At 34.1% G+C, this 72,089-nt stretch overlaps 1 protein-coding gene and 4 long non-coding RNA genes across 8 annotated transcripts; 2 read left to right on the top strand and 3 right to left on the bottom strand.

The window, feature by feature from the left end:
• The first annotated feature begins 4,012 nt into the window (after window positions 1–4,012).
• LOC127847325 (uncharacterized) lies at window positions 4,013–6,738 on the top strand. The gene is made up of 3 exons (XR_008033925.1): window positions 4,013–4,197; window positions 5,465–5,594; window positions 6,605–6,738. It is a non-coding gene; the product is annotated as an uncharacterized LOC127847325 (long non-coding RNA).
• Window positions 6,330–16,218, bottom strand: LOC127847323 (uncharacterized). The gene is made up of 2 exons (XR_008033923.1): window positions 16,157–16,218; window positions 6,330–6,756 (listed from the first exon to the last, which is right to left on the bottom strand). It is a non-coding gene; the product is annotated as an uncharacterized LOC127847323 (long non-coding RNA).
• Window positions 16,219–28,979: 12,761 nt separating this feature from the next.
• Window positions 28,980–56,038, bottom strand: LOC127847312 (uncharacterized). 4 transcript variants are annotated; one of them, XR_008033907.1, is made up of 5 exons: window positions 55,911–56,038; window positions 54,282–54,399; window positions 53,308–53,861; window positions 47,988–48,376; window positions 33,737–34,379 (listed from the first exon to the last, which is right to left on the bottom strand). It is a non-coding gene; the product is annotated as an uncharacterized LOC127847312 (long non-coding RNA). The 4 variants fall into 4 exon arrangements; XR_008033908.1 differs by lacking the exons at window positions 47,988–48,376; window positions 53,308–53,861; window positions 54,282–54,399 and adding exons at window positions 28,980–29,070; window positions 49,350–49,467 and having other exon boundaries at window positions 33,910–35,321; XR_008033911.1 differs by lacking the exons at window positions 33,737–34,379; window positions 47,988–48,376 and adding an exon at window positions 44,722–44,859 and having other exon boundaries at window positions 53,686–53,861.
• Window positions 30,257–45,937, top strand: LOC127847331 (uncharacterized). Its single transcript, XR_008033931.1, has 2 exons — window positions 30,257–30,416; window positions 45,672–45,937. It is a non-coding gene; the product is annotated as an uncharacterized LOC127847331 (long non-coding RNA).
• A 6,620-nt stretch (window positions 56,039–62,658) lies between the features above and the next one.
• Window positions 62,659–67,394, bottom strand: LOC127849003 (uncharacterized). The gene is made up of 3 exons (XM_052381730.1): window positions 67,054–67,394; window positions 65,766–66,431; window positions 62,659–62,848 (listed from the first exon to the last, which is right to left on the bottom strand). The coding sequence occupies exons 1-3, from the start codon at window positions 67,188–67,190 to the stop codon at window positions 62,659–62,661; spliced, it is 993 nt and encodes a 330-aa protein (XP_052237690.1). The 5' UTR covers window positions 67,191–67,394.
• Between the last annotated feature and the right edge of the window lie 4,695 nt (window positions 67,395–72,089).

The following is a 72,089-nucleotide window of genomic DNA, read 5'->3' as shown; positions in this document are numbered from 1 at the left end:
ACAATAATGCCCCTAGAGTCCAAGCTGGCCACACTCAAGATGTCATATGATTTCTATAGACAATAGTGCCCCTAGTGTCTAAGCTGGCCACACTCCAGAGGGCACATGATTTCTATGAACAATAATGCCCAGTCCAAGCTGGCCACACTTCAGGGGTCACAAGATGTATATAGACAATAAAGCCCCTAGAGTCCAAGCTGGCCACACTCCAGGGGTCACATGATTTCTATAGACAATAATGCCCCTGGAGTCCAAGCTGGCCACACTCAAGGGGCTCATGATATATATAGACAATACTGCCCGTAGAGTCCAAGCTGGCCACGTTCCATGGGTCACATGTTATAAAAAGACAATTATCCCCATAGAGTCCAAGCTTGCCAGACTGAGGTGTAACATTATTTATATACACGTGTAGACCAATTTAGTAAATATTAAAACAATCTTTTCTGAAACCATTAGGGTCTGAAGTTATTTTTTTCATTTTTTTAAATTTGTATGGTGGTCCTCGACCAAGGTTGTTCAAAGAATGGCCCTGTGATAAAAATTGGCCCTGCCGTAGGGGTTTATTGTTTTATTTTTTTAACATGGAAAACTCTAAAACTCTTCCGGAAGGTCCAGCATTTTGAAAATGGGCATGTAATATCTTATAATAGTCTCGGCTAATTTTATTGCAAAAATAAGTTTCTCATTTATTGTTGTTTATAATTAATCTAGATCCCTGATACCCTTTATGGTAACATTGTTCCTGTTCTGATGGATTACACATTATAAATTTAGTATATATTTGTCATGATTGTGTATCAATGTTTGGAAACTGTTTATTATATTATTATTAAATTAAGCAATACAACATTTCGTGCCCCCGGTAAGGTGACATATAACAGTTGAACTATCAGTCCGTCTGTCAGTCTGTGCGTCTGTCCGAAAAACTTAAACATTGGCCATAACGTTTGCAATATTGAAGATTACAGCTTTATATTTGACATGCATGTGTATTTCATGGAGATGCACATTTTTTGTGTTGAAAGGTCAAGGTCATACTTGAAACACAATGGTCAAAAAACAAAATCCAAGGGAAGTTACAAGCTTTATAGGGAGATAATTTATATTTTTCATCATTTGGCAGGTACAGATCATTTAATTAATTGAAGTAATATTTATTAAAGGGATATAATCAAAAAAAGTTTATAATCATAGCGGCGCAGTAGGAGGCATTTTGTCTCTGACAACCACATCTCATGTTAAACAATATATCACTTCTATTTTATTAAATAAATTAATTAAAATGCGCTTAAGTAATGACACCTTTAATATTTATTTTGACTACTGAAAATTTCAGACCAAGGAGATTAATGACTCCCTTATAATTTATGATTATGATAACAAGATACTATGATGGTGTGATGTTTAAGTTGTTTTGATAATGATGATCTAAAAGTCTAATGACATTGAAATACTCTAGAAAGTAAATATTTCCAATGGTTCATATTATTATGTTTATATTTCCAGAAAATCTATGGAACATCAACAACCTTTCATATTAATCTTATTTAACCTTTCATCCAATATGCATGCTATGTAAGGATCTGTAATTGGAATTTCTCTATTTGATCTATATATGATTAAATAGAAATGACTAGATATAAATATTTGAACTATGTTTACACAACCTCTGTTCAGCTACTGGCAAAATATGGTTTTCCCGTTGAGTTGTCCCCCATTAATTAATCTAAGTTTAAAATGTCTACATTGTACATTCTTTGCTGGAAATATGTTTACTTCTCAAACGTTTGTCATAATAATTGGCCTTTAATAAAGTACTCATGTTTAATTTATTATCATTATTCTTCCAAACTCCACCTGATCAGAATCATTAAGTTTCTTCTTGTCTAAGGTAAAAATCATAGGGCCCATGACCCTCTTGTTTTATTTTATACATAATTTAAAGTGTTTTAAAATAACAACATCGCACAATAACTAGTGCAATACAACCCGTCAGAACAATGTAACGTATTTCTTCAATTATAAGACGGGCAAATTTACCGCAGTCATGTTTTCCCTCACAATAGGCGGGTGGATACTATCAAGGCGTTGTCTGTCCGCCCGGATCACTTTTATTTTTTTGTCTTGAGTCATATCTTAGTTTGCTTGCATATATGGATAAGAAGAGTATGTATGTCAAATGCTGTCACAGTCCATTTGCAAAAGCGGAGTTATGGCCTTTTTTGAATAAAAAAAAAAGAAAAGAAACTGTTATGTTTGGAGCCACATAATAGAAATGCTTGGGCATATATCATGAAAACGTGGTATGAGTATTTATATGGAAAAGAGGACGATGCGTGTCAAATTGCGAGGCAAACCATTTGGCAATTATGGGGTCATGGCCATTGTTTACTTGAAAATACCCTTTATATATCGGATTTGTTCTGTCTTCAGCTTAATCTTCAATAAAATGAGCCACAGCCCTGAAGCTTATCACATCTGGGACTGAGTCAAGCTGGATACCCATAACCTTAGAGGCAAGGTCAAGGTCACACATTGAGGTCAAATTTTACATATTTGATGACTTATTCATAATTTAGCCATTACTTCACTATGTCTTGTGAAATTTGAAATACCTTTCTACAATTGTTCTCCTTTACCTGGCAGCATGTCACAGGTCGGACTCAGGTATCTAGGGTCAAGGTAACATACTGAGGTCAAATGTTACACATGTTAATTTAAATTTTCCTTGTTTAGTAAGAAGTCTACCATACATCGAGGTTCTCAATGATCTGGGGAAGAGTCATCTTTCAGACCCATCACATTAGGTTGGAGTGTTGTGGTATATATGGTGTCCACCTAGCGATCAGGAGGTCACGGGATTGATCCCCACTGTGGGAGCATTCTTTAAATCTCCTTCATAGATACCATGTACTAGTTCTAGTCGAAGGAATATGAATTGAGAGCATTTCAAATACGCCTTAGGCTTTGTGTGCAATCGAGCTAAAATATATAGGTTTAAACAAAACCCATCACATTAGAGGCAAGTGAAAGGCCTCACATTGAGTTCAAAGTTCACAAATTTGATGACTTATTCAAAATTTAGCAATTACCAAACACACTGAGATCAAATGCAACAAATTTTGATTAAATATGCTTCATTTTGTTAGGAGTCTACCAAACATTGAGATATTTGACCAACCGATAACAAGGGATATCAATTTAATAATTTGCTTTTTTTTAATTTTAATATATATTTGTAGTGTTGTCGAAATATAACATCCAACAATCAATCCGCCGGAACACTGTATTGATGTAATATTCCCTTTATTATATTTTTTCTTAGATTTTGACTAAGCCATTTGGTCCCGTTAAATAACCTTTTATTTTAGTTCTGGACCCATCAATAAACTCAATTTATTCAATGCAGTACATTTGCTTCTTTTTTCATATCAGATTTTGAAGTTGTATATAGAATAATTAAGTTTGAAATGCTCTAAGGTTAGCGCATTAGGCACCATGATCCTCTTGTTGTATTTTATGCATCATTTGTATTCTGTGGGAGCGTTCTTTAGATCTCCCCGATGGACACCAAGTACTGGTACTAGGTCCAGGAAACGGACTTGAAAGCGTTTAAAATAAGCACCCAAGCTTAAATATCTAGCTTTAAATTAACAATGTAACATTGTGGTAATATAATGAGCATAATTAGGAACGACACTTTCCACCTAAACTGATTTTTCACTAAGAAAAGACTTCATTTCGTATGAAAATCCCATGAAAGTGGAAAGTGTTGTTCCTGATAGCCTTGCAGACTGCACATGCAAATCTGGGACAAAAGATCAGTGTCACTCATAGTCAGTTGATCTTTCCATCCATAAAATTATTTTCTTAATGCAAATCCAGTGTAGGCGTGTCATTCATGATTGGCTTGTGCAGACTGCACAGGCTAATCTGGTATGACACTTTACACACTGACATATGCATTTAACCCAGTTGTCCTAGAAAATCCTTATCATTCTCAGTGTGAGTCAGCGTCAGCTGATCTGTTTCGCCAGAAGCCTGCATCGCAAGACAAAGATCCTCGTCCTTGATGAGGTGACCGCAGCCGTGCATCTGGAGACAGACTCACTCATTCACGATCAGCTCAAAGTTCGGGGATTGTACAGTGCTCACCATTGCTCACCGGCTCAACACGGTCATGGATTACAATAAGTAAGTGATAAAATTATGATAAATCAGATGTACATCTGGGAAAACGGGGCTTAATGTTTGAGCATAAATAGTTGTCTCAACCTCACTCTGGGAAAATGTGGCGTGTGCAGTTTGCTAATCTGGTACATTTTACAGACGTACTCACTCATTTAGGACACAATCAGCTCAACATTTAGGGATTGTACGGCTCATTGGCTCATCACGGTCATGGGGGTACGATAAGTAAGGTGTTAATTAGCCTTGCTGTGAATAAACAGGGCTTAATGCATGATAAAATGTATAACAATACATTTGTTTTCTGCTTACTTGCATGAGGTAAAAATACAACTGCCCCAAATCCACTGGGCTATGAGTTTTCAATAGAAATAAAATGACCTCAAATGTTTTTTCAGTATGTGAATATTAATGTGACCCTAGTACATATGAGTCACTTCATGGGAAAACAGGGCTTAATGCATTTGCGTGTGGGTTAAGTGACGTCACACTGATTAGCCACTGGGACGACACTTTCCATATTAATAGGATTTTTCATTTGAAGGAAATCCAGTCTAGGTGGAAAGTGTTGTCACTGATTGGCCTGTGCGGACCGCGGAGGATAGTCTAGGAAGACACTTAACGCACATGCATTAAGCTTAAAACAAGACTAAAATCTTTATTTCATGATAGGTTATTATACCCAGTATTAAGAAAAACATCAAGAGATTCAATTGTTTTCTTTGTGAAGAAATTTTTCTAAAAGCTTGAAATTGCTGCCACTATTTGCAAGTGTATGAGCATGCGTTCATCTTGAAGTTTTAAAACAAATTATCCAAATTGGTAACCGTATGAAGACAGATTTTTGCGTGTACGACATATGCTAAAAGGTCATGGTTAAACTTTGAGGTCAAAGGTCAAATTTGAGCATTATAGAGCCTGTCCATGCTGCATATTCATCATTTAATTTTAAAATAATCACAAATGTTCACCTTACGCAGAATGCATGTCAGCTGAAAGACCTGTCTCCCAGGCCCAATTGTCAAGGTCACGCTTAAAGGTCAAATGTCCTTTATGAAATTAAACTGCTTATTGGGAATGTAACTTCATCATGCAATTTAAAATAATCAATTTACCAAAACATTTCTTCATATGGAGAATGTATGTGATGTCAAGTACTGTGCCCTTACTTAAGTCAAGGTAACATTTAGAGGTCAAAGATAAAACATGTGTAAGGTGCAGCTTTGGGCATTGTTTGCTTAATACTTTTCTGTCATGTGTCATATGTTTTTAGAAATCTTGTTCTCAGCGATGGAAGAATCCTGGAGTACGACCAGCCCCAGACCTTGTTGGCAGATAACAACTCTGTTGTTTATGCCATGTCCAGGGATGCAGGGCTCGTGTGAACTGTCTTGTGAATAAAGGTATGAAACAAAATGGTAATATAATTTTGGTGAGCCATGTACACTGTATTGGCCCTAATTCATGGTGAACCGAATATGCTTTACAAAACAGATCTAAAAACTGATTTTATATTTATATATAATAATGAAAAATTGTTTGCTACATTATTCCCACATTTTCATGTTTGTTTTGCTGAACTCATTTCTATATTTTCTGCCATATCGATCACATCAAACATAGCATATTTCATATAGAACAAGTATAAACTTACCCAGCCCTTGGATTGAACCACTCTCCTCTAACTTTTAGAGTCCACTGCTCTATCCACTGCACCACTCTGGATTGTGATTTCAGTGGCATTGAAATCGGATTATGTGGATTTAATTTGATTTAATGAGCCCTAATATATAGCAATCACATGACTTGAAAGTGGTCACCTGGTCATTGTTAAAGTCATGTGATTGCTATTTTTAAAAACAAACTTTTTTCAATTTATAGAATAAATTAATCTTCCAACCAGACAATCCTTAATAGTTCAAGTGGTAGAGCAGTGGGAGGGTTTGGGAGTTGTGTGCTCTCTTGGTGAGGGTTCAATCCCAGCCGGGAACATGCACATGTGGCTGTACATTTGGGGCGTTTTACAACCCTTCATGGGGGTAGGGGTTTGGGGTGGAGGGCAAAAGGTGGACTTGGATAGGATTAAGTCGAGTACTTAAAGAAACAGTAAATACTGATAGAAGAACTATATATGTATAAATATTTTTATTTTTTTTCACAAAACATGCTTCTCTCTCCCTATGTATACACTTTCGAACAAATAGTATTTCTGTATAATTTGTTTGTCACATTTAATGTTATGAAATAACATTCAATATCACCAAATATTCAAGAAATGATTTATTAATTTTTTTAAAGTACATGTCACTGATTCTTAAAGTGTTCCTATTTCCTAAAGCTCACATTTAATGTGCAAATGATAAATTCAAACAGTCCACTGATATTGTCTAATAATCTTTTCATTGGTTGGCAGGTCTTGAACAATCTCGCGACTCCAAAAAGGGATGGACTCGACTGCTCATGGCCCCTTGTTCCAACGAAGACCGTACCCCAGTCCTGAGGATATGTTCCGAGCTGACAGGGGCACACAACTGCATTAGATTGTCAGAGTGATCTGACGTGTCTCTGAAATGATATGGGACTAAGCTTTAGTAATAATTGAGAAAAGAAAACGTAGGAGAGATACAATGTGTGTTTTAATGTATACTATTTTCAACTGATTCAAAAATGACAACTCTTTCATTTGCAATACGTGTTTAATTCACCCAGTTACACGAATTTACTATTCTTTTACAAATGAGTCTTGCTCTGTGAAAACAGGGTTTAATGCATGTGCATAAAGTGTCATCCCTGATTAGAAAGTTAAGTCCACACAGGCTAATGAGGGGTGACACTTTACGCCTAAACTGGATTTTTGTGAAGAAAAGACTACCTTTTCAGACAGCACATGATACTCTGGGACGACACTTAATGCACGTTAAGCCCCGTTTTCTATGAGCCCAGCCCAAATATAATGCAAATTTATCTAAAGGAAAATGTATTTACAGTGTAAATCATGTCATGTAGCAATGTGGTGTAAAAAGATTTTCATAGAACTTTTTATTTTAAAGATGCTGAATCTGTCAAAAAATTTCCTAGTTTTGCAAATAAACCCATAGCTTACTTATCGAAAATACTTCCTTTGCAGACAGCACAGGCTAATCTGGGACGACACTTAATGCACATGCATAAAGCAACGTTTTACAGTTCAAATATAATGCACAATTATCTTTGATAATTGCTCAAGTATTTAAATAATATGTTAAACTTAGTACATGATATTTTAAAGATGGCAAATAAAACCATAGCTAACTTATCGAAAATACTTGATAAAAGTTTTTACATTTTGCTGTCGATGAATGCCAGAGTTTTAAGAGCTTTCTGTTTCTGTTTCTCGAGAACATTGGAGAGTAAAATATAAATAAAGACAGCCAGAAAAGGCTGAAAGCTTTTTTCACTCAACGGTATTTTGTTCTATGTTTATACCTTGTAAATATTGACAGTAGGGATTTAGTAATACTTTGTGGGTTGTGAAACAGTGCACACATTTAGTATGATTGATATCAATACATTTCTGAAAAGATACAGATTCAGCATTTAGATTCAGGGACAGTTTCCACCATGCAATGAGCCTCATTCTGGGAAAACTGGGTTTTATTCATGTGTGTTAAGTATTGTCCCAGATAAGCATGTGCAGTCCACATAGGCCAGGTTTTTTTCCCTTCTTTATGACCCGCCGAAATACGGCCCTTTTCCCCTCGGACCCCCCCCCCCCCAGCTGGTGAATTTTCCCCTAGATTTCATTTTCTCCCCCCCCCCCACAACATTTTTTTTTTACCTTTAAATATATAAGTTAACCTGATCCAGTGTAGAAAATAGAAACATATTGCATAATTAAATTATCTGCTGCCTTGAATTTGTTTAAAAACAGTAAAATATGAGAAATTGATTATTTAAGACTTTCCTTATTTTCCCCAAAATCCGGCGTTTCGCGTGATTCTTTTCCCAAAATCCGGCGTTTTGCGCAATTTTTTTCCCCTTGAAAAAGGCCAGGCCCTTTCCCCAAAATCAGATTAAAACCCCTGACATAGGCTAATCTGGGAGGACACTCTCTGCTTAAACTGGGTTTTTGTTAAGAAATTACTTCCTGTGCAGACTGCACATGCTAATCTAGGACGACACTTAACGCACATGCATAAAGCCCTGTTTTCTCAGAGCGCGGCTCATATATAATGCAAAATCATCCAAAAGAAAATTTCTTGTGTATTTAAATAATTACATGCAGCAATATTCTGTCATAGGTTTTACATAGTACATGGCATTTTAAAGATGCTGAACCTGTAAAATAATAGCCTTGTTTATTTGCGATCAAACCCATTGCTTACTTATCAAAAATGACTTTTTTTAAGAGTTTTTTACAATTTGCTGTCGATGAAGGCCAGTGTTTTATGAGCTTTCTGTGTCTGTGCATCTACTCCTATGGAAATATTTCTGGACATTTTATTGAAAACAGGAAATGCAAATATAAACAAGAGGCCCATGAAGGCCTGAATCGCTCTACTGGCTGGAATCAATAGGGCTCAAGCCCCTGATAGTATGAACAATCTGAGTAAGTTTTAAATAAACAGACCCAAAATGGGAAATTTATCGCATAAACAAGAAGAAATGTAAAATTTGAACTTCAAATGGCTCCTTTTCAACAAAACGTTGGACAAATTTTCTTCACTCTAAATGGGGTTCTGGCCCTTGATGATATAAAAAACATCTGTTGAAGTTTCAAAAGGATAGAACTTTATATGTAAACAAACAAGAAATGTGTTTGTTGGAAACACTATGTCCCCTTCTGCGCCGCTTTGATTTTTTTTACCCTTCACCTTGAAGGATGACCTTGACCTTTCACCACTCAAAATGTGCAGCTCCATGAGATACACATGCATGCCAAATATGAAGTTGCTATCTTCAATATTGCAAAAGTAATGGCAAAATGTTAAAGATTTTCATTTTTCTCAAATTCAAGGGGAGATAATTCTGAGCTTGTAACTCGGATATTGCTCATTTTCAATAGGGTTTGACTCATCATTCAGATAAAGACACTGTGCAAGTTGGGATATGATTGGATGAAAACTGTGGACTTTATTGCGTAAACAAGCCTTATTTCACAATTTTCTTTAATTCAAGGGGAGATAATTCTGGACTTTTTACTCTGATGTAACCCATTTTCAATAGGGTTCGAGTCCTCATTAATATAAAGACACTGAACAAGTTTGAAAAGAATCGGATGAAAACTGTGGACTTTAATGCGTTAACAAGCCTTATTTCACAATTTTCTCAAATTCAAGGGGAGATAATTCTGGACTTTTTACTCTTATGTAACCCATTTTAAAATGGGTTCGAGTCCTCATTAATATAATGACATTGAACAAGTTTGAAAAGAATCGAATGAAAACTGTTGACTTTATCGCGTAAACAAGAATAAGTCTAACGCAGCATGCACGGACGACGGAAACCACGCCATGACATAAGCTCTTCAGGCCTTTAGCCAGTAGAGCTAATAAAAACAGCCATAAAAGGCTGAAAGCTATGTTCACTCAATGGTATTTTTCGCACGGTTTGTTATACCTTGTTGTTAACAGTAGGGAATTATTAGTACTTTGTGTGTTGTGAAACAGTGTTCACATTTTTTTATGAGTGATATCAAAACATTTGTGAAAAGATACAGATTCAGCATATTTAAAAGATTCAGGGACAGTTTCCACAATGAAATACTCCAATGAGTCTCATTCTGGGAAAACTGGGCTTAATGCATGTGTGTTAAGTATTGTCCCAGATTAGCCTGTGCAGTGCACATAGGCTCATCTGGGGGGACATGTTCCCTGCCCTCTGGAGGCTATGTTTTTAAACAGACTGGAACCATTTTAAAACTCATCCAAGAAATCATTAGAACATATGTTCTGAACAAGTTTCATGAAGATCAAACAATAAATAAAGCCTCTAGAGTGTTAACAAGGTTTTACTTTAGCCATACAAGGGAACATACCCTGCCGCCTGGCAGCCATGATTTTCAAGAAACCAGAACCATTTTTGAACTCATTCATTGGGACAAATCTTCTGACCAAGTTTCATGATGATCAGACAATAAATGTGGCCTCTAGAGTCTTAACAAAATTTTACTATAGCCACATGAGTAAACAAGAGCACCGCCTTGCGGGTGCAGACCGCTCATCTATTTTCTTTTTAAAGGTGAAGGGACTCTCATTTTCAATCACAAAGGAGGGAGGAGTGGAGTGAAGAGGGGTGTATAGTGTGGGGTTGTGGACATTTATTACATTATCTTCCAAAAAAGCGAAAAAAAAAAAATAATAAAAAAATCGGGGGGGGGGGGGTATAGTGTGAGGGTGTGGTGATAATTTGTGAGATGATCTTAAAAAAAAAAAAAAAAAAAAAAAAAAAAATCAAAAAAAAAATTTTGGGGGGGGGGGTGGGGGGGTGGGGTGGGGGTATAGTGTGAGGGTGTGGTGGTCATTTGTGAGATGATCTTATAAAAAAAAAAAAAAAAAAAAAAAAATAGGGGGGGGGGGAGGGGGGGAGGGGGGGGGAGGGCACGGGGGATGGTTTGGGTGAAGTCTATTGTGGTATGTCAGGTAAGAGTAGTTTCATCAAAGTATCAATCAAATCTAATCATAAATAAAGAAGTTATGGCAATTTTAGCAAAATTTAATAATTTGACCTTGAGAGTCAAGGTCATTCAAAGGTCAAAGTAAAATTCAAGTTGCCAGGTACAGTAACCTCATGATAGCATGTAAGTATTTGAAGTTTGAAAGCAATAGCCTTGATACTTCGAGTGGATCGAAACACAAAATTTAACCATATATTAAAAGTTACTAAGTCAAAAAAGGGCCATAATTCCGTAACAATGACAACCAGAGTTATGCAACTTGTCCTTTTACTGTACCCTTATGATAGTTTGTGAGTGTTCCAAGTATGAAAGCAATATCTATGATACTTTAGGGGTAAAGTGACCAAAACATAAATCTTAACCAAATTTTCAATTTTCTAAGTATAAAGGGCCCATAATTCCGTCCAAATGCCAGTCAGAGTTACATAACTTTGCCTGCACCGTCCCCTTATGATAGTTTATAAATCTTGCAAGTATGAAAGCAATAGCTTTGATACTGTAGGAATAAAGTGGACCTAAACACAAAACTTAATCAAATTTTCAATTTTCTAAGTATAAAAAGGGCACATAATTCTGTCAAAATGCCAGTCAGAGTTACATTACTTTGCCTGCACAGTCCCCTTATGATAGTTAGTAAGTGTTGCAAGTATGAAAGCAATAGCTTTGATGCTTAAGGAATAAAATGGACCTAAACACAAAACTTAACCAAAATTGTCAATTTTCTAAGTATAAAAAGGGCACATAATTCTGTCAAAATGCATGCCAGAGTTATCTAACTTTGCCTGCCCAGTCCCCTCATGATAGTAAGTAAGTGTACCAAGTTTGAATGCAATAGCATTGATACTTACTGAGAAAAGTGGAACTAAACGCAAAACTTAACCAAAATTTTCAATTTTTTAAGTATAAAAAGGGCACATAATTCTGTCAAAATGCACGCCAGAGTTATCTAACTTTGCCTGCCTAGTCCCCTCATGATAGTAAGTAAGTGTACCAAGTTTGAATGCAATAGCATTGATACTTTCTGAGAAAAGTGGACCTAAACGCAAAACTTAACCGGACGCCGACGCCAACGCCAACGCCGACGCCGACGCCGACGCCGACGCCAAGGTGATGACAATAGCTCATAATTTTTTTTCAAAAAATAGATGAGCTAAAAAACGCCTCGCCCCCTGGCGGCCATGTTTTTAACCAACTGGTACCATTTTCGAACTCACCCAAGATAATTGGCACAAATTTCATGAATGTTGGACAACAAATATGGCCGAGCTAAAGTTTTAACAAGGCTAATGTTGTCGCTCCACGACAGACAAAAGGAGATCACAAAAGCTCACCAAGAGCAGATGAAGCTCAGGTGAGCTAAAAACACTCTACCCCTTGCATCTAAAAATGAGGCATACAAAGGTATGTCTCGTTTGTGTTACCATGTTTTTAAGGCCATGTACCCTAATACAAACACCTTTCTGTTATGTTGTGTAACTCTTTGTGAAATTTCACTTGCTTAAATTGAATTCATATACTCCTGAACTTCTGATTTCCAAAAAAAGAGGACATTTGTTGCAAGAACAATGTAACTCACTAGAAAATATTTATTAGATGACAACAGAGCCAAAGGCCCTACATTGCTCACATGAGACCCGAAGGAACTAAAGTATTCTAAGCACATTTTATGATGTTTGTATAATAACTATGGCTTCTTAGACGGCCTTGTAGCCAAAATATTTTTTAACTTGGCTGAGGTGTCATCAGAGCAAAGGTTTTAAACAAAATGTAAAGCTGATTCTGCAAAAAAGGTGACATCTTGAGTGTCTACAGTAATGCACTATAGCCATATAAGGAAACCTGCAGTTCCAATTTTTTTAATGGACCAAACCAATTACAAACTCAGCCGAGATATCATTAGGATAAATATTCTGAGCAAGTTTTATGAAGTTTTATGGACAAACAACTTGACTTGTAGAGTGTGTACAAAGATCACTTTAGCCATTTTATGCAAACAACCCTGTCCCCTGGTGACCATGTTTTTCAGTGGACATGAACCTTTTTGTTACTCAGTTGAGATATCAGTAGAACACATGTTCTGAGAAAGTTCATTGAAAATTTGACAAAGAAAATGACTTCTATATAGTGTAGCCTATAGTATAGGCTGTAAATGTGGCCTCTAGAGTGTTCACATGAAAAATATTTATAATGTATTACACACCACTGATTCTGATTAATCATAAGCATGTTGCGCTCAGACAAGCTAAATTCACAGGTAAATTTTAATGAGACACAACGGACTAAGAACAAGGAGCATGTTGTGCTCAGGTGAGCTAAAAATATCCCATTTACTAACTGTTATAGCTGGCCATTATTAACCTGACATGGACCATTATGCATGAGTATATCAGTTGCATCATTGAATACAGTAACATATAGGATCTGGCACGAGTTGTCATATCATACCATATTTTATTAAACAAGTTCAGGAATTGTGTTAGTAAGCGAGCCTTTGGCGAGCTTATTAACGAATTTTCTGGAAGAGTTTAATAAAATATGGAATGATATGACAACGAGTGTAAGATCTTTTTTATCACATGCTTTTAAATGAGCAAATTAAATAAATATTTACGCGAACATAATGATAAATCCTGAATGTTGTTTACATTTCGTGATGTTATTTGTCGTTGCAACGTCATTACAGCAAAATAACACAATGCGATTGGTCAATAACAGAAAACTGAGCCAATCAAAACGCTTAAAAAGTATATTACACATGTGTAAAATATAAAAAATATGTTATGGTTATATTACATGGGAAACAGGGTATGGCATGTGATAAAATACTATACCAACATTTGTTCTTACTTGTTATAAGGGACCTTATATTTTATAAATTGACTCAGGAGAACTTAAATAGTAACAAGAGTTTCTTTTTCTGAGATGCCCCCACAAGCAGGGCTTTAAACTAGTCACCCCAATTTCAAAAGGGGTCGTCTACTGTCCAACGCCAATGCAGATGTGAAGTAGCAAGCCAATCGGTCAATTCATTGACGAGTTATTGATCTGGAACAATTTTCACACTTATTGTAACAGTGACCTTTGACCTAGTGACCCCAATTTCAATAGGGTCATCTACTGTCCAAGGAACATGGGTAGTATCAAGCTAATTGGTTAATTGGTTGACAAGTTATTGATTGGAAACAAATTCAATGTTTACACTTATTGTGACAATCACCTTGACCTTTGACTTAGTTAACCGTATTTCAATAAGTATCAAGCCAATTGGACAATTTGTTGACGAGTTATTGATCGGAAATGATTTTCACGCTTATTTTGACAGTGACCTTGACCTTTGACCTAGTAACCCCAATTTCAATACGAGTCATATACTGACCAAACCCAATGCACATAGGAAGACAATCAGTTAGTTGGTTGACGAGTTATTGATCGGAAACAATTTTAACACTTTGTGACAGTGACCTTGACTTAGTGACCCCAATTTCAATAGGGGTCATCTACTGTCAAAGGCCAATGCACATGGGAAGTATCAAGCCAATTGGTCCGTCCATTCACAAGTTATTGATCAGAAACGAGCTGGTCTACCAACACACCGACCAACCTACATTCAGCAAAACAATATACCCCCTCTTCTTCGAAGGGGGGAATAATAAAGTTGATTTTCAACAGTAATAAAAAACAAGATCTGTCAGAGGACAGCGCGCTCGACTATTCGAGTGCTTGAGAGTATAACTTAAGCCATCATGGGGAAATTGTTCAAATTATTCAATGAGGTCAAAGTAATAGATCAGGTATATTTTCCACAATATATTGAACATTTGTAAAGACATAAAACAAACTAATAAGATTTTATTTCAAGTTTGATAGCAAAAGAGTGGGTGGGAAGTTTGAACGGTCCTTCAAAAATAAAGTAAGTAAATATATTTTTGTGTAACCATGTTTTAAAGAAAAAAATATTCGTTTTGGGTTGAGTAGGGAGGGTTGAGAGGAGGGTATAATGTGGGGTGTGGTCATTTATTAGACGATCTTTCGAAAAGGAAAAAAGGGGGGGCAGTGATTCTGGGTTGGGGCGTGGGGTATTGTTTGGGTGGAGTCCATTGTGGTATTCAGGTAAGTGTTGTTTTGTCAAAGTATTAATCAAATCTGATCATAAATAAATAAGTTATGGCAATGTAACTTAAGTAATATGCATATTATAAGTGAAAAAAGGGCCATAATTCTTACAAAATGCTTGATACAGTTGTCTGCTCTTGTTTATAGATTGGGATCATGTTGGTAAAGAAGTTTGCAAACTATGAAAGCAATATGTCAAGGGACAATGAAAATATTTGAGGTGGTACAGGGCTCAATATTAACAGTTGTCCTATTGCCCCTGGCAAGTAAAAGTTGGGTCCGGGCAAGTTATTTTACATGTATAATCAAGTTGTCCGCCCATGCAAGTGCAAAAAAGAACAAAGAGCATTTAATTTAGACTTTAATTAGACATTTATTGCTGTAATCATTTTGTTAAATGTGCAAAAATAAAGAAAGATTTTGTGGTGTTTCATTTTGATCTTTTAAAAAAATATGAGATTTACAGTTAATGTGATATTTCATGTTTGGGAAAGTGACTTTACGTTCAGGGCAATTGAATTTTTTAAGTACTTGCCCGGCAGAGCAAGTTGGTTTTTAGGTTAATGTGGTACGCAAACTTTAACATAGATTTATCAATAATATGCATATTGTAAGTGAAAAAAGGGTCATAATTCTTACAAAATGCTTGATACAGTTGTCTGCTCTTGTTTATAGGTTGGGGTCATGTTTGGTAAAGAAGTATGCAAAATATTAAAGCAATATGTCAAGGGACAATGAAAATATTTGGGGTGGTACGCAAACTTTAACATTTGCATGCTAACGCTAACAGGAACAGGAACGCTAATGCCGACGCCGGGGTGAGTAGGATAGCTCATCTATATATATTTCATATATAATAGTCGAGCTAAAAATAAAAAAAGACAGCATTTTTTTTGTATTCAAACAGATCAATTGAAAAATAAACTTGTTTGAAACTACATTCTTAGTTGAACCCATTTAATATGTATGTGAGTATTGATGTCACCTTCGAATCTTTTTCATGACCTGACTAGAACATATTCCAACTACTATGAAATGCCACCAAGTAATGTTGAAAATTTAAGATACAATTCACAATTGTTACTTACATTTATACTTGCTTTGGTTAAATCAAAGGGTAGGGAATCCCGTAAAACAAAAGAAAAAAAAGTACATATTACTAATACATTAACCTGTAAAAATTAATCCTATTTTTACCTGCCTAAGTCTTATCGAAACGCACTTCGTCTTGAGTCCGTTTTCTTGGTAGATCCCGTACTAACAGTGAACGACTGAACCTGTAACTTCCAGGTTGCTAGACAGACACAAGATCTGCAACACCACAGCGACCTGTATAACATGTTTAATAAGGGCCAGAACTGCAGTAAGAATGTCCCTCCTTATCATCTCTGCACACACTTCTTTCCCGTCATCTAATTTTCTGAAAAAAAGAACAGATTTCTCAGAGAAGATGTGCTGGAAAAACTTATTCATGCAACTACCCAGTATAAAGTGGTATGAAATCTTGCTCATGTATGTATGTTCACTTTGAAGGTCGAGTCAAAATTTCATGAAAACGGGAAATGAACATTTTCATCAGTAAAATTGCGACTCCATCCTATTTATAATAGTGAGTCTGATTATATAACACAACTATCGTTTTTAATATTTTTGTTGTATTAAATTATCAGAAATCCAGATATAAGTGTAGTTAAAAATATCATTATATTATGACTCTATTACAAGTACCCTGGTAATAATCCAACATAAATTGCTTTAGTTCCATTGTGGTGGATTGCATTCATCGAAAACTAGTATATAAGGACATTTTAAAGCAACACAATGCTAACTGACAGCATCACTGTCATTTTGCTTAAAATTAGTTGTTTATAATTTACAATACTGGTAATTTAGAAGAGAATTTAAAACACTTAATAACAAAGTTAAAATAATGGCAAAATCTGTGAATAAGTCACTCGAATCAATTCAATGCTAACCTAAGTGCGCCAAAATACTGATGTCTCAACTGTTGTCAAGAACCAAAGGCCAGAATATCTTCACAGCATTGGGCATCAGAAGTCCCTAAGACTCATTGGGATTCGACAAGAAGTTTGCAATTGCGGTGTAAGCAGAGCTGAAATTCGGCTATGTTCCCAATCCCAAAAAGTATACTTTTTTCCCAAAATGTGGCAAAAAATTCCCAATTTCCAAAAAAAAAAAAAAAAAATTTTTTTTTTTTTTTTTTTTTTAGAAAGAAGTCTTATGTGTATTTTATCTAAATTGTAATTCAATTACATCTAACAAAGTATTATATGATTTTTTTCTTTTAATTTGAATGATTGTAAAGAGTTATATCAAATTTAGTATTTCCCAAATCAGTGGACTTTTCGTGTGGAAAAAAAGGCTAATGAATTTATTTTCCCAATTTCATGAAAATGCCGATAAAATTCCCAATTCCAAAGCCATGGGCTATCTTCCCAAAAAGTGGAAAAAAAACCTGTTGGTCTTTTTGATGTCACAATTTGGATTGACAAATATATACTCATAATAATGGTATACAGGTATTGTACAGATAGATCGTGAGTGTAGCTGTTACTTGGTTGGGTCAAATAAGACTAGCACAAGTAGCTTACTAAGTTACCCTCCATTGGTCATTGTCGGCTCGAGTACTACTTACATGTACCCCGTGCACTATAAAGTGTACTTACATGTACCCCATGTACGTTAAAATACAAAAACGTACCCAGAAAGTTTTCACTTTTAATAAGACAAAGTCGTTGTTAGCTTTTTTTTTTAAATTAATTATGTTCACATTTAAGTCAATTGTCTGTTAAATGGCCTCTATATTATCGAAACTCATACTCAAAAAGCATGTTGATTCAGGTGTTTTAAAGATAAGTTTGTTAAAGATAAACAATATCGTTTTAATGTAATTGGTAGCGTGTTTTACAAGGGCGAGAATACAACTCGGGTAATCTAATATTGACCAGGTAGCGTTCAAATTCCCGGGTACGTTTAAGTATATTTACCATACCCAGGGTACATGTCAGTATACTCAAGAGTACCCAGGGTACATGTAAGTAGTACCAGAGCCTACAATGACCAATCGAGCCTAAGTTACTATGTCAATGAGTAAATTATATAGTTATTTTTTACAGAGGTTTTTAAGCATCAAGTCAATAAATTGAACTTATTCAAATGATTTTTCAACAAAAATAATAACATATAATTAAATATGGCATAATTTAAAATCAACAAATTTGTTGCATAGACAAATTTAGATTGTCCAAAACCGAACAGTCTGGTGCCTTCAATGTATAACAAACGTTTCCTTCTTATGGTTGTTTTGATGTTCACTGGCAGCAAATTCAATAAACAAACATTAAAATACATAATTAAACTTGTATTGATTGGATTATTTGAAAAACCTTTTCAATCAGTGTTTACCATGTTGTCGAGGAACTGTCCGAATTACGTTGTAGTTCGATTACCGATTCACTTTGTCCAACGCTTGGCAGACCAATTGGCTGAATTCTACGAGCCGAAAACTTCTTGTTTACGTTCCCTATTGTCGCCTAATGGTGTCATCTCAGTTAAATGTGAATTTAATCTTTAGTTCCCCTGTTTTTGACTGTAAGGCGCCGACACAAGGACGCTGACATATTGGAATTGGTGACAACTCGCCCCCTTAAAGACTCGCCCCATAACGACTCGCCCCGTGTTTTATAACGATTCGCCCCACATATATAATGACTCGCACCACATATTTAACGACTCGCCCCATCATAACTTATATGGTAGTTTTTTTTTAATTTGTTAATAGCCTAGTATCTTTGATTCAATTTCGGTCATGTTTATGCTTTATTTCGATTCTATTGTGTATAAAGCGGGTAAAAACAAAAACAAAACATTCAAAAGTGGATGGGGTATGAACAAATATCTTAAGATTTGGCAAATTGGAAGTTCGATGAAATTTGTTAAAATGCTTTTCTTAAAAAATAATATAATTTTAAAACAGATAACATTTCTGTATTAAATGTATTGAATGGTTTATTGTTTATTTATTGTTCATTGTTATAGAAACCACGTTTTTAAGGAACGTCACAGTTTCAACAGAAAATGGGATACTGTATCACATCCTGCATGATGGTCAAGATTTCAACACAATTTTATTAACTCTTGCAATTAATATTATACATGACCTCAGTTACACAACTAGGTTTTTTGCACATATAATATATAACGACTCGTCCAATCATTTTTTTTGGTAAACCCGTCGTAGATAAAACAAACAAGGAGGCGCAGGCATGGTGTTAGTTGACTTATCAATTTAAAATTATGATGTACTATAATCATGTATACATCTTTAACTACTAAACTCCGCAGTGGCACGTATTACTCAATTAAATTTCTCACCATTGCAGTAATTAACCAAATCGTGGAATTAATTGATTTATCACAAATTATTTCTTGTTTATTTGAAACCATTGAAAATTTTTCGTGCAAATTGTTCGCAGCTACAAATTAAAAGAACCGCCATTTAATTAGCATTTAAAGTAAAGTTTGTGCGAACAACACAAAAAGACTTAAAGGTTTAAAATAAATTCGAAACGGGACACAAATACATAGTAACTTTTATTGAATATATTGATAGGCATATTTATAATATGCAAAAAAAAAATTCATAGAAGCACCGCACCAATAATAAATTAATTTGTAGATGTTCATTCTCTATACATGTCATGTACAGAACTTCATATTCATTTTTGTACAATGATGAATACAGCGATCCTAACATTGGGATCAGTAAAAAAATAGTTCACAACTATTCTTGTCGTTGTCGACATTACGCGTTTATTTGGATAGTATGCCTAACGGTGGTAAATATATATATTTTTTAGGATATAACAATATCAAGATAAAATTGAATAGCTGTAGTGTCACATTGTCGTTGATTTGTTATTGTGTGTATACATACTGTAAATGTACATCGGCATAGCGTTCAGATGGCTATTAAAGATCTTAAAGCACGAGCAAAACCCAACGTTTCCACTTCTCAACTTACCTTTGTATGTCAGGACCGTTAATCACGGGCGCCACCTCTTTTTTGAGATGCGTTTATAAACGAATTTATAATTCCGAGATGGTGCTGAGGACCGGACTTTTCTAAAATACACTGATAATTCTACAAGGTGAGAAGGTTCTACATGTGTTTAAAAAAATATTTCACATTATTAAAAAAATCTGGAAATGAAGTGCGATTTAGCAAAGATAAATTTATCCACAAATGTACAGACACATACAATCACAAACATTTCGGAAACATGAAGATCTTTACACGTAGTGCTATGGTGGAGTTTTTAAATCAAGTCAACGTTTGTTTGCTTGTGTGACGAACAAATTTAACTTAAATTAAGTTGCTTACGATATCAAACGATTGCTCTCAATATAAACAAGTCACTGCATTAACAAAAACATTGGCTTATTGTCGAATAGATAATAGTGCATTCATCCAAAAAAGTTGGAACCAATGCCGATGACGTGGTACTTAAACAGGAGGTGACGCAATTGCGCATTTGAAGCTTTTATAAAGTGACACATTTTAAGTAACGGTTTCTACGTATTATGTGTCCAGGCATTATATTTTTAAGTTGGCTATTTACATTGTTAAATCTATAAATTGAGTCGCGAACGTTTTTACATACATTTATGTAGAACAAGTATTTTTTTTATAATGCCTTGATGGATTAAAATGCCCGTCTGTGTTCGATAAAAAACGCTGAACAACTTCAGTCATTTCAGTAAACGGTGGTTTGAACCCGTTCGTGGTCTATTCGTGATCCGCTTCCGTGTATATAACTGAATAAGCCCTCTGTCACTAATAATGATTTCTTCCAGCATTCACAGCGTAATATAACATCGTTTATACGTCATCAACGCACACAATGCGCGTGAAACAAGATGAGCAATATCAACTTTTCAACAAAAGGCAATACATATATAATTAAGGGTGTTGATAACATAAGTATCGTGCGTGCAAGTATTTCAACGTACCGGTAATTTTAGGGCTAACGTGCTCCGTTTAATAGAGAAAAAAAGTTTTTTTTTAAACTGTTGCATTAACGTTTTCAAATGCGTGAATACTTCTTTTTATTGATATAACAAATTTTGAACTCAATGCTTTAAAATCGTTTTACAATATTGCTTTTTTTCACTGTTTCCTACCAACTACGAAAGGCGCAGCATACAAAGTTGTTTGTTACCACTAACTGGACTGACCCGCATTTTCGATGCTGACCATACTTTGTGCGGTATTCTAGGTTGATCTTTCGATATTTTTTCTTAATTTGATCATTATGAAATATAATCGAAAAATTATAGTGTACGTGATTATGAAGAAACATGTATTGCAAAAAAAAACTCTTAAATATTTATGTCATTGAATATAAAATTTTAAATGGAAAATAATTTTAGTATATTAAAAATAGGTTAACGAATAAAGACCGATCTATCGTAATATTGTGGGGATCTAAGTAGATACAGACAACATATTTCAACTTAATTAAAATTCGTTGACTCGTGTTTTTCAAGTGAATTAAGCATTTGGATAAAATAACAAACTCATCGTTACATGCAAAAGTAACATCGTATATCGCGAATTATCTTACTCATGTAATTACTGTATACGCACTAATGTTGCACGTGAATGTTTTCGAGAATATGTGTTTTTTGTTATTGGATATATTAAGTATTATATATTTTGGGTATGTTGTGCAATCGGTTTGATTTAAGCTGATGCCTTCTTAATTGAGTTGGTTCCTCAATAATTGCATTATGTTGTTTTTTTAAGAACGTGTTCGGTATAGATTTGGATGTACGTTTTACGCCAGAAAAATCATACTAAAGGTATATTATCTATACAATTTAAGTCATCATGCGATAATTTATTGTGACACGATTGTTAAATTATATATATATTGCATTGGTGCCACCTCCTGCTCTGTGCGCCACCTCCTTAGAGTAGGCTCCATCTCTTTTGGAAAAATGCAAAATTATCTGTTAGAACTGCAAGAACTAAATGGTTGTGTGAATGCAGCAACTTGTATAAGTTCAAAGCAATCGTTTGATGCCATGCGCAAATTATTTGGATGGACCTTGCTCGTCCCCTAGCACTCCTACCTAATGGGTTTACTAGACTCACAAAACTTGGGACGAAGTCTGACTTAAAGCTGCAGTTGCCAGCTACTTAGTCATTACCGAAATACTTTCATTCTTTGGTGTGGTCTTGTAGTAATGAGGGGGGATGGGGTTAGGGGGGGGGGGGCGGTTTACCCGGAATGAACCCCACCTGTCCGATATAATGACCACCAACCAAACTCACATACTTCCGGGATGGCTCAAAAGACTATTGTATGGTATCAGCGACGTAGATAACAGAGATAGGCAGCTCGCCAAATATCGGCTAAACTCTCGCACGTCGCGTGGTTTTGGCGAGATAATTATAAGCGCGCAACTTTTTGTCGGTTGCCAAGGTAGTTAACACGCTTATCAACATTTCTAAACACGCTTTCGCGTTCCAGTTTTTGTGAATTGAAAACTGTTATGTTTAATTAAAATGAGAATGTATGCGGTATTATCACACAATTGTAATGTGCTAATTAAAATAAGGCACATGCCTCATTGATTTATTTAGCGATTTCATCATTAAAACAATGATTACCGGTATTTAAAGATGGCCTTTAAAATACAATAAAGTATTCAAATAAAGGAGCGATCAGAATCTTACGACAAACAACTAATAATAGGTTGTTTTAATTAGATTTTTGTTTTTCATTTTAATTGCAGTGTTTAAATTTTATTAATCCGAATGCCATATACCTGTTATATAATTTGAATAAAGCTCTGAACAAATGTCTCTTCTTAAGGAGAGCATCTATTTTTGGTCTGCTCTATCGACTGTTTGTGTTCTTTGTTTTCTTTAATAACCGCTAAATTCAATGCACGATTTTACCAATTATAACATCACCACCTAGAGTATGTGTATAGAAATCTTCAGACCCGTTTACTGTACCATTGTAATCTACGTCTCTGATGGTATTGAAGAAATAATTTCAAATAACAGAAAAGACAAAATTCAATAAAAAGCATTGAAGCCTAAATGTACGAGTATACTGATTTTTTTAGCCAAAGATCTATCAATATATATGTTCGATCTCTGAGAGATTGATATAATATGCAATAAATTGCCTGATGATATAGGTTACATTATATTAAATCATTTTTATCGCTCTAAAGTAGTGCCTATTTCTGAAGAGTGTCTTTTCTCTTCTGATTTAAAAGCAATTAAGCGATCGCAACAATGCTTTTTTGGTTATTTCATGTATCATGTGTGTGTCTACAACATTTTGGTGAATTTCATTGATGACTGCGATGATAGATAACGCGGGGCGGCCGTCACTAAAACGCTTACGGATTATGCATACAATATAGATAACGTTGAAAACTGCATACGATATGAACAAAGAAGGAAATTGCATACGATATGGACAAAGAAGGAAAATGCAGACGGGCTTTAATAAAATGGATTTAAATCATTATTTACACGTCACTAAGATGCGCAACACTTGTAAATGTGATATTTTATGAAATATAGTAGCATTATTATCCATTATTATCCATAGTACCGATAGTTTAATCAAAAAGAAAATATTTAAAACCGGTTGAAGTCCGTGGGTAATATGTTACGGGTGTAATTTTTCGGGTTTTTTTTCTTTGCAATTTCATATACAATTAAAAAAGACAGGAAATGTATAGGTATTTCTGCGTTTTTATATAAATGACACGCAGACGATATAGAGAACGCTGAAAACTAATATATATTTCAACTTTTTTTAAAGAATTAACGCACACAATCCATGTTCTAAGAAAAACAACACAAAACATCTAACTTAATGATTAATATCCGGTCACACGTGTCATATGGCTTCAACAGGTGTTAACATTTTCTATACTGGTCTCGAAAAATATCCACAATCCCCCTGCGCGACACCATAGCAGAAGTGTAGAATATACTTACTCTGCAGTACTTGTGTCACAATTTACTCACAAATATCAAACAAACAGTAGTCTATACGATAAATCATCGCATATTGTGAAAAAGAGTTGTTACATGAAAAATCTCCAGTATAGGGTAGGTAACATAAAGGTGGGATTATGATAGTGATAATGATAATACTAATAATGATGATTATATCAATCACGGTGATAATGATAGTGATGATTATACAGCTAGGAAGGGCAAATAGTACGATAACACTGAACATTAGGGGTGGTACCTAAGGCATAAGTCTACAAATTCAGTTTATTTTACACGCTATGGCATTTCCTATGTACAATACATACATGCACATGCACTTGTATAGTGATTAAAAACTATTGCAATATCCGTTTCAAAATTGTAGTATGATTGAACGTACGTAGGTCCCCATACTATAAATAGGGTACTCGCCCATCGAAAGTTTGGGAAGGTAACCGTAGAGAAACTTTTAAGCGATTAAATAGTACGATTATACGTTTTATCGAATTCAGTTCATAAAATTGCTAAACGCTAATGTGTACAACTCTTTATGATTGAAAAAGTTTTATAAAATTAAACAAACATCTATATTATAGAACTATTCCGACAATTCGTAGAAATTCTGATGGGTATTTAGGCCAAACAATGTTATTAATTTCCACTTTCATAGACAAAAGTAGGAGAGATAGGTCGTTAGCTTGTTTTTACTATTCAATTGAATAAGAATTATTTATTAATATACAAATGACATGAATTCAACTTTCAAATCTCTGTATAATCTCTTTCGTCACTTGTTGGCAAATTACAATTATTAAATTTAGATAATATGATCGCAAAATATACAGCTGGTTAATTAAGTGTAATAAGCAAAAATGATGAAAACTTAACATGGAATACCAAAATAAACTTTGGGGTTCGTTGGGGAACCAGTAACTTGTTAACCTCTTATACTCCTCGTAAAATTGGTGATAATTGATGTTTTTTAGGGTTCACTAGAAATAATGTTTTATCTGTCTAATTTGCAAATGTAATACTTTATGTGTATTAAACTTATTATAAACGTAAATGTTACCATTTGATATATGTATATAAAGTTTTAGTGTGTAATAGTAAAAGTAATTACCAATAATTGTGGCAAAAGTAATTTTCATGTACCTTATTTTGATACAACCTTAAACGATATGTATCTAGTGTCTTGTATTATTTTAATACTATTTTAATACCCGATATGTATCAAAAATAGACACAGCGTTTTTAAAGAAGACAGATAAATAAGCAGGAGATCTATCAAATTCAACAACAACATTTATTTCAGCAATGAAGCTTACAATAAAGCTTCTAGCATACACTAGTAAATGTCTGTTTTTAGATATATTCCGTAATGGAAAAAAATACTGATTGATAATGCTACAAAAATCAAAAAGTAAACTCACTGATCGCCTTCCCTAAATAATTCTGTAATTGTTGTTTTGAGAAATAAAATTTTGTGAGCTAAATGCTGTTACAACTTATGTACTGTTTTATGAGGCCTGTGAAACAAATTAAAATATATTCTGTTCTGTTCTATAAATATACCTCTGGTTCAGTTGATTGTATTTATTATTTGATAAAGGAGTCAGCAAACTATTAAAATAAAATTGGTAGATTTTTGTATAAGCGTTAACACGCCAAATTCGATTTTTTAAATACACGGAATAAAATTCTCATTATATTATTCATTTGAAAATGAGCGAATAAAGAAATATAGAAATGTAATTATAATTGTATATTTGGTAAAGATATTTCATTCTCCATTTATGTAATACCACTTATGATGTTGTGGTTGTTGTTGTTATAAAACCACTTGTTTACAATGTATTTAATATAAGAGAGACGGACATACTTTATTAACTTATCGTGTTAATCAGTTTTCAAAAATACAATTTGAAGATCAGACGCAATGGTAATATCGATTCTTTAAGCATTCTTACGTGATTTACATATCATCACATATTTTATGAAAATATTAAAGTAATGTAAAGCTGTGTGATTTAAATCAGAATGAAGATGTATAACATATTCCTGTCCGTTGATATACTTTACAAATGCTTTTATTTGCCTTTATATATATATCAGCAAAAAGAGTTAATTAATAAAGTATTAATCCTGTGTATTATCTCCGTTCATTGAAAAATACAGCGTCAATAAATGACAGACCCCAGCATATCCACATTATGCGTATAATCCTCATAAGCTCTCAACGGACCTACCACTGGGTTAATGCATTTTTTTCCTGTGCACCTGTTAGTTTTGATCACCGATAATGATCGCTGCTCTGTGACCACAGCAGGATATCAATGAACGGGGATAATACACAGGATTGGGGCCAATAGTGAACCAAATAAAGTACATTATTGTTGTAACTATGAACTGCATAGCCATTGAAGATTGCAAAATGGATCTTTCGAACTGGGATTCATGTGTATTTTACTGTAAGGTAACTTGTAAATGATTTTGGGGTTTCAGATATAGTTTTATATTATAACAAAATAAGTAGTTCTTTGTCGTTTAAGAACATGTATACTACATATACAATATTATCACATTCTATATACACTTATACAATTACTATTGCCAATTCATGATTTTGCGATATGTTGTCTGAGGAAGGACATTTGTTGCACGCTTTAGGATTTTTGCATCCTCTTTAAGTATGAATATTTTGATTTTTGCATCCTCTTTGAGTTTCACAGTGAGTGATTGACTAACTATGCGATTTACTTTTCGACGGTGTGATCGACTGACTGCGCGACTGTTTATGTAAGCGAGTGACTGACTGTAAGAATGTTTGAGGGACGGACTCACTCCGCGAATGAACATGCGATTTACTGACAGTGCGAGTTTACAAGTGCGCGATTGAAATACAGTTACACTGATTGAATAATTTGGCAATAACTTTTTTCATCAAACGCCATTAAACTGATAGAATGTAAAGAATGTATGTGATCTACCGTAAATTCGGCTAATGAAAATATTGAGCCGGAGGAAACTCACTAATCGACTTACTGTAAGAATGGGATTGATGGACTGAATATGCGAAAGAAGCTGTGAGTGAGTGACAAGTGGGGTTACTAGATTAACCGAAAGCGCGCGCTTTCGGTATCGGTACCGAAAGCGCAAAAGAATTACCGAAAGCGCATTGAATACATGCGTCCGTCCGTCCCTTCTTCGTTAAGGCCGGGTTTCCATGTCTCCGCGTCCGCATTCCGTGTGTCCGTGTCCGCGAAAAAAACGAACTGGTTGAAATCTGTTGGAGCGATTCCATGTATCCGCGTTCCGCGTCCGCATTTTTCGTCCGCGAATTGCGTCCGTGAAAAATCGCTCGGTGAGCGATTTTTCACGGACGCGGACTCAGTACACGGACGAAAGTGAACATGAATGGTCGACTTTCAAGCATAAATATAAGTGAAAAAATAATATATTTAGTAAGGGATCACTCTGAAATATACAACCAACGTAAGAAAGAATACAAAGACAAAGACATTGCATCAAACAATTCGAATATATATCGTCTACACTCTATAATCGCTTTTCAAAAGACACAGTATATATTTCAAACAAGATATAACGCTATAAGAAGTCGCTATTTATGTTCTTTTTTGTCTATGCGGGTTCACATTCAAGTTTTAAAGTCTGTAATACGAATAATCAGTAATGTTTATCAATCTAACTATGCTAATTGTCATTAATTCAGCTTGTCCAGAGTGGCTTATCAGCTAGTTTCGGCTTTCTGTACTGTGGTGTTGGAGAAATTAGCTGATAGCGGTATGAAACATTGAGATATTTAGGATTTTTGTATACCTTGGTTTATAACAGTATTTAAATATTTTGTTAATAATTATTAATAACTTACCAAGGTCCTAAACTCTTCATCGTTCAGCTCTAAGTCTCTAATAAGATGGTAGTATGTACCGTAATTTTGACGGTTTCTTATGATGGCACGTGACAAGTACCTATGTCTGCGTTTCCGTCTACTAACTTGCAGTGCTGCCGCAGCATAAAAAATGTGTGCTCTTCTAATAACGACATCCTAATCCAAGTACCACTACGTTTGGAATGGGTTTTTTACACGGAAAGGCTTAAATAATAAGCGGATGCATGGAAACGATACTCCGTGTCCGTATACGGAACGCGGACACGGAACGCGGACCCAGAGCGCGGACACGGATGCATGGAAACCCGGCCTAATCCGTCCGTCTGTTCATTCGTCAATTCGCTAATCCGTCCGTTCGTTCGTTCCTTCGTACGTCCGTCCCTTCGTTCCTTCGTCCGTCGGTCCGTACGTTCGTGCGGCCTTTCGTTCGTACATAACATAACATGAACTTTGTTCAGTCTGTGCGTCAATATCACCTATCAGCCTTATCGTTACTGTCTCTCATAACGCCCCACTGTGGTGTGGTCTTATGTCAAATATATCTATCTTGGTCTGATGTGCGGATGTAGTATCTTTAAATGCGGCACATGTAATACAATAATTAATTCAAGCACTCACACTTAACAAAAAAACACGATATTTCTTTATTTCCGTTATCAGTTTAAAAATGATGGTATTACTAAACAGTAAAACAGATTAATGCACTTGGCCGCTAGATGAATAATGTTATACAATTATTCTGGGCAAATTTATTATTTCAAAACATTTTTAGTTGGCAATGTTATTCACGTCCAATAAATATATCAGTTCTTCTTATCAACCAGATGCCTGTTGTCTGCTACTGTTTCTTATCATAACTGTATATATTTCAATACACCATCAGCGGCCGAGCGCAGAATACTGCGCTTGGCCGCTAATTTTTGTTGTGTGGATTGCATCAAATTAAAGGTCAAATTCGGATTAAGTGCGCGTGCCATTGAACGTTAAGTTAAGCGAGAGATGGGAATTAAATTACCGTGCACATAATTAAGAACTGAAACTATTCTGTCAGCTTGATTTATAAATCATGTTTCATCGCGCCAATATATTCATTATTTCAAAAATTGTGTATAAAAGCAAAACGATTGAAATTATGTCCGAAACCTAGCTTTTCACATAAAATGACCTTGAACATAACGCCATCAGACCCGATTGAATACACCTCATTTATTCCAATCAGGTAAATAACTAATACAATAATAAAACAGGGGAAGTCTACACTGTGTATTAGCAACCTGCTGTGATGATCCCTATCTTGTCAGCTCAATACACAGGCACCTGGCTACCGTACTGGAAAAAAAGGATGAACTGCCAAAATAACTGATTTCATTTATTGCTAAACTGTTGTGTACATTTTAAATTAACAACGAGAATGGATCAATATCACCGTTGCACATTTTAATTAATTTCACAGTAATCTGTTCTTTAAATAGTGATAGCCTAATGAAAGACGGCGCTAATAAAGAATAAAGTGTGAAGGTGGATATTAAGAAATAAGATCCATTTTCGCATGACACTGGCAGTATAGAATGTAGTCTTATATAAATAAAACACATTTAAGACATGGATAAAAGATAAATAAGACACATTTGAATCTCTCATTTCTTAAAAAAATAAGCACGTAGTCACAAATAAATAAGATACGTTTAAGAAACAGAAAAACATATATATAACATACATTTGCATATTTCATTTCTTAAAAATAAAAGCTCGTGAATCTGAAGCAATACATTTATTTCTTACACATTATTCTAAAAGTGGACAGACAACATAAGTTCAATGAGGGAACCACAATTAAATAAGATCCATTTTCGCATGATACTGGTCTAACGAATTTTTCAAACATTCAATTAACAGAGAGCAATATCTGGCTGTCATCATCGAACCTAAATTTGGTTGCAATGGAAGTCAAAATTGATGTGTAATGTTTTGTTTTTCAACTTCTTGATCCAGAAAATGTTTTTTATTTACTTTCTCCATGTACATTAGTTAGTCCGTTTTAGCGTTATGATTAACTCAACAATAATGGTGAATTGAGTGTTTTTATCAAAGTTGTAACATTATGCAGTTCATAAGGAAGACGTTATACGAAATCTAGCAAAATAACGGCGCACAGACATTTCACTTAACAAACGTAGTAGGTGTACGTTTCGGCGGCTACTGCGTCTGACTGCACTAAAATAATTACGCTTTAATATCAAATGATCAATTATATTCAAGTCACATAGAAGCCGCTCATATCTTATTGAGACGCAAGGTAAAGGATGTTATAAATGGGCCTCAGTTATCTGAATCCGTACCTATGTTGTCCGAAGATAAGAGTCACTGGAATGTGGAAAAATTAATGGAACCAGTAACACAGCCTGCTTGCCAAATTCACTACACCCATAATTACCATTGGGTCGTGTCGATTTTGCATGATAATCAAATATTTCTATTGGACAGCTTAGGTAACGATCGTTCTAGAGACAGATTAATACCACATGGCCTTCAAATACAACTTTCAGTATTATATGGTAAAGACAAAGAATACATTGATATCACAATTCCGACCGTGATGAAACAAAACAACAAGAGCACCGCCTTGCGGGTGCAGACCGCTCATCTATTTTCTTTTTAAAGGTGAAGGGACTCTCATTTTCAATCACAAAGGAGGGAGGAGTGGAGTGAAGAGGGGTGTATAGTGTGGGGTTGTGGACATTTATTACATTATCTTCCAAAAAAGCGAAAAAAAAAAAATAATAAAAAAATCGGGGGGGGGGGGTATAGTGTGAGGGTGTGGTGATAATTTGTGAGATGATCTTAAAAAAAAAAAAAAATAAAAAAATCAAAAAAAAAAATTTGGGGGTGGGGGGGGGGGGGTGGGGGGGGTGGGGTGGGGGTATAGTGTGAGGGTGTGGTGGTCATTTGTGAGATGATCTTATAAAAAAAAAAAAAAAAAAAAAAAATTAGGGGGGGGGGAGGGGGGGAGGGGGGGGAGGGCACGGGGGATGGTTTGGGTGAAGTCTATTGTGGTATGTCAGGTAAGAGTAGTTTCATCAAAGTATCAATCAAATCTAATCATAAATAAAGAAGTTATGGCAATTTTAGCAAAATTTAATAATTTGACCTTGAGAGTCAAGGTCATTCAAAGGTCAAAGTAAAATTCAAGTTGCCAGGTACAGTAACCTCATGATAGCATGTAAGTATTTGAAGTTTGAAAGCAATAGCCTTGATACTTCGAGTGGATCGAAACACAAAATTTAACCATATATTAAAAGTTACTAAGTCAAAAAAGGGCCATAATTCCGTAACAATGACAACCAGAGTTATGCAACTTGTCCTTTTACTGTACCCTTATGATAGTTTGTGAGTGTTCCAAGTATGAAAGCAATATCTATGATACTTTAGGGGTAAAGTGACCAAAACATAAATCTTAACCAAATTTTCAATTTTCTAAGTATAAAGGGCCCATAATTCCGTCCAAATGCCAGTCAGAGTTACATAACTTTGCCTGCACCGTCCCCTTATGATAGTTCATAAATCTTGCAAGTATGAAAGCAATAGCTTTGATACTGTAGGAATAAAGTGGACCTAAACACAAAACTTAATCAAATTTTCAATTTTCTAAGTATAAAAAGGGCACATAATTCTGTCAAAATGCCAGTCAGAGTTACATTACTTTGCCTGCACAGTCCCCTTATGATAGTTAGTAAGTGTTGCAAGTATGAAAGCAATAGCTTTGATGCTTAAGGAATAAAATGGACCTAAACACAAAACTTAACCAAAATTGTCAATTTTCTAAGTATAAAAAGGGCACATAATTCTGTCAAAATGCATGCCAGAGTTATCTAACTTTGCCTGCCCAGTCCCCTCATGATAGTAAGTAAGTGTACCAAGTTTGAATGCAATAGCATTGATACTTACTGAGAAAAGTGGAACTAAACGCAAAACTTAACCAAAATTTTCAATTTTTTAAGTATAAAAAGGGCACATAATTCTGTCAAAATGCACGCCAGAGTTATCTTACTTTGCCTGCCTAGTCCCCTCATGATAGTAAGTAAGTGTACCAAGTTTGAATGCAATAGCATTGATACTTTCTGAGAAAAGTGGACCTAAACGCAAAACTTAACCGGACGCCGACGCCAACGCCAACGCCAACGCCGACGCCGACGCCGACGCCGACGCCAAGGTGATGACAATAGCTCATAATTTTTTTTCAAAAAATAGATGAGCTAATAATGTTGATTGTGGAGTTAATGCCATTGCCTTTGCTACCCAGTATTGCCTCAATAAGCAATTGGAATTCGAAATAATTTTTGATTCTTCTAAAATGAGATCGCACTTGATGCACTGCTTCGAGCAAGAAGAGATATCTCTTTTTCCGGTCACCCAAAAAACGTTAAGTAAACGTAGTATGCTTCATGTGAAACGCGAACGGATAAATAACTACTGTTTGTGTAATCTTCCCGAATGCGTTGACAATATGATTCAATGCGACCGATGTCCTTCTTGGTATCATAGATCGTGTATAAAAATACCATTGGATGTGTCAATGAATGATAAAGTTTTTGTTTGCATTAAGTGCAATGTAACTGACTGCTCAACTGACATACCGACCGCCTCCAATTAATCTAATACCGACTAAATAATTGTCACCGTAAACATAAAAACATCATTTTAAAACGACCACATCAGTCTAGCGCCAGCAAATAAAAATACCAAAAAATCGCGCGATCTATATACTTATACAAAATATAAGTACAATCCTATCACATAGCAGGATTTTGGTGACCGGTTGCCTTCGGTATTATGCCGTACGCCGACTCGCCAACGTCCTGCACTATCTCTACAGGCTAGTGTACATAACATGTGACTTATAATTTAATAGTTGTGCAATATAACTGTTAATGCATTTCCTTACTAACATCTGTGTATCTATATCTATCCAGTAGTCGAACTCAAAATATCTAGAGTAGGGCGTACCAGTATGCATTTGTACATAATAAGGATGTTTCAAGTTATGTCAATATTGTTTCAGTATATTTTTATACTTAATTGTATCATGACATCAAGTTATACTGAAGTCGTAATTCTGCGTAAATTTCTTGTTCTGTACAGTTTTTGAAAATTGTTTTTTTCCATAGTAACGAAGTAATGGTTAGGAGAAATACAAACTTTTTAAAACACTGTCATTTGTTAGACTTGTACTCGCGCGTTTCTGTTATGTTTTGCAGTCAAACCCATGTGTTACTGTCGTGCCATTCCAGTGGTGTCACGAGATTTCGTCAAACTACAAGAATGCTACAGCACGAAGAAAATACCAGAACATTGTGCTCATCATTTTCATAAGACAATTAAATGATTTTCACTTTTTCCATTCACCTATATTTATACTCGAACTGTTATTGTTATTGTTGATGTTTGCTTACAGTTTATACTTAACGATTGTTAGTAGCATATATTACAATATATGTTTGTACTGACCGTATATTTTAATAAGACTAATACTTAAATCCCATAAACTGTTGCTTGTTGTTTTTACAGCTTATTATTAAGTTATCTTTATTGTCGATAATGAGCCTTTGCACACACTTTTTCGAGCCAATGTTTGAAACTTAAACGGAAAAAACGATCGCTTACATCTAATTTTACTTTGATTGTTCGTGTGTTCATACTGTTAAATGACAAATGGTCGATAAAGTGAAGTAAGATCGACAAATAATACCCACTGTAAGAACGTGACCGTCGCGTTTAAACGTGAACTCAACAAACGTTTCTATTGTGGTTCGCGAACGTTATTTACATCGTATGCGTTAAAACAATTTCTATCAATAACTGCATTAACCAAAATTAAAGTAATATTTTCATAAAATTATAATAGTTGATGACTTATTATGCATTTTTCAAAGAACAGAATTTAAAACAAAGTACATGCATTTTTCAAAGAACAGAATTTAAAACAAAGTACATTAAAAAAATCTTTGTTTATATGTTGCTTTGAACCAAAACAAGAATCATTTGTGGCTCGGCACGAGATAAGGACACCACCATCTTGTCAAGAGATGACTTCTTCATTATAAAAGTGCAAAATCTGACAAATTAAAATCAGAAATTTTAGCTCTGACTTCTCAATAGGGACGAATTTGTGACACTTTTTATGTTTACTATTTAACACCGATTTTGATTAAAAGCAAAACAAGTATCATGTGTGGCTTGGAACGAGATCAGGACATCACCATCTTGTCAAGAGATGACCTCTTCATTATACAAGTGTAAAATCTGACACATTATAATCTGAAATTTGCGCTCTGAATTCCCAGGTGGGGACGAAGTTGCGACACTTGTGATGTTTAGTCTTTAACACCGTTTTCGCAAATTTTGTCAATAAAAGCCAAACGATTTTATGATATGCAGTGCATGTAATGACCAACCTTATGACTGTAAGCCTCGCCACAAATGCCGTTGTAAATGGTTAAACTGCTTAACACGTACATTGGGCCGCAAAATGTAACAGGCAAAAAAAACATAATGATATCATGGATGAAATGAAAAGACAAATCCAGCGTATTTCATAAAAAATAAGATGATTGAAAGGCCATTACATAACATAACAAGGTATGTGTTTGTAAAACACAATACACAATGTCCCTTTTTGAGCGATTTTGACCCATATATTTGACCTTTGACCTTGAAGGATGACCTTGACCTTTCACCACTCAAAATGTGCAGCTCCATGAGGTACACATGTATGCCAAATATCAAGTTGCTATCTTCAATATTGCAAAAGTTATGATTTTGACCCATATATTTTACCTTTGACCTTGATTTTTTTGTAAAAAAAGTGTGACATGTGCATAATACACCCCATTTAAAATCAATGGATGCAATGTAAAAAAGTACATTATTCACAGGGAGCTAGAGACAGACAGATTTGGAAACTAAAACAAGCAAATTCATTGACAATGTGTAAACAGTGCTGAGTGAACATAGAATTTCTTGTATTCAAAAGCTTGTGCAGAAACAACATAACATTTCTACATTATATTCCCTTAAAATACTTTATCATGCTTAATATTCATAATTGTGGATGAAAGGCTGATAAAAAAACAGACACAAGATATACATCAATGCCATTATAACCACATATTCACCCTTACAAAAAAAACTGTATTTTTAAATTCTTTGATGAAAACTGACCTCTTAAGTCTTCAATTAAATACTTGATATGTTAAAAAGGTCCATCACAAGACAATTACTGGGCAATACATGTATATAGTCCGTGTTACCACCCACACACAGCTCAAACTGACGGTTAGATGTAAACATGGTAAGGTAAGGTTGCACCAGGATCTGCCAGGTTCATTTGTGAAGATCTGCAATGAAAATATATAACAATGACTGATAATTTATGACTGCAACGTTCCACAAACACATCAATAATACATCAATACAGTGGTAACCACATGTTATTTTTCCCTTCATTGTTGTTTTTCTTATTGAACTTAATATTTGTAAAAATAACACAACACATTATTAATCAAATGATATACTGTTATCAACATGAAAATAAGATTTTTGTTTTGTACATAATTTATTTCTGTTCCCTCCAGATATGCATAGTGAAAAGAGCTAAGGCATTTTTGTTTAATAAATTCTGTTAGTTTTTATCTAAACATCCGCATACCATGGATAAGATAATCAATAAATCATATGTTGTTTTTACTAATGGAAAAAATAGAATAAATAGTAAACACAAATGAGGTAAACAATACATGGTGTGAGTCATACCATACCTGCTAATTACAGTATAAGCACATCTTTTGGTACTATGTCATTATTCCCAATCAGTATGTTATGATGTGGATCAGCTTTAGGACACATGCCCCTACATGTATATCATTGGATTTCTTCACTGAAACAACAAGATACAGGCCTTAACAAAATTATTGCAAAATATATATGTGTGGTTTTAATTATATTTAAACATAATATATTACAAATAAAAAAAAATGCCCGCACAAGTATTGAATCTGGTAACAATCTTACCAATATTCCAAAACATATGAGCAGACAACCTTTAAATTGTCTAAAACTGGAAACTATAGTCTCTAAAGTGACTTCCAAATTTGTGTTGTTCTACATTTTTTATTTCGTTTTTTGTTTTAACGAATCATTATCTTTCGCATCACTGCTTTAATTTCAACTTGATCATGAACACTTAATTAACATTGATAACGCATTCATTAATCCTTTCAGTGCGGGAACCAAATTTTGAAGGCCTTTGCAAACAGTTTGGATCCAGATGAGACGCCACAGAACGTGGCGTCTCATCTGGATCCAAACTGTTTGCTATTCTGATAGTATTTTTTGAAAAAAATCAAAGAAATGCTAATTGTAGAAATTCAGCAGACGACATTTTAGCAGACAACAAATTTCCCAGCATGTAAAGGGTTAATTCTGGTGTTACAAATAGAATTGCGATTGCTTACAGTCCATTACAGGATTGCACACAGATTTTTAACACAAATTTTATAATACATGTACAGTCAAGTTACCATTACCGGATCAGTAGCGTAATAAAGTTGTTCTGGTGAAAAGCAATAAATGTTTTGAGACTTCTTTTACATCAGTTTGATTAAATATTACCTTTGCTCGCTGATTCAGCATATAGTCTTATTTTTAAACGCAGGCAAAATGTATTTGTGATACCTTTTTTTCGCTGCAGAATTCATGCATTAACAGATCAGTTGTAGCCATAACGCATCACGTGATCGAAACCACTCAGGGGGCTTCTACCACGCTATTTGAACTGTCGAAACATAAACTGTGTTGTTTACAATGCCCAAATTACATTGCCAGTTGTAAATTATATTCATTTGTTTTTGTTATAATTGTTTTCTATATGTGATTGAAAATGCTGTGTTCAAAATATCATCCAAAACTGACAACTATTTATCGGGAAGCGCATTCTTGAACATGAAAGTGATCCTTTATGGGTAATGATCCGGTAATGGTAACTTGACTGTATCTACTACAACCTAATTCCATATTCATTTGACAGTCTTTCAGCTATCAATTGATCAACAGTTATACAATCATCTTAAAAATAAATAAAGTGAAAGTAGAAAACTTTGAGAAGCATATAAGCACTAAAATGTATCAAAGATGTGTTACTACAGTTGATGTCATTTTAAAATCGTATAATAAGAAATGATTTCAATCATTTGACAGATAAATTGTGAAGCGTTTTAGATTTTGACAACTGTGTAACAGACAGAACTATCCGCTAAAATCGTCATTATGAGAGCCAATACGTCTCATAAACACGTTATGATTGATGAAATATATTCTTTTTACAGGAAATGTTTTTTCCACATACTACTTCTTGAAGCAAACAAACTGAAAATCTATGAAAAAAATATACCTTGGCAAAATCCAGAAAGTTTATCCGAAAATTAACAATGTTGATCTGCCATTCCATGCCCAACTGTTTTGATTGTTATATTAACTTAGGTTAATCTACACCATAAAATATCAAAATAAAAAAGGTAAACATCAATATTTAAGTATCCATCGTGTATTTTTAACATCAAAAAATAAAATTAAAATAACTAAACCATAATAAACACCATAATAACGGACAGCGATTACCGTCTGCAATTTCCTTCTTTGTTCATATCGTATGCAGTTTTCAACGTTATCTATATTGTATGCAAATTCCGTAAGCGTTTTAGTGAGACCCTGACCCGGACACGGCCGTCACTAAAACGCTTACGGATTATGCATACAATATAGATAACGTTGAAAACTGCATACGATATGAACAAAGAAGGAAATTGCATACGATATGGACAAAGAAGGAAAATGCAGACGGGCTTTAATAAAATGGATTTAAATCATTATTTACACGTCACTAAGATGCGCAACACTTGTAAATGTGATATTTTATTAAATATAGTAGCATTATTATCCATTATTATCCATAGTACCGATAGTTTAATCAACAAGAAAATATTTTAAACCGGTTGAAGTCCGTGGGTAATATGTTACGGGTGTAATTTTTCGGTGTTTTTTTTTCTTTGCAATTTCATATACAATTAAAAAAGACAGGAAATGTATAGGTATTTCTGCGTTTTTATATAAATGACACGGAGACGATATAGAGAACGCTAAAAACTAATATATATTTCCACTTTTTTTAAAGAATTAACGCACACAATCCATGTTCTAAGAAAAACAACACAAAACATCTAACTTAATGATTAATATCCGGTCACACGTGTCATATGGCTCCAACAGGTGTTAACATTTTCTATACTGGTCTCGAAAAATATCCACAATCCCCCTGCGCGACACCATAGCAGAAGTGTAGAATATACTTACTCTGCAGTACTTGTGTTTTTATAGCAAAATTTTTTTCCCCACTTTTTGCCCTTTATACACAAGTTAAGTGTCAGCAGAGCTGGCAGGTGGACTCCATAGTATTCGAGTTAAGACACCCCATGCTAATTAATATCCATCAATTTCCGCAACAATTATCAGTTTGATGTGACGATAATCTAGAATGTGTTACAAATGCTGTCGTTTTTTAACAACTCGATTTGTATCTAAGAACAGAGTTTAAATGTACAAATAACTGTAAATCATTGTATTTATTATTTAAATAAGAACATAAATTAATTTTGTATATTACTCGCCGACGGGAATAAGTTAGATGTACATTGCTTATACATCTTCTCATTATGTATACACACACAATAACATTTATCTGTCAACAAAATAATTGGTTAGATTTACAGCCACTAAAAATAAAATTTTAACACAAAAAGAGAAGTGCCGTCTGTTCGGAAGTGTGTAATGACCGTACAATATGATTTATTTGTTTAAAAAAAAAATATGTGGTAAGAATCCGAGCACCTAGGACTATAAAACAACAGAACAGCTACGAGAATTTAAATTCCAGTTAGAGCATAATGTGCTATATGTTATAAGATATATGTATAATATAATATAACATTTTTAGCAGTATAGTTCTTACCCCGCACATTTAAAACGACAGTCAATATATATTTATTTAATGAAACAATATTAGAACGTTGGAATAAAATACTAGAGACTCGATCTGTGAAAAGGGGTTTAATGTACATGTGCGTAAAGTGTCGTCCTAGAATAGATTGTGCTGTCCGCACAGGCTAATTAGGGACGACACTTTCCACATAAACTCGACTTTTGCTTAGAAGAGACTTTCGTTAAACGAAAAATGTCATAAAAGCGGAAAGTGTCGTCCCTGATTAGACTGTGCGGACTCCACAGACTAATATGGGACGAATCTGTACGCACATGCATTTAAACTCATTTTCACAGAGCAGGGCTCATTATGTATTTGCTAATATTTATTTCAAATGTTTCGAATGTGCATTTTCCTTTTGCTCATATGGAATAATAAATATAATTCAAAGTTTTCAAAGTATATAGGCAAGCTGTTAGTTAACATGGTAACTAATTGAATAAGGGTATACTCGAAATGGTAAAAAAAATTCTTCATGTATCTACTTTAAAACGTTAAGCATTTAGTGTAAACTTTTATGTAAAAATGAGATAATTAAATAATAACTTGATAGAACAGTATCTTATTAGTGTTCACAGTTTACAAAACAATAACAATTTGTAATAACTTGTGAGCTTACTTATAAGAGAATGTCACAAATATCAAACAAACAGTAGTCTATACGATAAATCATCGTATATTGTGAAAAAGAGTTGTTACATGAAAAATCTCCAGTATAGGGTAGGTAACATAAAGGTGGGATTATGATAGTGATAATGATAATACTAATAATGATGATTATATCAATCACGGTGATAATGATAGTGATGATTATACAGCTAGGAAGGGCAAATAGTACGATAACACTGAACATTAGGGGTGGTACCTAAGTCATAAGTCTACAAATTCAGTTTATTTTACACGCTATGGCATTTCCTATGTACAATACATACATGCACATGCACTTGTGTAGTGATTAAAAACTATTGCAATATCCGTTTCAAAAGTGTAGTATGATTGAACGTACGTAGGTCCCCATACTATAAATAGGGTACTAGCCCATCGAAAGTTTGGGAAGGTAACCGTAGAGAAACTTTTAAGCGATTAAATAGTACGATTATACGTTTTATCGAATTAAGTTCTTAAAATTGCTAAACGCTAATGTGTACAACTCTTTATGATAGAAAAAGTTTTATAAAATTAAACAAACATCTATATTATAGAACTATTCCGACAATTCGTAGAAATTCTGATGGGTATTTAGGCCAATCAATGTTATTAATTTCCACTTACATAGACAAAAAGTAGGAGAGATAGGTCGTTAGCTTGTTTTACTATTCAATTGAATAAGAATTATTTATTAATATACAAATGACATGAATTCAACTTTCAAATCTCTGTATAATCTCTTTCGTCACTTGTTGGCAAATTACAATTATTAAATTTAGATAATATGATCGCAAAATATACAGCTGGTTAATTAAGTGTAATAAGCAAAAATGATGAAAACTTAACATGGAATACCAAAATAAACTTTGGGGTTCGTTGGGGAACCAGTTACTTGTTAACCTCTTATACTCCTCGTAAAATTAGTGATAATTGATGTTTTTTAGGGTTCACTAGAAATAATGTTTTATCTGTCTAATTTGCAAATGTAATACTTTATGTGTATTAAACTTATTATAAACGTAAATGTTACCATTTGAAATATGTATATAAAGTTTTAGTGTGTAATAGTAAAAGTAATTACCAATAATTGTGGCAAAAGTAATTTTCATGTACCTTATTTTGATACAACCTTAAACGATATGTATCTAGTGTCTTGTATTATTTTAATACTATTTTAATACCCGATATGTATCAAAAATAGACACAGCGTTTTTAAAGAAGACAGATAAATAAGCAGGAGATCTATCAAATTCAACAACAACATTTATTTCAGCAATGAAGCTTACAATAAAGCTTCTAGCATACAATAGTAAATGTCTGTTTTTTAGATATATTCCGTAATGGAAAAAAATACTGATTGATAATGCTACAAAAATCAAAAAGTAAACTCACTGATCGCCTTCCCTAAATAATTATGTAATTGTTGTTTTGAGAAATAAAATTTTGTGAGCTAAATGCTGTTACAACTTATGTACTGTTTTATGTGGCCTGTGAAACAAATTAAAATATATTCTGTTCCGTTCTATAAATATACCTCTGGTTCAGTTGATTGTATTTATTATTTGATAAAGGAGTCAGCAAACTATTAAAATAAAATTGGTAGATTTTTGTATAAGCGTTTACACGCCAAATTCGATTTTTTAAATACACGGAATAAAATTCTCATTATATTATTCATTTGAAAATGAGCAAATAAAGAAATATAGAAATGTAATTAAAATTGTATATTTGGTAAAGATATTTCATTCTCCATTTATGTAATACCACTTATGATGTTGTGGTTGTTGTTGTTATAAAACCACTTGTTTACAATGTATTTAATATAAGAGAGACGGACATACTTTATTAACTTATCGTGTTAATCAGTTTTCAAAAATACAATTTGAAGATCAGACGCAATGGTAATATCGATTCTTTAAGCATTCTTACGTGATTTACATATCATCAAATATTTTATAAAAATATTAAAGTAATGTAAAGCTGTGTGATTTAAATCAGAATCAAGATGTATAACATATTCCTGTCCGTTGATATACTTTACAAATGCTTTTATTTGCCTTTATATATATATCAGCAAAAAGAGTTAATTAATAAATTATCAATCCTGTGTATTATCTCCGTTCATTGAAAAATACAGCGTCAATAAATGACAGACCCCAGCATATCCACATTATGCGTATAATCCTCATAAGCTCTCAACGGACCTACCACTGGGTTAATGCATTTTTTTCCTGTGCACCTGTTAGTTTTGATCACCGATAATGATCGCTGCTCTGTGACCACAGCAGGATATCAATGAACGGGGATAATACACAGGATTGGGGCCAATAGTGAACCAAATAAAGTACATTATTGTTGTAACTATGAACTGCATAGCTATTGAAGATTGCAAAATGGGTCTTTCGAACTGGGATTCATGTGTATTTTACTGTAAGGTAACTTCTAAATGATTTTGGGGTTTCAGATATAGTTTTATATTATAACAAAATAAGTAGTTCTTTGTCGTTTAAGAACATGTATACTACATATACAATATTATCACATTCTATATACACTTATACAATTACTATTGCCAATTCATGATTTTGCGATATGTTGTCTGAGGAAGGACATTTGTTGCACGCTTTAGGATTTTTGCATCCTCTTTAAGTATGAATATTTTGATTTTTGCATCCTCTTTGAGTTTCACAGTGAGTGATTGTCTAATTATGCGATTTACTTTTCGACGGTGTGATCGACTGACTGCGCGACTGTTTATGTAAGCGAGTGACTGACTGTAAGAATGTTTGAGGGACGGACTCACTCCGCGAATGAACATGCGATTTACTGACAGTGCGAGTTTACAAGTGCGCGATTGAAATACAGTTACACTGATTGAATAATTTGGCAATAACTTTTTTCATCAAACGCCATTAAACTGATAGAATGTAAAGAATGTATGTGATCTACCGTAAATTCGGCTAATGAAAATATTGAGCCGGAGGAAACTCACTAATCGACTTACTGTAAGAATGGGATTGATGGACTGAATATGCGAAAGAAGCTGTGAGTGAGTGACAAGTGGGGTTACTAGATTAACCGAAAGCGCGCGCTTTCGGTATCGGTACCGAAAGCGCAAAAGAATTACCGAAAGCGCATTGAATACATGCGTCCGTCCGTCCCTTCTTCGTTAAGGCCGGGTTTCCATGTCTCCGCGTCCGCATTCCGTGTGTCCGTGTCCGCGAAAAAAACGAACTGGTTGAAATCTGTTGGAGCGATTCCATGTATCCGCGTTCCGCGTCCGCATTTTTCGTCCGCGAATTGCGTCCGTGAAAAATCGCTCGGTGAGCGATTTTTCACGGACGCGGACTCAGTACAAGGACGGAAGTGAACATGAATGGTCGACTTTCAAGCATAAATATTAGTGAAAAAATAATATATTTAGTAAGGGATCACTGAAATATACAACCAACGTAAGAAAGAATACAAAGACAAAGACATTGCATCAAACAATTCGAATATATATCGTCTACACTCTATAATCGCTTTTCAAAAGACACAGTATATATTTCAAACAAGATATAACGCTGTAAGAAGTCGCTATTTATGTTCTTTTTCGTCTATGCGGGTTCACATTCAAGTTTTAAAGTCTGTAATACGAATAATCAGTAATGTTTATAAATCTAACTATGCTAATTGTCATTAATTCAGCCTGTCCAGAGTGGCTTATCAGCTAGTTTCGGCTTTCTGTACTGTGGTGTTGGAGAAATTAGCTGATAGCGGTATGAAACATTGAGATATTTAGGATTTTTGTATACCTTGGGTTATAACAGTATTTAAATATTTTGTTAATAATTATTAATAACTTACCAAGGTCCTAAACTCTTCATCGTTCAGCTCTAAGTCTCTAATAAGATGGTAGTATGTACCGTAATTTTGACGGTTTCTTATGATGGCACGTGACAAGTACCTATGTCTGCGTTTCCGTCTACTAACTTGCAGTGCTGCCGCAGCATAAAAAATGTGTGCTCTTCTAATAACGACATCCTAATCCAAGTACCACCACGTTTGGAATGAGCTTTTTACACGGAAAGGCTTAAATAATAAGCGGATGCATGGAAACGATACTCCGTGTCCGTATACGGAACGCGGACACGGAACGCGGACCCAGAGCGCGGACACGGATGCATGGAAACCCGGCCTAATCCGTCCGTCTGTTCATTCGTCAATTCGCTAATCCGTCCGTTCGTTCCTTCGTACGTCCGTCCCTTCGTTCATTCGTCCGTCGGTCCGTACGTTCGTGCGGCCTTTCGTTCGTACATAACATAACATGAACTTTGTTCAGTCTGTGCGCCAATGTCACCTATCAGCCTTATCGTTACTGTCTCTCATAACGCCCCACTGTGGTGTGGTCTTATGTCAAGTATATCTATCTTGGTCTGATGTGCGGATGTAGTATCTTTAAATGCGGCACATGTAATACAATAATTAACTCAAGCACTTACACTTAACAATAAAACACGATATTTCTTTATTTCCGTTATCAGTTTAAAAATGATGGTATTACTAAACAGTAAAACAGATTAATGCACTTGGCCGCTAGATGAATAATGTTATACAATTATTCTGAGCAAATTTATTATTTCAAAACATTTTTAGTTGGCAATGTTATTCACGTCCAATAAATTCATCAGTTCTTCTTATCAACCAGATGCCTGTTGTCTGCTACTGTTTCTTATCATAATTGTATATATTACAATACACCACCAGCGGCCGAGCGCAGAATACTGCGCTTGGCCGCTAATTTTTGTTGTGTGGATTGCATCAAATTAAAGGTCAAATTCCGATTAAGTGCGCGTGCCATTGAACGTTAAGTTAAGCGAGAGATGGGAATTAAATTACCGTACACATAATTAAGAACTGAAACTATTCTGTCAGCTTGATTTATAAATCACGTTTCATCGCGCCAATATATTCATTATTTCAAAAATTGTGTATAAAAGCAAAACGATTGAAATTATGTCCGAAACCCAGCTTTTCACATAAAATGACCTTGAACATAACGCCATCAGACCCGATTGAATACACCTCATTTATTCCAATCAGGTAAATAACAAATACAATAATAAAACAGGGGAAGTCTACACTGTGTATTAGCAACCTGCTGTGATGATCCCTATCTTGTCAGCTCAATACACAGGCACCTGGCTACCGTACTGGAAAAAAAGGATGAACTGCCAAAATAACTGATTTCATTTATTGCTAAACTGTTGTGTACATTTTAAATTAACAACGAGAATGGATCAATATCACCGTTGCACATTTTAATTAATTTCACAGTAATCTGTTCTTTAAATAGTGATAGCCTAATGAAAGACGGCGCTCATAAAGAATAAAGTGTGAAGGTGGATATTAAGAAATAAGATCCATTTTCTCATGACACTGGCAGTATAGAATGTAGTCTTATATAAATAAAACACATTTAAGACATGGATAAAAGATAAATAAGACACATTTTGAATCTCTCATTTCTTAAAAAAAAATAAGCACGTAGTCCAAAATAAATAAGATACGTTTAAGAAACAGAAAAAAATATATATAACATACATTTGCATATTTCATTTCTTAAAAAAAAGCTCGTGAATCTGAAGCAATACATTTATTTCTTACACATTATTCTAAAAGTCGACAGACAACATAAGTTCAATGAGGGAACCACAATTAAATAAGATCCATTTTCGCATGATACTGGTCTAACGAATTTTTCAAACATTCAATTAATAGAGAGCAATATCTGGCTGTCATCATCGAACCTAAATTTGGTTGCAATGGAAGTCAAAATTGATGTGTAATGTTTTGTTTTTCAACTTCTTGCTCCAGAAAATGTTTTTTATTTACTTTCTCCATGTACATTAGTAAGTCCGTTTTAGCGTTATGATTAACTCAACAATAATGGTGAATTGAGTGTTTTTATCAAAGTTGTAACATTGATTGCATGATAATCAAATATTTCTATTGGACAGCTTAGGTAACGATCGTTCTAGAGACAGATTAATACCACATGGCCTTCAAATACAACTTTCAGTATTATATGGTAAAGACAAAGAATACATAGATATCACAATTCCGACCGTGATGAAACAAAACAATAATGTTGATTGTGGAGTTAATGCCATTGCCTTTGCTACCCAGTATTGCCTCAATAAGCAATTGGAATTCGAAATAATTTTTGATTCTTCTAAAATGAGATCGCACTTGATGCACTGCTTCGAGCAAGAAGAGATATCTCTTTTTCCGGTCACCCAAAAAACGTTAAGTAAACGTAGTATGCTTCACGTGAAACGCGAACAGATAAATCACTACTGTTTGTGTAATCTTCCCGAATGCATTGACAATATGATTCAATGCGACCGATGTCCTTCTTGGTATCATAGATCGTGTATAAAAATACCATTGGATGTGTCAATGAATGATAAAGTTTTTGTTTGCATTAAGTGCAATGTAACTGACTGCTCAACTGACATACCGACCGCCTCCAATTAATCTAATACCGACTAAATAATTGTCACTGTAAACATAAAAACATCATTTTAAAACGACCACATCAGTCTAGCGCCAGCAAATAAAAATACCAAAAAATCGCGCGATCTATATACGTATACAAAATATAAGTACAATCCTATCACATAGCAGGATTTTGGTGACCGGTTGCCTTCGGTATTATGCCGTACGCCGACTCGCCAACGTCCTGCACTATCTCTACAGACTAGTGTACATAACATGTGACTTATAATTTAATAGTTGTGCAAAATAACTGTTAATGCATTTCCTTACTAACCTCTGTGTATCTATATCTATCCAGTAGTCGAACTCAAAATATCTAGAGTAGGGCGTACCAGTATGCATTTGTACATAACAAGGATGTTTCAAGTTATGTCAATATTGTTTCAGTATATTTTTATACTTAATTGTATCATGACATCAAGTTATACTGAAGTCGTAATTCTGCGTAAATTTCTTGTTCTGTACAGTTTTTGAAAATTGTTTTTTTTCCATAGTAACGAAGTAATGGTTAGGAGAAATACAAACTTGTTAAAACAATGTCATTTGTTAGACTTGTACTCGCGCGTTTCTGTTATGTTTTGCAGTCAAACCCATGTGTTACTGTCGTGCCATTCCAGTGGTGTCACGAGATTTCGTCAAACTACAAGAATGCTACAGCACGAAGAAAATACCAGAACATTGTGCTCATAATTTTCATAAGACAATTAAATGATTTTCACTTTTTCCATTCACCTATATTTATACTCGAACTGTTATTGTTATTGTTGATGTTTGCTTACAGTTTATACTTAACGATTGTTAGTAGCATATATTACAATATATGTTTGTACTGACCGTATATTTTAATAAGACTAATACTTAAATCCCATAAACTGTTGCTTGTTGTTTTTACAGCTTATTATTAAGTTATCTTTATTGTCGGTAATGAGCCTTTGCACACACTTTTTCGAGCCAATGTTTGAAACTTAAACGGAAAAAAACGATCGCTTACATCTAATTTTACTTTGATTGTTCGTGTGTTCATACTGTTAAATGACAAATGGTCGATAAAGTGAAGTAAGATCAACAAATAATACCCACTGTAAGAACGTGACCGTCGCGTTTAAACGTGAACTCAACGAACGTTTCTATTGTGGTTCGCGAACGTTATCTACATCGTATGCGTTAAAACAATTTCTATCAATAACTGCATTAACCAAAATTAAAGTAATATTTTCATAAAATTATAATAGTTGATGACTTATTATGCATTTTTCAAAGAACAGAATTTAAAACAAAGTACATGCATTTTTCAAAGAACAGAATTTAAAACAAAGTACATTAAAAAATCTTCGTTTATATGTTGCTTTGAACCAAAACAAGAATCATTTGTGGCTCGGCACGAGATAAGGACACCACCATCTTGTCAAGAGATGACTTCTTCATTATAAAAGTGCAAAATCTGACAAATTAAAATCAGAAATTTTAGCTCTGACTTCTCAATAGGGACGAATTTGTGACACTTTTATGTTTACTATTTAACACCGATTTTGATTAAAAGCAAAACAAGTATCATGTGTGGCTTGGAACGAGATCAGGACATCACCATCTTGTCAAGAGATGACTTCTTCATTATACAAGTGTAAAATCTGACACATTATAATCTGAAATTTGCGCTCTGAATTACCAGGTGGGGACGAAGTTGCGACACTTGTGATGTTTAGTCTTTAACACTGTTTTCGCAAATTTTGTCAATAAAAGCCAAACGATTTTATGATATGCAGTGCATGTAATGACCAACCTTATGACTGTTAGCCTCGCCACAAATGCCGTTGTAAATGGTTAAACTGCTTAACACGTACATTGGGCCGCAAAATGTAACAGGCAAAAAAAACATAATGATATCATGGATAAAATGAAAAGACAAATCCAGCGTATTTCATAAAAAATAAGATGATTGAAAGGCCATTACATAACATAACAAGGTATGTGTTTGTAAAACACAATACACAATGTCCCTTTTTGAGCGATTTTGACCCATATATTTGACCTTTGACCTTGAAGGATGACCTTGACCTTTCACCACTCAAAATGTGCAGCTCCATGAGGTACACATGCATGCCAAATATCAAGTTGCTATCTTCAATATTGCAAAAGTTATGATTTTGACCCATATATTTTACCTTTGACCTTGATGTTTTTGTAAAAAAAGTGTGACATGTGCATAATATACCCCATTTAAAATCAATGGATGCAATGTAAAAAAGTACATTAGTCACAGGGAGCTAGAGACAGACAGATTTGGAAACTAAAACAAGCAAATTCATTGACAATGTGTAAACAGTGCTGAGTGAACATAGAATTTCTTGTATTCAAAAGCTTGTGCAGAAACAACATAACATTTCTACATTATATTCCCTTAAAATACTTTATCATGCTTAATATTCATAATTATGGATGAAAGGCTGATTAAAAAACAGACACAAGATATACATCAATGCCATTATAACCACATAGTCACCCTTACAAAAAAACTGTATTTTTAAATTCTTTGATGAAAACTGACCTCTTAAGTCTTCAATTAAATACTTGATATGTTAAAAAGGTCCATCACAAGACAATTACTGGGCAATACATGTATATAGTCCGTGTTACCACCCACACACAGCTCAAACTGACAGTTAGATGTAAACATGGTAAGGTAAGGTTGCACCAGGATCTGCCAGGTTCATTTGTGAAGATCTGCAATAAAAATATATAACAATGACTGATAATTTATGACTGCAACGTTCCACAAACACATCAGTAATACATCAATACAGTGGTAACCACATGTTATTTTTCCCTTCATTGTTGTTTTTCTTATTGAACTTAATATTTGTAAAAATAACACAACACATAATTAATCAAATGATACACTGTTATCAACATGAAAATAAGATTTTTGTTTTGTACATAATTTTATTTCTGTTCCCTCCAGATATGCATAGTGAAAAGAGCTAAGGCATTTTTGTTTAATAAATTCTGTTAGTTTTTATCTAAACATCCGCATACCATGGATAAGATAATCAATAAATCATATGTTGTTTTTCCTAATGGAAAAAATAGAATAAATAGTAAACACAAATGAGGTAAACAATACATGGTGTGAGTCATACCATACCTGCTAATTACAGTATAAGCACATCTTTTGGTACTATGTCATTATTCCCAATCAGTATGTTATGATGTGGATCAGCTTTGGACACATGCCCCTACATGTATATCATTGGAGTTCTTCACTGAAACAACAAGATACAGGCCTTAATAAAATTATTGCAAAATATATATGTGTGGTTTTAATTATATTTAAACATAATATATTACAAATAAAAAAAAATGCCCGCACAAGTATTGAATCTGGTAACAATCTTACCAATATTCCAAAACATATGAGCAGACAACCTTTAAATTGTCTAAAACTGGAAACTATAGTCTCTAAAGTGACTTCCAAATTTGTGTTGTTCTACATTTTTTATTTCGTTTTTTGTTTTAACGAATCATTATCTTTGCGCATCACTGCTTTAATTTCAACTTGATCATGAACACTTAATTGACATTGATAACGCATTCATTAATCCTTTCAGTGCGGGAACCAAATTTTGAAGGCCTTTGCAAACAGTTTGGATCCAGATGAGACGCCACAGAACGTGGCGTCTCATCTGGATCCAAACTGTTTGCTATTCTGATAGTATTTTTTGAAAAAAAATCAAAGAAATGCTAATTGTAGAAATTCAGCAGACGACATTTTAGCAGACGACAAATTTCCCAGCATGTAAAGGGTTAATTCTGGTGTTACAAATAGAATTGCGATTGCTTACAGTCCATTACAGGATTGCACACAGATTTTTAACACAAATTTTATAATACATGTACAGTCAAGTTACCATTACCGGATCAGTAGCGTAATAAAGTTGTTCTGGTGAAAAGCAATAAATGTTTTGAGACTTCTTTTACATCAGTTTGATTAAATATTACCTTTGCTCGCTGATTCAGCATATAGTCTTATTTTTAAACGCAGGCAAAATGTATTTGTGATACCTTTTTTCGCTGCAGAATTCATGCATTAACAGATCAGTTGTAGCCATAACGGATCACGTGATAGAAACCACTCAGGGGGCTTCTACCACGCTATTTGAACTGTCGAAACATGAACTGTGTTGTTTACAATGCCCAAATTACATTGCTAGTTGTAAATTATATTCATTTGTTTTTGTTATAATTGTTTTCTATATGTGATTGAAAATGCTGTGTTCAAAATATCATCCAAAACTGACAAATATTTATCGGGAAGCGCATTCTTGAACATGAAAGTGATCCTCTATGGGTAATGATCCGGTAATGGTAACTTGACTGTATCTACTACAACCTAATTCCATATTCATTTGACAGTCTTTCAGCTATCAATTGATCAACAGTTATACAATCATCTTATAAATAAATCAAGTGAAAGTAGAAAACTTTGAGAAGCATATAAGCACTAAAATGTATCAAAGATGTGTTACTACAGTTGATGTCATTATAAAATCGTATAATAAGAAATGATTTGACAGATTAATTGTGAAGCGTTTTAGATTTTGACAACTGTGTAACAGACAGAAATATCCGCTAAAATCGTCATTATGAGAGCCAATACGTCTCATAAACACGTTATGATTGATGAAATATATTCTTTTTACAGGAAATGTTTTTCCACATACTACTTCTTGAAGCAAACAAACTGAAAATCTATGAAAAAATATACCTTGGCAAAATCCAGAAAGTTTATCCGAAAAATAACAATGTTGATCTGCCATTCCATGCCCTACTGTTTTGATTGTTATATTAACTTAGGTTAATCTACACCATAAAATATCAAAATAAAAAAGGTAAACATCAATATTTAAGTATCCATCGTGTATTTTTAACATCAAAAAATAAAATTAAAATAACTAAACCATAATAAACACCATAATAACGGACAGCGATTACCGTCTGCAATTTCCTTCTTTGTTCATATCGTATGCAGTTTTCAACGTTATCTATATTGTATGCAAATTCCGTAAGCGTTGGCCGTCACTAAAACGCTTACGGATTATGCATACAATATAGATAACGTTGAAAACTGCATACGATATGAACAAAGAAGGAAATTGCATACGATATGGACAAAGAAGGAAAATGCAGACGGGCTTTAATAAAATGGATTTAAATCATTATTTACACGTCACTAAGATGCGTAACACTTGTAAATGTGATATTTTATTAAATATAGTAGCATTATTATCCATTATTATCCATAGTACCGATAGTTTAATCAAAAAGAAAATATTTAAAACCGGTTGAAGTCCGTGGGTAATATGTTACGGGTGTAATTTTTCGGGGTTTTTTTCTTTGCAATTTCATATACAATTAAAAAAGACAGGAAATGTATAGGTATTTCTGCGTTTTTATATAATGACACGCAGACGATATAGAGAACGCTGTACTCGCGCGTTTCTGTTATGTTTTGCAGTCAAACCCATGTGTTACTGTCGTGCCATTCCAGTGGTGTCACGAGATTTCGTCAAACTACAAGAATGCTACAGCACGAAGAAAATACCAGAACATTGTGCTCATAATTTTCATAAGACAATTAAATGATTTTCACTTTTTCAATTCACCTATATTTATACTCGAACTGTTATTGTTATTGTTGATGTTTGCTTACAGTTTATACTTAACGATTGTTAGTAGCATATATTACAATATATGTTTGTACTGACCGTATATTTTAATAAGACTAATACTTAAATCCCATAAACTGTTGCTTGTTGTTTTTACAGCTTATTATTAAGTTATCTTTATTGTCGATAATGAGCCTTTGCACACCACTTTTTCGAGCCAATGTTTGAAACTTAAACGGAAAAAAACGATCGCTTACATCTAATTTTACTTTGATTGTTCGTGTGTTCATACTGTTAAATGACAAATGGTCGATAAAGTGAAGTAAGATCAACAAATAATACCCACTGTAAGAACGTGACCGTCGCGTTTAAACGTGAACTCAACAAACGTTTCTATTGTGGTTCGCGAACGTTATCTACATCGTATGCGTTAAAACAATTTCTATCAATAACTGCATTAACCAAAATTAAAGTAATATTTTCATAAAATTATAATAGTTGATGACTTATTATGCATTTTTCAAAGAACAGAATTTAAAACAAAGTACATGCATTTTTCAAAGAACAGAATTTAAAACAAAGTACATTAAAAAAATCTTCGTTTATATGTTGCTTTGAACCAAAACAAGAATCATTTGTGGCTCGGCACGAGATAAGGAAACCACCATCTTGTCAAGAGATGACTTTTTCATTATAAAAGTGCAAAATCTGACAAATTAAAATCAGAAATTTTAGCTCTGACTTCTCAATAGGGACGAATTTGTGACACTTTTAATGTTTACTATTTAACACCGATTTTGATTAAAAGCAACACAAGTATCATGTGTGGCTTGGAACGAGATCAGGACATCACCATCTTGTCAAGAGATGACCTCTTCATTATACAAGTGTAAAATCTGACACATTATAATCTGAAATTTGCGCTCTGAATTCCCAGGTGGGGACGAAGTTGCGACACTTGTGATGTTTAGTCTTTAACACCGTTTTCGCAAATTTTGTCAATAAAAGCCAAACGATTTTATGATATGCAGTGCATGTAATGACCAACCTTATGACTGTAAGCCTCGCCACAAATGCCGTTGTAAATGGTTAAACTGCTTAACACGTACATTGGGCCGCAAAATGTAACAGGCAAAAAAAAACATAATGATATCATGGATGAAATGAAAAGACAAATCCAGCGTATTTCATAAAAAAATAAGATGATTGAAAGGCCATTACATAACATAACAAGGTATGTGTTGTAAAACACAATACACAATGTCCCTTTTTGAGCGATTTTGACCCATATATTTGACCTTTGACCTTGAAGGATGACCTTGACCTTTCACCACTCAAATGTGCAGCTCCATGAGGTACACATGCATGCCAAATATCAAGTTGCTATCTTCAATATTGCAAAAGTTATGATTTTGACCCATATATTTTACCTTTGACCTTGATGTTTTTGTAAAAAAAAGTGTGACATGTGCATAATACACCCCATTTAAAATCAATGGATGCAATGTAAAAAAGTACATTATTCACAGGGAGCTAGAGACAGACAGATTTGGAAACTAAAACAAGCAAATTCATTGACAATGTGTAAACAGTGCTGAGTGAACATAGAATTTCTTGTATTCAAAAGCTTGTGCAGAAACAACATAACATTTCTACATTATATTCCCTTAAAATACTTTATCATGCTCAATATTCATAATTATGGATGAAAGGCTGATTAAAAAACAGACACAAGATATACATCAATGCCATTATAACCACATATTCACCCTTACAAAAAAAACTGTATTTTTAAATTCTTTGATGAAAACTGACCTCTTAAGTCTTCAATTAAATACTTGATATGTTTAAAAGGTCCATCACAAGACAATTACTGGGCAATACATGTATATAGTCCGTGTTACCACCCACACACAGCTCAAACTGACGGTTAGATGTAAACATGGTAAGGTAAGGTTGCACCAGGATCTGCCAGGTTCATTTGTGAAGATCTGCAATGAAAATATATAACAATGACTGATAATTTATGACTGCAACGTTCCACAAACACATCAATAATACATCAATACAGTGGTAACCACATGTTATTTTTCCCTTCATTGTTGTTTTTCTTATTGAACTTAATATTTGTAAAAATAACACAACACATTATTAATCAAATGATATACTGTTATCAACATGAAAATAAGATTTTTGTTTTGTACATAATTTATTTCTGTTCCCTCCAGATATGCATAGTGAAAAGAGCTAAGGCATTTTTGTTTAATAAATTCTGTTAGTTTTTATCTAAACATCCGCATACTATGGATAAGATAATCAATAAATCATATGTTGTTTTTACTAATGGAAAAAATAGAATAAATAGTAAACACAAATGAGGTAAACAATACATGGTGTGAGTCATACCATACCTGCTAATTACAGTATAAGCACATCTTTTGGTACTATGTCATTATTCCCAATCAGTATGTTATGATGTGGATCAGCTTTGGACACATGCCCCTACATGTATATCATTGGAGTTCTTCACTGAAACAACAAGATACAGGCCTTAACAAAATTATTGCAAAATATATATGTGTGGTTTTAATTATATTTAAACATAATATATTACAAATAAAAAAAATGCCCGCACAAGTATTGAATCTGGTAACAATCTTACCAATATTCCAAAACATATGAGCAGACAACCTTTAAATTGTCTAAAACTGGAAACTATAGTCTCTAAAGTGACTTCCAAATTTGTGTTGTTCTACATTTTTTATTTCTTTTTTTGTTTTAACGAATCATTATCTTTCGCATCACTGCTTTAATTTCAACTTGATCATGAACACTTAATTGACATTGATAACGCATTCATTAATCCTTTCAGTGCGGGAACAAAATTTTGAAGGCTTTTGCAAACAGTTTGGATCCAGATGAGACGCCACAGAACGTGGCGTCTCATCTGGATCCAAACTGTTTGCTATTCTCATAGTATTGTTTGAAAAAAAATCAAAGAAATGCTAATTGTAGAAATTCAGCAGACGACCTTTTAGCAGACGACAAATTTCCCAGCATGTAAAGGGTTAAGTCTGGTGTTACAAATAGAATTGCGATTGCTTACAGTCCATTACAGGATTGCACACAGATTTTTAACACAAATTTTATAATACATGTACAGTCAAGTTACCATTACCGGATCAGTAGCGTAATAAAGTTGTTCTGGTGAAAAGCAATACATGTTTTGAGACTTCTTTTACATCAGTTTGATTAAATATTACCTTTGCTCGCTGATTCAGCATATAGTCTTATTTTTAAACGCAGGCAAAATGTATTTGTGATACCTTTTTTTCGCTGCAGAATTCATGCATTAACAGATCAGTTGTAGCCATAACGGATCACGTGATCGAAACCACTCGGGGGGCTTCTACCACGCTATTTGAACTGTCGAAACATGAACTGTGTTGTTTACAATGCCCAAATTACATTGCCAGTTGTAAATTATATTCATTTGTTTTTGTTATAATTGTTTTCTATATGTGATTGAAAATGCTGTGTTCAAAATATCATCCAAAACTGACAACTATTTATCGGGAAGCGCATTCTTGAACATGAAAGTGATCCTTTATGGGTAATGATCCGGTAATGGTAACTTGACTGTATCTACTACAACCTAATTCCATATTCATTTGACAGTCTTTCAGCTATCAATTGATCAACAGTTATACAATCATCTTAAAAATAAATAAAGTGAAAGTAGAAAACTTTGAGAAGCATATAAGCACTAAAATGTATCAAAGATGTGTTACTACAGTTGATGTCATTTTAAAATCGTATAATAAGAAATGATTTCAATCATTTGACAGATAAATTGTGAAGCGTTTTAGATTTTGACAACTGTGTAACAGACAGAAATATCCGCTAAAATCGTCATTATGAGAGCCAATACGTCTCATAAACACGTTATGATTGATGAAATATATTCTTTTTACAGGAAATGTTTTTTCCACATTCTACTTCTTGAAGCAAACAAACTGAAAATCTATGAAAAAATATACCTTGGCAAAATCCAGAAAGTTTATCCGAAAATTAACAATGTTGATCTGCCATTCCATGCCCTACTGTTTTGATTGTTATATTAACTTAGGTTAATCTACACCATAAAATTTCAAAATAAAAAAGGTAAACATCAATATTTAAGTATCCATCGTGTATTTTTAACATAAAAAAATAAAATTAAAATAACTAAACCATAATAAACACCATAATAACGGACAGCGATTACCGTCTGCAATTTCCTTCTTTGTTCATATCGTATGCAGTTTTCAACGTTATCTATATTGTATGCAAATTCCGTAAGCGTTTTAGTGAGACCCGTAAGCGTTTTAGTGAGACCCACGCGGGGCTTTTGTCGAAACCTCTCTTCCGATACTTTGTTTTCAGAGAGTGCTTGCCTTTGGGCGAATTTTACTTTCTTAGAAGATGGAATAATGTATTTTTTTACTGCTAATACTGGAAAAGGTAAGATTTATCTGTAAAATAATAACAGTCTTGCAATATTTGATACATAGGAAAGAAAAAAATGCTTTGAAATGTGGCAGATTTGAATTGGAATAAGAGTAATCCAACCTATAGAGTGTGCTCGCCCGAACACTGTCGACCGTGTGTATGTTGTTTCGGAATGTGCTGTTTCGTACTGTTTTGGCAATTGGTCACTTTCCTTAAATAAAGGGCCAACAAATGTGTATATAATAAGAACGCAATACTGCTCCAGCAGCTGGAGTTTCACTTGTTTATATTGATATCGTTAACGGACGGAAACTACCGAAGTTTATCGCTCACATGTCGACAGTGTTGTGAAAGAAGCTGTCATTAATAATGTTTAACATTATTATTTTTTGTTATCTTTGAGAATTACACACGATGGAAGAGTTTTGCGGGGGTGAAATAGTATGGGTATGTGCGCATGTTATCATTCATATGAATGAAAGCATTGTCATCTGTCAGGAAAGCATATACAGTTGAATTTGCAATCAATACTCAATTGATTTCGTTCACTTTAAACATGTACATTATGCACACTACAGATACCATGTAAACATGGGTAAAAGTTAAATATTTAATATCAGGTTGCTGGTATTTGCAGTCATTATGCATAAAGATGATTTTTTAAGCTTTAGTAATTATTGAATGTTCAATATCAACTGAAGTTTTAATGAAAAGCTCAATTCTTTGAAGGCTAGAGCTGTACATATATAAGTCATGCTGTTGGAAAATGGGACTTAATGCATGGACATATAGTGTCGTCCCAGAGTAGACTATGTATTCCGTACAGGCTAATCAGGGTCATATGGTATTTTTGGTTTAACGGTAGTCTCCTCTTAGCAAAAACTCATTTTAGGCTGAAAGTGTTGTCCCTGATTAATCTGGTATTAACCCTTTTTCGCAGTGAAGGCCATTGCAAGTCCAAAATCTGCCTATAGACACGTTAGCGACATTGTTTTATGGAACAGACTATGGAACCTGTGAGAAATGTGTGCACATTGAAACATTTAACTTTTTATGATGACAAGGCCGAATGCTGTTGTGTGCCAAAAACTTGTGTTTCGCTGTAATGTAGTCACCCAGGACATTGCTATCTGCTTTGCAATCTTCATGTTCCAGAATTTATCCCCACTTCTTGATGCATTCTTTTGATTTACCTCAAACCTTATTATTTTAGCTCGATTGCATCGAACGCCTAAGACTATTTGAAACGCAACCAACATTATGATTTGTCTAAACTATACGACGACTTTAAAATATACAGTCTCAAATGTTTGTGTTTTTAACTCCTTTTATCAAGTTGATGGATCTCGTTTTAACTTTCAGATTTAAACCAACTTGAATGCTCTTAAAGGCTGAGATTGGTTCTCCTGGTAAACTTTAGTTGATTGGCAGATGGGTTAGAGATGAATTCCTAACAAGAATAATTGTGATTTTTTTGGAATAAAAATTACATTCTTCAGTCACTGTAACACTTAACTATCAGTATCTGAAAATAATAGTTTTAACAGCAATATTCATACCAGTGTACAATTATTGAATTTTCAATTGATAAATTACATTGGTTTTAATAGTTTTTATTCAGAGTACTACTACTATGAGTTTGTTGTGATTTGTTTGTGTTCAGTGTTGTGTTGTTTATTTAATGTTTCATTTTTCTTATTGTCAATAAATTTGAGTAGGCGACTCGATGTTTCGGTCCTATTAATCCCAGTCAGGTACTTCATGTTTTTTAGAGGACTTTTACTTTTAGGAATGTCTGGTATAAGGGTATTTGTTGAGCCTCACTCTGGGGAAATTGGGCTAAGCGCATGTGCAAAAAGTGTAGTGCCAGATAAGCCTGTGCAGTCCGCAACCATATCTGTGTAGGTTGTGTGGACATGGTGTTTGGGATAAAAAGCTCCACTGAGGAAAAAAATACACGCGTTTTTTGGAGAGTTATTGACAATGTAAATGGGTGGAATATACCCTCCAATACAACCAAGAAGAGCATACATGCACACAATGCATAGTATGAGGATATATGTTTACTGGAAATGAGAAATCATGACTGACGGATTTCTAACATTTGTTAGAGGAAAGTATGTAACCCCCATGGACAATTATGTATGGGTCATCCTGGTTCTGAGTTGTAAATAAGACGATTAATTAAATAAATGCAAATATTTTGTTTTATTTTCATGCCAGGTTAATTTAAAAATAAACTGAGCACTCCATTATAATACTATAACATCTTCTGGATACCTATTTACATTTATTTTATAGGTCCTAATATTAACCATTTAGTTACTTCAATATGAATAAGTGAGCCGCGATTAGAGATAACTGTGCATTATGCATGTGGGTACAGGGTTGCTCAAGATGACAGTTTCCGCTTTTGTGGGTTTCACGGAAGGCTCTTGATAGTAAAAATCCGGTCTAGGCGGATAGTGTAGTCCCAGACTTGCCTGCGTGGGCTTCACAGGCTAATCTTGGATGACAATATATGAACATGCTTTAAGCCCCATTTTCTCGGAGCAAGGCTCAAGTGTTTTTAATATAGGGGTCATGACTGTGGTCAGCTGATTTTTATCAAGCAGTAGCTGTCAATCCATCAGAGGTTACCAGTTAAACCAATGCTGGCCTTAAATGACTGTAGATAATCACAAAGAAAGGTACTTTGGATTATAAGACACGTTTTGGCAGAATTATGACCCTTTTGTCTCTTTTTCCACTATTGAATATAATTATATATATATAGTCTCAAAATTGTGTAATTTTACATTTTCTGTCTACTTTGTAATTTTAATAAAACCTTCACAGTTGTATGACTTTGATGTGTAAGAAATGCATTGTGACTTTGACCAGTTTTGCTGAATAATGGCACTCTTTTTGTATTTTTACAATATACACTGTAAATCCAATATAACGCGCTCCGTTATAACACTGACTCCAATATAACGCGCTCCGTTATAACAATGACTCCAATATAACACGCTCCGATATAACACTGAATCCGATATAATGCGCTACGGTATAACACTGAATCCACTATAAAGCGGTTGGGTTTTTGCTCATGTTTTTCTTCAACCTTCCATTTCGGTCTATAAACGTTATTTTGGCATTCAAATATGGCGGCCGATGTGCTGATCGTATAATGGCTCAATTATAAACGATTAGAGACAAACCATTTCTGGAGAATTTGACAGTTTAAGTGTGATTTTTTATTGTTTGGTGCAAAAAGGTTTGGAAATTGCATGTGTTTAATTGAGATAATATCGATCTGTTGAATCATAAACAGCTTTTCCAAGTTTCACCATACATGTTTCACTTCAATGCTATTTGTGGATAATATGAATTTAAATATTGTCTGATAAAATGCAATTGAAAACTTAATAGGCACAGAGATATTAAATAAGTAATCAAGACGATTAGTTCCATCCAAACATAGGGTAATTGTTAACAGAAAATCATGTTTCATTTCGCGTGATTTACATGAACTCCCCGGTATATGTATAGTTGAATCGCAATTTTCAGGAAATCCCCGGTATATGTAAAGTAGAATGTCAGTGTCGAATCATGTGGTCTGATTATGTGACTCATTTCTAGTTGTTTTTTTATTCATGCATACAATGTATTATGTATAAAATGTTGTTAATATGTCAATTGATGAAAGCTTACATCTATTAACATTATAAAAAGAGGGTGTGTTGGATTCCAAATATGTGAAGATTAAAAACAGCGCGAATAAACAACATGTGTATATTCCAAATACAAATCAAAGGGTGGTAAACTTGAATCGCCATGGGCATCTTTCTTTCTGCCTGTCTTTCTGACCTTAGACACAATGTTGTGTGCAGGAGTTCTCTTTTTTTCAGTGTACAGCATTTAAACTTGCTTGGTTTTTTCCTTATAATATTAGGTTTATCAAGTGCCAGTGTTATCCTCCCATGTCACGATGTGTCATATTTTGTATGGAACATGGTATACCAGGGTATTTGCCATTAACTTAGTTTCGTCAATTCATTATAGCTAAAACATTTTCATATACACAAACTTTGTTCATATAATGCTCATGACGTTAAAAAAAAGCTATGCCACAGGATCCAATTTTCATAGTTAAACTTAACTACATATTTCTACATACAGCATGGGGTATTTGTCACTTCTAACCATATAAGGTCTAGTTTGTATGTACAGTTTAACTTGACTTATCAGCCACATGAGTTAAGCTGTTACCTATCGTAAGTGGTCAGTTCAATAGCCTTTTTAGACTGCATAAGATATACGATTTTTGCGAAAAAAGGTATTTATGTTATTCCCATTTTTTTCAATGCTATACTAAATTATTTGAATACATTTTCCAAGATACTAGTAATAGGTTTGCTTTTGATTTCATATTTTTTTCTGAACAGACTCCGGAACCACTACGATTTAAATGGTAAATGTTCTGAGTGGGCATGATGCATAGATATAGCAATTAAAATGACCATTTGAAAGTAATTCTAGTTGGGTTGTCTTAATTAGGAGATGCTGAACTGTCAAGAACATGCCAATTATCTTAGACAATAGGTTAAATAAGGTGTATCAAAACCCGTGTATACTCCCAGATAAAAACAATAAAACCGCTCTTGATACCTTCTCGTATGCAAATTATCATCTCGTTTGTTGATGGAAGCTGTAATCCAAACAATGATTGATTCATGAAAGTTGTCTTCATTGAACCAAACATGCAATTTTTCCTTATACATTTTTATACCCCCTTTCGAAGAATATGGAGTATATTGTTGTGCTATCTGTTTGTCAGTAGACCAGTTCGTTTCACCGGAGGGAACTTATGGTTTGCGCTCTGTGCGTCTGTCTGTGAGTCTGTCTGTCACACTTTTCTTGATCCTGCGATAACTTTAAAAGTTCTTCATATTTTTTCATGAACTTGATTAATGGTCAGATGGCAATATGGAGATTATGCATGTCTTTCTCATTTTGTTCTTACGTCAAGAATTATGTTTGCTATGGCCACAGATAAAAAAATCTGACAATGGTGGAGCCGGTAGGGGGCATATAATGCTTGGCAATAGTCTTGTTTTTTATGCAAAGAAAACAAAATAACATTGAAAGAACGATTTACAGACTTGCTGTTTGCTCACCGACCTTGATACCCTGCCAGATAGAATGTCTTGCATTCAAAGAGAGATAACAATTGTAGTGCTGGAAAAAAAAGGCCTATGTAAAAAAATGAAAATATTAAAAAAATTATGAACATGTTTTAATATATATAACAAAAACAATTTGAATGAGTTTTCGTTAGTATATTAGGGTAGAAAACAGTAAGGAACAACAATATGCGATAATATATACTAGTTCACACAATGCAATATAATACAAATTGTTATATATAATAACACAGATTTCAAGAATAAAAGCCCCTGGGCAAATCAATAGGGGCTGGTACAAATTTTTTTACAGTTTAGTAAGTGTCAAACTGTTGTATCTTTCTAAACTTTATCAATTAGTTTCTCACTGTATAATTGGTTCACATTAGTGCCAAAGGCAACGCTGCTCTATGAGTTTCATATCAAACCAGGTTGAATTATCATTTATTTATTCAGGTCTTAATGCGGAAAATATAATCAACATTGTAATGGATATAAATATCGATCAAAACCTAAGTAAGACAGCTACGTTAAATAAATGTCATTATAAATTACCAAGATGTTACCAAACATGTTTAAAGTGCAAGAAAAAAAGTCATCATACTTAACAACTTAAGATAAATAATTAAAATTATCTTCAATTCTTTTTTTATGTATGTTAAATAAATGACAGCCTATATTTATAAAAGACACTATGTTCTAAACTAAAATTGTTTTGTACATTTTCACCAGCAATTCGTGTCAAGTTGTTAAGTTAATGAGAAATACAAAAAAAATGTTTTAGATGAAACACAATTATACACTAAAGCCATTAGATGTCACACAATTATACACTATAGCCAGAAGATTTAACACAATTACGGTATACACTTAAGCGGTTAGATGTAACAAAATTATACCTTATAGGTGGTATAGTGTTCAATAAAATTCTTAAAATCATTTGAGCTTATGACATTATTTGATTACAAAACCAATGCAACTGCAAAACACTTACAATGTTTTAGTATTATAACACACTATTCTTACACACAACAACATAATACCAATGCTATTTAAATCATCTGAATCATCAATCAAAATGCATGTAAAGTTACGCTATTGCACTTTGAACACCAGGATACAATAATTGCTATTCAACTTTGAACACAAGGATACTGTTTTTAAGTCCCACAAGGATGGAGGCAGTGTGCTTGTTGTAGTAGACTGAATGTGGTTTCACCACTCCATCCTCCTGTGTAGCAAGAGTGGCCAGCTTACTTCTGCCCTCACTATCCACTTGTAGGATAGAGTGTGACCCCATCCACAGACCAGCACTTGGCCTGCAGGTGTCACATGAACACCCGCTGGGACTTGTAGTGCAGGGTCAGTGAAGGTGGCCAGGACTGAACCATGCCTGGCCAGGGTGAGGAGTGCATGCTTTACGCTGTTAGTGATTTACAACTTGTCCCCTGTGGGACTCACAGCTCACATGTTTACTGCAAAACAGAGTAACATCAAGGTATTGAATTATATGAAGAATGGTTAATAACAAATCTCATTTTATTAATAATGTGTTGTTAAATATCAGAGACAACCCATTATTAAGATATGCAAACAATCCAATAATAATAAATATGTATGTGTGGAAGGAAGGTCTGTTCCAGTGTATTGTGTTCTCGCAATGTTTGAGAAGTTTTTATGTGACTGGTGTAAGAATAATTAAAGTCTTCATAAACAACGTAGAAAGAAACCAAAGCTTTGTCACAGACGTGACGTATAACTCCGCATGCTGCATTGACACAGAATATTTTGCATGTTGTCTTCACAAAACAAGAGAAGCTAATTTATGGCTATTTTTAAGATTTATTATGCCATTATCATTTATGGCCATTTTGACCTTTGAACTCTTGTATTCTTTCGCATGACACACCTTCTAATGAGTCATTTTTAAAATCTCACAATGAATGACATAAATATGGCCCAGACAGGATCATTTATGGCCATTTTTTACCTTTGAACTCAAAGTGTGACCTTGCTCTTAGAGATATTGACGTAATTCTTTCGCATGACACACCTTCCAATGATTGTGAACAAATGTACCGAGTAATTTTAAAATCTCGAAATGAATGCCATAGTTATGGCCCGAACAAGCTTATTTATGGTTGAACTCAAAGTGTGACTTTGGCCTTGGAGGTATCGACGTAATTCTTTCGCATGACATACCATCAAATGATGGTGAACACATGTGCCAAATAATTTGAAAATCTCACAATGAACGACATAGTTTTGGCCCGGACAAGCTCATTTATGGCCATTTTTGACATTTGAACTCAAAGTGTGACCTTGACCTTGGAGATGTCGACGTAATACTTTTGCGTGACACACTGTCTAATAATGGTGAACAAAAGTGCCAAATGATTTTAAAATCCCACAATGAACGACATAGTAATGACCCGGACAAGCTAATTTTTGGCCATTCTTGATCTTTGAACTCAAATTGTGACCTTGACCTTGGGGATATCGACGAAATTCTTTCGCACGACACACCTTCCAATGATGGTGAACAAATGTGCTAAATGATTTAAAATCTCACTATGAACGACATAGTTATGGCCCGGAAAAGCTCATTTATGGCCATTTTTGACCTTTGAACTCAAAGTGTGACCTTGACCTCCTTGGAGATATTGACGTATTTTTTTCGCGCGACACACCGTACATTGCTGGTGAACAAAATATTAATGTGCCAAATGATTTAAAAATCTCACAATGAACAACATAGTTATGGCCCGGACAAATTCATTCATGGCCATTTTTGACCTTTGAACTCAAAGTGTGACATTGATCTTAGAGATATCGACGTAATTCTTTCGCGCTACTCACCGTCTAATGATGGTGAACACATGTGCCAAATTATTTTAAGATCTCACAATAAACAAAATAGTTATGGTCCGGACAAGCATTTGGCTTTTGAACTCAGTGTTACCTTGACATTGGAGATATTGACGTAATTTGTTCGCGCGACACACTATCCAATGATGGTGAAGAAATGTACCAAGTCATTTTAAAATCTAAAGATAATTAATGACATAGTTATGGTACGGACAAACTAACGGTTTAAAACGCACTAAGGGACCCCGTGACCTAGTTTTTGTCCCGACATGACCCATATTCAAACTTGACCTAGACATCATCTAGATACAACTTGTGACCATGTTTGGTGAAGATCGGATGAAATTTTGGGACAGACCGACTGACCGACAGACAGACAGACAGACCGGCAAAGTGACTCCTATATAGCCCTATATTACCAATGGTAATGGGGGTATAATAATTCAATATGCACAGGAATAAGTCAGTTGGTGTAACTCCATGCAGTAATAATACATTACCCATTCATGTACTCATAGTCATAATGTCATTGACACGCAAAAACATATATAACATGACCATCATTCAAAAGAATTATAATAGTTATTTTTGTAACTGAAATTGATAAAGCATCCAGTTTATTCATCATTTACAAAAGTCAGTTGCTGAAATTATAAATTCATACTCCATTAATGATTTTTTTCCAAAAACTAAAAAAAAAACAGGTTATAAACAGATATTTAAAAAAAGAACTATGTGTTTACTGTGAAATCAATATAATTCAACAGACATTAATTTTCCTTGCTTTGTGTAGTGTCCATTAAACCTTAAAATCAAATATTCAACATATTTTAGGTCAAAGTCAGACATTATAAAAAATAAGAACCAATATATATGCCCCATTTTACCAATCCATGAAATTGTATGTACATGAAATTTAATGAATTCACAATATTTCAGACATAACAGAGTCATGGACTGTATCAACTAAGCAAGAAAATAATAAACTGATGGTTCGTTCTAAATATAATTATTAAACAAATATATTTTTAAAGATGTTCCTTATCATCTCCAGATTAATCAACTATCATTCTTACCTGTCAAAGTATCTGATGTATCCTCGTACATCTTGATGACAAGTTTTCCACTCAATGTGTACTTGAACAGAGCAGTATTTGAAGTAATATACAGGTCCCCCAGGTGGAAGGCAATACCATTACATGTAAGTTGTAACTGAAGCTTTCTTCCTGGCACCAGCTGCCTGTTGTTAACTGTGATGAACTGGACCTCATAAATGTTTTTATGGTAATCATTCAGTGTCACAGCCACCTCACTGGGTGTGATCAGGCGCATATCTTCTGGCCAGGCAGGCACGCTACAGTGACTCACCACCTGGTACTGCTGGTCAAAAAGCTTGACTTTCTTCTTAGCGTGGTCTGCAACCAGGACCTGTCCATCCTGGAGGACTTCCCCTGCACAGTGAACACATTGCTTGGATTCTCTTGTACCATCAATGTCTGGGTACTGTGTTCAATCCTCCCAAGACCAGACAGTGTGGCCAAGTAATGTACAATTTCATTGTAAGGCTGAAATGTTAAATAAAATTTACCCTGAAGAGAGTTCTTCTTCAGAAAAGTGTCAGATTGTTCTATTATGTCCGTGCATATCCTGGTGGCTATAAAGGATAGTTCCAGTTTGCGTTTATCACTAATGTCCTGTATGGCATCTCGAAGTTGTTTCAATTCATCCCTTAGCCTGATGCATTTGTCAACAGCACTTTTGGAAGAGGCTTGTAGTTTGGTTAGAGTATCTTTCATTTCCTTCAGTGTCTTCTGTTCAATCGTGTCTAAGGCTGCATTTATTTTTCCGCGTGTTACCTGTATCCTGCATAACTGCTCATCATATGAACTTTGCACAGACTGAATGCTAGCCTCCTGGCTGTCTTGAAGTTTCTTCATTTCTTTAAGAATTGTTTGCATAGAAACTGACAGTTGTTGAAGGTCTGTAGACTGACCTTTTACAATGTCGGATATAAGAGTTACCTTTTGGCAGTGTCTGAACGAAAATAGAAAAAAACACTTAAATTGTTTAAAATACTTAAATACTTATCTGGGGAAAGTTTTTGTCGTGGGAATCGAAAAATCTTTTGGTAAAATCAGAATATGAACGATTATATATAAGAATCCAGCTATAGGTCAACATGGTATGTACACAAATATTCTTTTATTTAAATAAAAAACCTACATTAATTTCGTCCGATATTTTACTGGATGTAAAATCAATAGTTACAGATTTCCAAGAAATAGTTAAAGGGACATTACTGTGTTATACTGAATACTAGATCCCGTAAGAGTTGTCTCTACTGTTTAACTTGTATTTATATGATTATACTTGTAGCTTGGGTATGAATGAGTGAACATGGAGCCACATACACCTTATTTTATACTAATTACATCGGCTAGACTACAAAATCTGAAAGTCAGCTTAAAACTGCAGTCTATTTATTATTATTGTAAATGAACACATTTATTGTTTCTTGAAATAACAAATCTTTCCTTGATAATATAAAGTTGATATTTGTTGGCAAATAATTTGACTTCCTTGCAAAGAAGTTTGAAACCCCTACATTTCATTCTTAACCTGTCTGTTTTTCAATTTAAGTAAAGTTAAAATTTACCTGTGATTAAGGAAGGCACAGTGTGTGCAGCACAGCTCACTTCGATTATTACAAAACAATTCAAGGTTTTTGTCTTTATGGACATCACATTTTAGAAGAAAATCTTCCACCTTTTTGGTCACTGGCCATTTCTTCATATCTCCCCTTCCAAACGGGGCATGTTATGTAAACAACTGGCTGTGCATGCTAATACATTTTCTGCAGTAAAACTTAACACAAGATTCGCAGCAGAAATCAGCTGTATTATCCAGTTTGTTGTCTTCGCAGGTCGAGCACAAGAAGTCTTGGATCATGTCAGATCCCTTGTCAATGGTTGATTGTGAAAAGGTTGCCATTTTACTGAAAGAATTGTACAAGTACTGTCGGATAAATTAAAGAATTCAACAAATCAAGCCCATCTAATTATGGCCCACCATCCGTTAACAAGTAGCACAAAACCTACCACTAACAAACAGTCACCTTAGTGTAAAACAGTGATAAGTCCATATTTCAAAATTTTACAGAGAGTAAAATACTGATTGTTATAAAAGATTGAGCTTTGATTTTAACACTGTTAACATTTTTATACAGTTTTTAAACTAAAAATATATTAGATAAAAATGTATTTCAGTGTATTGCTACCAAGTAATATTATGTTGATGAATTTGCACATAACTTCATTTGGCACTGAAATATTTTTAGTGCAATACTGTTTACAAGTGCACTTATTACTATATTGCACTGGACATTCTTTGTGCAATAACTGAATAAGGTAAGTTGTTATGGTTTAAAAACAAACAATTTACTGAATTTCTTGTAAATTAAGAATAAAATGTTTAAGGATATTGAAAACAAAATAATGTTTACACCAATTTTGATGTAGGAAGTAAAATTATGAGCAATGGGGTTCTGCCATGCATAGCATTATGAATCTTTTTAAGATGAAATGAATATTTTTTCATTTTTAAAGAAACATCTTGCATATTAATGAAAAAAACACATGTATTGTTTGATAATTTATTGATCAACTTTAAACAATAATATTACACTTGTATTTCATTTAACATAATTATATTTGTAACAAAAAGCATCAAAATTTAATGTGTAAACTTCAGAAAAATAATTTCATTGGAACAGGCACAAATTGAGGAGTATGACAACATCACCATACATTGATACAGTATACTGGCTATATATTATTTAATGTGAGTTAAATACAATTTGTCAAATTTGAATGACAAAAAGTTTAACCAATGAGACAAACAAGACATCCTTTACTACATGGCTTTTTCTTCTATATTGATGAATCATTACAATTTAATGGCTTCACATTGGCTGAAGTTGACAGTACTATCATCTTGAATTTTACTGTCACACTCCCATTATATAAGTATTGATATAAAAAAAGGCTACTGATAAGCCCACATACACTTTTAATAAAACTTGAGAATTTTGTTGCACTTTTTAACTTTAAGTAGATAAAAGTTCAAGAGTTCTTCTTAAATTTTGTTGCAAAATACCATGATATCTCACAAAACACTACAGCAAAAAATATCCAGCATAAATTTGATCATTATTGTAGCTGAGAGTTAAAACAACAGTAACAATTTGGTTATCACTCACAGGGCAAATCTTTGTAGAATGCATCACTAGACTGTTATATTTAGCCTGAGGAATGGTCTGCTTGGCAATTGCAAATATTGTGAGCGGCAATATCCTTAAGAAGTACAAATGTATTTCCACGCTAAGTAAAGAAACTGGGATTTCGAGAAAAGTACTAAGACGGGCCACTGCAAAGGCATTGATGGCTATTCCGAAGAGAAGAAAGGTCCTGGAAAGAGAAAGAATCAAAAGGGAGTTGATATTTCACCAAACCCAGAAACGGTTAGCAAGAAAGTATCTGAACAGGACATGACAGACATGCTAACCAATAACATACAGGATGACACAGAGGTCGAGTTTGAGGAGTTGAAACGCGTAGAAGAAGAGGGGAAGAAGAAAATGAAAAAAAGTTAAATCCAAGAACACAAAAGAAGAGTAAAATCAAACATACACAACTGCAGTTCCAATATTTCTTACAGCATGTTTCTAGGGTGAAGAAGCAATATACTGTCATAAGAAATCTAAAAGCAAACTTGCCAAGAAATGAAATATTGATCCATATGGATTTTGCAGAAAATTTCACATGCAGCAACGCCGACCAAGTTCAAAGCGCTTATTGGAACAGCACAGGAGTTACACTGCACCCGGTAGTTGCTTACTATAAAGAAGAAGAGCTGAAACACAAGAATTTGAATTTTGTTTCTGATGTCACAAACCATAATTCCACAGTGGTGGTCACGATCTTGAAAAAAACTAGTCCCTGACATAAAAGCATAGAGTATGACTGTGTTTTATAATGGAACTGAGTATGAAACCACAGCCAAAGAACTCGAGATGAAAAACCCAAATTCTGTTTCGGGAACCATAAAGTTGCATGCATTATTTGCTGCACGCAATCAGTTATATACAGCCAAGGTCTCATGTTACTGTGAAGCCTGTTCAAAAGGCGAATACTGTGGACACTGGAAAATAGACACTGTACCAGAAAAACACAATGTAAGTAACGAAGCCAGCCTACTCGAATGTTCACTTAAATAGAAGTTGATAGATCATGAAGGAAATGTCGATGAAAACAGAAATAAGTACAAAAGCTAAACATACCTAAAATGTGCGCAGACAGAAATGGCACTTCACATATCGCAGATGAAAATGTGTTGCCCAAAGTCTCAGATAAAAATGAATCCCCATTGATCAAACCAGTCAAAGACCAGTGCTCCAGCTTGGTCTAAATTTAAGGGTGCCCCGCCCTGCCCCTCCGAACCTCCGCCCTGCCCTTCCTAGGGGCCCCCCTCCCCCTGCCCTTTAATTTTTTTTTATATTTTTTTTTACATTTAATTATGATAATTACCGGTAATGAATCTCTTATTACATTGTTATTAATTTATTCCTCATTGTAGACATTGAATGGTTTAATAATATTGTGAATAATATATTTTAACAATTATTAAAAACATATAAATGAACATGCAGCAGCAACAGGAAGCATTCCACAGACGCAAGCGCACTTGAAAGTGCACTTTTGACAAAATACTGCGCGTTGAAAGTGCCCTTTTGACAAAAAGCCCCCCCCCCCCACCCCCGCCCTTTTCAAACCTAGCTGGAGCACTGAAGACGCATACTATCTTGTAAATTTGGATGATATCGTCTACCCAGGGAAACTTCTCAAGGTTGATGATGATAAAATGGAAGCAACAGTTTTAATCATGGAGGAAACTCAAGGGAAAGGAGATTTGTTTAAGTGGCCGTTTAGAGATGACGCACAAGATGTTGAATTCGAACAGTTTGTACGTGAAATCCAAGAGCCAACTGCTTGCAGCAAAAGCAAAAGGCAGTTTAAACTTGAAGATGCCCATTACACGTTTTTTGACACCACTTTCAATAGCCAATTGCTTGTAGCTTAAAGCAAAAGGCAGTTTATGTAGTTTTTTTTATGAAAATTGATTGTTTTGACAAAAAGTGTCAGGTACGTGGACTCGAAAATAGTTCTAAGAAGTACGTATATAAACTACTGTAGAACTCATAAATGGTTGTGTTTATTAAATGTGAACGTTTTAATCATAATGTTTGTTATTTGAAAATGTAAATGTAGTTGACTTTATGTAGTTGTAATTGCATGTTGTCTTTAGGAACGAAATAGACTTGTCAAGCACGTTAAAGGGGCTGTCCAACAGATTTTGGCATGTATTGAAGCTTGTCAGCAAATGCTTTAAATGCTTTATATTGATAAATTTAAACATTTGAACTAAAAATCTTCTGTAAAAAAACAAGAATACAATTTAAAAGAAGTAAAATAAGTAAACCTCAACAGGGCTCGAACCACTGACCCCTGGAGTCCTGGAGTAAAAAGCCTCCCGCCTAGACCACTCAACCATTCACGCTCATGTTTTGAGCGGATGTATTTTATAGCTATATAAGCAATCCTCGTAGTTTCCCAAAATATCGTTTCTCGTCGATACGACGCTTTATCTGTTGGACTTTAAGAGTCCTATGTTTTTCCGTGTACATGTGTATTTAAAGACTTTTCAAGTTAAGCCATTAGATTTTTATCATTTTTGTATCAAACATGTGTATCAATGAAACGAATAAGGCATGCTTATAAAGATTCTTTGAATTGTACGTATGTACGTTTGATGGTCAGGTCAGGTACGTTAAAAATGCAAAGGTTGTTTACATACTTGATTTTGGCTGAGATATTATTTTTTCCTTGTAAGAAAATATTAATGATGTTTTCGTAAAAATGTATGTTTGAATTTGATTTTTAAACCAACGTTGTTCAAATGTCATTTATATAATCCTTTAAATGAACAGCATGATTTAACAAACACCCCTTTTAAAAACTTGTTAAGTAATTTAAAACAAAAATTATGACAAAAATTCAAATGATTAATAAAAAATGAAATAACAGTCAGGAATGTGTTTAGCACAAATTACCACATATAATGATAAATAATAATTGAATCTGTGTGAGTTGATTTAAATGTATTGATGTGTTAAAATGAATATAACGTACATGACATTAGAATATCAGTGTGTCAATGATTATGCAAATATTATGAAAATTGGATATTTCTAGGTAACCACATTGTTATTTTATGTACAGTTTGGTGTTCAAGTTGATTTTAATAAAGTTCATGGTTCAATTGCTTTGTTTTAATTTTCCAACATTTCTCTATGTGTTAATGTCCCTTTAACTGGGATTCAATGCATAGTTTCTAGCTATGATATCATCATTTGGCCTTGATATATTACACTTATCACTATATTACACCAAATAACTTTGCCGGAAATGAACACTATTTTGGTGCAATAAGTGAACAAGTTCACTTGTGACTTTCTTGCACAATGCAAAGCAGTTTAAATGAAAATAACATTGGTGCAGTAAGTAGACAAGTGCACTTAATTGACATACTGCACCAAACAGAATTATGTGTGTAAATAATACAGCATGACATTTT

Source organism: Dreissena polymorpha, chromosome 10 (assembly GCF_020536995.1).
Source record: "Dreissena polymorpha isolate Duluth1 chromosome 10, UMN_Dpol_1.0, whole genome shotgun sequence".
Classification (NCBI taxonomy): Eukaryota; Metazoa; Mollusca; class Bivalvia; order Myida; family Dreissenidae; genus Dreissena; species Dreissena polymorpha.
Note: the sequence above shows the minus strand (reverse complement) of the source record. Positions and strands in the feature narration are given on the sequence as shown.

What these genes read in the sequence shown, in the direction of transcription:
- LOC127849003 (XM_052381730.1), bottom strand. Translation starts at nt 67,190, where the DNA reads ATGAAGAAATGGCCAGTGACCAAAAAGGTGGAAGATTTTCTTCTAAAA. An exon ending in TGTGCCTTCCTTAATCACAG is followed by an intron (nt 66,432 to 67,053) that starts GTAAATTTTAAC and finishes ATTTTCGTTCAG; the next exon opens with ACACTGCCAAAAGGTAACTC. An exon ending in TTGACCAGCAGTACCAGGTG is followed by an intron (nt 62,849 to 65,765) that starts GTGAGTCACTGT and finishes TGACACCTGCAG; the next exon opens with GCCAAGTGCTGGTCTGTGGA.